The sequence below is a fragment of the Haliotis rubra genome, unplaced genomic scaffold (assembly GCF_003918875.1).
Source record: "Haliotis rubra isolate DU_JTF1 unplaced genomic scaffold, ASM391887v1 Scf655, whole genome shotgun sequence".
Lineage (NCBI taxonomy): Eukaryota > Metazoa > Mollusca > Gastropoda > Lepetellida > Haliotidae > Haliotis > Haliotis rubra.
Window position 1 is genome coordinate 73395 of NW_025767363.1, and position 72089 is coordinate 145483.

The 72089-nt window shown below is 42.1% G+C and overlaps 1 protein-coding gene and 2 long non-coding RNA genes across 3 annotated transcripts in view; all 3 read left to right on the forward strand.

Annotated features, from left to right (window-relative positions):
• The first annotated feature begins 21341 nt into the window (after positions 1 to 21341).
• Positions 21342 to 35833, forward strand: LOC124257280. Its single transcript, XR_006893224.1, has 3 exons — positions 21342 to 21407; positions 21614 to 21634; positions 35671 to 35833. It is a non-coding gene; the product is annotated as an uncharacterized LOC124257280 (long non-coding RNA).
• Positions 35834 to 42050: 6217 nt separating this feature from the next.
• LOC124257284 lies at positions 42051 to 46702 on the forward strand. Its single transcript, XR_006893229.1, has 2 exons — positions 42051 to 42080; positions 46296 to 46702. It is a non-coding gene; the product is annotated as an uncharacterized LOC124257284 (long non-coding RNA).
• Positions 46703 to 70344: 23642 nt separating this feature from the next.
• The window catches only part of LOC124257270, a 47092-nt gene continuing 45347 nt past the window's right edge, over positions 70345 to 72089 (forward strand). Inside the window, exon 1 of the mRNA XM_046691289.1 lies at positions 70345 to 70460. The gene's annotated coding sequence lies outside the window, so the exon portion shown is untranslated. The remainder of the gene's footprint in view (positions 70461 to 72089) is intronic.

The window sequence follows — 72089 nt, forward strand, 5'->3', positions numbered from 1 at the left end:
ACGCCATCGGACGGCCTCCGCCAACCATCCCAGCACCTGCTCCACCATCCACACGTGTCATCGTTGCTATGCCAAAGTCAACGTGAGAAAAATCCAGGGCATGGCCAACCACCAGTGTGGCACGAATCGGGACTGCAAGATCTGCAAAGAACCCTTGAAACCCAACCACCACTGTTACATGTCCGTCATCGAACCACCGAAACAAAATGAAGACGGTGAAAAAATGGATGAAGACAAAGAACGGCAACAGCGTCAGTTCATCTTCTATGACTTTGAATGTACTCAAGATCAAGGGACTCATGTTCCCAACTTGTGTGTGGTGCATCTAGGATGTGGAAAATGTATTTCCGAGGCCTCGGATCAGCTGTGTGACAAGTGCCCCTGGCGTAAGGAAGGAGAAGGGCCTAGCCGCATCAAAGTGTTTCGGGGATCTGCTACCTTGAAGGACATGGGCGACTGGCTGATGTCCCTGGCGGAAAAGAAAGAGAAGCAGAAGAAGAAACGTAAGGCATCCCAACAGCAGCCATCAGGCCGTGCCTCGAAACAACCCAAACTGGTATCACCAGAACCCGATGATGATGATGATGATGTAGAACAAGACAACAACGACAAAGAACAAGACGACGAAGACGACATTTCCCCTACCATTGATGATGACGACGTGTTGGTCATTGCTCACAACTACCGAGGGTATGATGGACACTTGCTCCAACAGTACTTCCATCAACATCTCGTGAAAGCACCCCAGGTCACACTTCGAGGGAATCACATCTTGCAAATGACCGTGGGACGCCTTGTTTTCAAGGATTCACTCAACTTCCTCACGATGGCTCTGAAGCAGTTTCCGAAAACGTTTGCATTGACGGAACTCAAGAAAGGCTACTTCCCTCACTTCTTCAACACCGAAGCTCACCAAGGCTATGTGGGCCCTTATCCTCCCATGTCTACCTACGATCCTGACAGTATGTTTTCTGCCGAACGCAAAGCTTTCTTGGCCTGGTACGATGCACGGGTGGCTGAAGGGACTGTGTTTGATCTGGATGAGGAATTGTTGACCTACTGTCAGAGTGATGTGGACATTTTGCGTCGAGGTTGTGCTGCATTTCGCAACATATTCATCCAACAGAACAACGTGGACCCTTTCTATGAAGCGGTGACTCTACCCATGGCTTGTATGCTCACCTTCCGAAAACAGTTTTTGGAACCCCGCACCATCGCCATCCTACCTACTCAAGGTTATCGTCCCCAGCGTCGCTACTCTCTTCAGTGTCTCCACTGGCTCAACTGGGTCGTGCATCAACACCCTGGGGTCCACATTCAACATGCTCGGAATGGTGGAGAAGTAGGTTTTGACTGTGCTGACGGAAGTCGTTACATGGCAGATGGCTACGACGCCAAGACACGCACCGTGTACGAATACTTGGGCTGTTTCTGGCATGGATGTACTCGCTGTTACAAGACGAGCCGATGTGAACGCCATGCTAGCTTGGGTACCACCCCTTGGGAACGATACCATCATACAAGATACCGACTGGGTGTGTTACGCCAACATCCCGACATCGACCAAGTGGTGACCCTCTGGGAATGCGATTTTCTGAAACAACAGAAAGACAATGGTGACCTGAGAGCCTTCCTGACTACCCTGCAAGGACCCCATGCCTACATGCCTGACCCATTGGATCCTAGAGATGCTTTCTTTGGAGGTCGTACCAACGCCACCAAACTGTACTACGAAGCCAAAGAAGATGAAGAAATCAAATATGTGGACGTTTGCTCGCTGTACCCTTACATCTGCAAGTATGGTACTTTTCCCGTGGGACACCCCGAGATCAAAGATCATCCTCCCGTGTCTGACTTGTTTGAGCTCCACGGCCTGATCCAGTGCCGAGTCTTGCCACCCACCGACCTCTATCATCCTGTTCTTCCTTACAAGTGTCAAGGCAAACTGCTCTTTCCACTGTGCCGTACGTGTGCTGAAGAGCAGTTGGATGCTCCCCTGCCCCCCACGGGGATGAAGACCGGGCATGGATCGGTACCTACGTCAGCAAAGAGCTTCAGTTTGCTGTTGAAAAGTGCGGCTATCAAGTGCTTCACATCTTTGAGGCTTGGCACTTTGACACGCTTGCCACCTACGACCCTGACACCCAAGAGGGAGGACTGTTTGCCAAGTATGTCAACAATTTCTTCAAGATCAAGCAAGAGGCCAGTGGCTACCCCGAAGGTTGTCCAGACCCAAGCGCCTACATCCACGAGATACAGCAGAAAGAGGGAGTCACCTTGGATCCTGCTCGCATTCGCAAAAACCCAGGACTACGTGCCTAGCCAAGGCCTGCCTGAACAATCACTGGGGCAAGTTTGGTCAACGCGTTGGGTTTGCCAAGACGGAATATATCAGTTCCCCTGAGAGGTACTTTGCCCTCCTCCGGGATGAGCCCCGTGTGGTGAAAGACATTAACATCATCAATGAAGACCTCATCTGTGTCACTCATGAACCTCAGGCAGACTTTCACGACCCCCATCCAGCCCACAATGTGGCCATTGCAGCCTGGGTGACAGCGCAAGCCCGTCTCAAGTTGTATTCTTATTTGCAACCGTTGGATCGACGTGTCCTCTATTTTGATACGGACGGTATCATTTACATTCACCGTCCACGAAGTTACAACCCGCCACTGGGAGATACCTTGGGGGAGCTGACTGATGAACTGGGGGGGGGGGGGCAACAGCATTCAAACCTTTGTCTCGGCAGGACCCAAGAATTATGGCTACAAGCTGCGCCATCCTCAATCTGACGGCAGTGTGGGCATCAGCAAGGTCCGAGGATTTACTTTAAATCACAGGGCGAGCCAACATGTCCACTTTGACAGCATGAAGAACCTCGTCTGTCAGAGGGATCAAGCCGACATCACGGTCCCGTACCCACACTGCATCATTCGCGGAGGACTTCGTCAGGGCAACGTGTTGCTGTCCAAGGACACCACCAAAACCTATCGCTTGGTCTACACCAAACGCCGAGTGCAGTACGACCCCCAAGGCGTCCCCAGGGAAACTCTCCCCTATGGCTATAAAGAGTGAACCCATCCCTCCCATGGACTTTTGATGTAGACATGCTCTGATCGATTGATGTTTAACCCATAAAATGTGATTGCCTTGTTCATTTGTTGTTCTATCATTCAATAAATTGTAATTGTATTGTACTCTTGTGTTATGTCGTCTCTCTCTTCAGGGCCAGACCTGGTGGAGTCCATGGTCACCCTCAATCCTGTTGTACCCTGTTCTTAGACTCAGACCTGGTGGAGGCCATGGTCATGTTTACCATGGCATAGGTACTGTCACAAAAAAAAAAAAAAAAAAAGGAAGAGAAGGGAGAGCAGAGTGGCGCAGTGGAAGCGTGCTGGGCTCATAACCCAGAGGCCCGTGGATCGAAACCACGCTCTGCTCTGTATTTCTTTTTTTCTTTCTAGTTTGACGTCACACACCCTATGACGTCATCACGACCCTGCGTGTATATATAAAGAGACGTTTCTGTCAGAGTCATTACAGATTCTGTTGTCTAAGAAAAGAGAAGGATGGAACCCGTTCACCGCGATAGGCTTAGGGAGAATCGTTGTGGTCTCGTGCTCGCTATCAAGCAGGTCGAAGCCGTGGTCGACAAACTGATGACGTTTAAAGTCCTGACCATCCTCATGAAGGCAGAGATTATCGAAAAACCTCGGACCTCCTTTGACCGTGTCAGAGAATTGTTAGACATGCTTCCCCGACGTGGACCCCAAGCTTACTCCCTCTTCTGCAAAGCTTTGGAGGAATGTGGAGAAACAGAAGCCATGGCCTTGCTGGGTCTCAAGACTCCAACGGACAAGGCACAGTCACAAGTGACACTCCCCTGGTTATTCTTCTATGGAATCCAGTCACCGTTCAGCAACTTTCATCCAGCAGTGTTTACCTTGGATGGTGTTACATTTAATTGTGTTGAACAGTGTTACATGTACTCTAAAGCCATGTACTTTGGAGATTTGGACAGTGCGACGCGTATTCTGCAAGAGGCTGTTCCAGCAAAGCAAAAACGTCTGGGGCGATGTGAGAAAGGCTTTACTCAAACAGTGTGGGACACGGTCAGTCTTGAGGTGATGACCAAGGCGATCACGGCTAAATTTTCCCAGAACAAGGACTTGAAACAGAGATTGATTCAATCCTACCCAAAGTCGCTAGCTGAAGCTAGCCCCTACGATCAAAGATGGGGAATAGGAATGGGTGTATCTCATCCGAATATTGACAAACCCTGGACATGGTCGGGGAAAAACAAGTTGGGAAAAGCGCTCATGCATCTTCGTGACACGCTGTTGTTGTTGTGAGTGACGTCATCCATGGGCCAACTCCAATGACGTCATCCATGCACGAGCCACGTGACGTCATCCATGCACGCGCCACGTGACGTCATCTTGTGTATCTCTATAAAAAGACTCTGACCCCATCGTGGTTCGTCATCATGCTGTTCACGCTGCTCTTTGTGCTTGCCACCTATCTAGAAGAGAGACACTTTTTAGAACAGTTCAGAGAAGCCGTGCAAGAGGCCATCCAGAAACAACACGATCGTGACGTCATTTGAAGTGACGTCATTTGAAGTGACGTCATAGCTCGCGCTGCTGGTGTTGCCTATAAAAACGCAGGATCGATTGAGCGGGTCATCAGTTGCATCAGTTCAGTCGTTGAAGATGGCATCTCCAGGCAACCTCCCCTTCTTCCTTCGTCAACTTGGCTTCACAGGCAAAGGACCTTGCTTCTGACATGGCCCATCTCCACAACACCATGATGACTCAAAGTCAGTTATACAAGACCAACTACATGGATCTCCAGGACCGGTTGCGTGTGATGGAACAAAAGTTGCCGTCGATCATCCGCAAGCTGGCAGATATTCATCCGAAAAGAAAAACACTGTATGGCATGATGGGTCGCTTCTGTGAGTTGACTGAGGAAGACTATTACTGGATGGCGTATCACCAAGACCACTTGCGTATCCTCTCCGACAGCGCCAACAACTCTGTTCGCTTGATCCTCATCGGTATCAACGATGCTTATGCCAAGGAAAATGCAGGGGAGACCTTCCTCAGCAAGCTGTTCCACATCGTGTTCAAGTTGAGGAATGGACGTCCTATGGCCTATGACCATGGTGTGCTGTACAGCAAGCTGCTGGACAAACTCCAGGTGAAACTCTGGCCTCACCCACCCAGCTATAGTCTTCGATATGCCACCTGCACTCTACCTTTGTTCTCCAATGATCCAGAGGTCACTGACATGACGCCCAAGCCCATGCCTCGAAAAAAGAATACCTCCCAAGACCACGCATGCCAAGACTTCTCCAAAGAAGAAGAAGAAGGTCTCCACCCCACCCCTTCCCAAGGCACCCACCAAGATGACGTCACCTCCCCAGGTGACCCTGACCCCGGCTTCTCCAAAGAAACAGAAGAAGAAGTCAAACAAGGAGCCCGCCACCAAGACAGTCACCAAGAAGACGTCACCTCCCAAGACACTCACCAAGAAGGCACCCCCAAAGCCTAAGAGTCTCAAAGCACCCCAGACTCCGAAGAAACAGTTGGAGATGACTGACTTGTGGGAGAGCGAGAAGGGTCAAGGGATCAGTCCTGCTAGCCCCCAAGAGATCCCCCAGGCAGAGTTACCTCCAGATCTTCAAGACTTGTATGATCTACTCCCGATGGCTGTCACCATGGAAGCAGAGCAGACAACTCCAGAGAGGGCTCCGGAGACGACTCCAGTGAGGGCTCCAGAGACGGATCTGGTGATGGCTTCAGTGACGGCTCCAGAGGAGGAGCCAGAGACTTTTGCCGGCATCCCCATGTTTAACGATGAAAATCATTTTCATCCAGGTCAAATGGACTTTTTACGGTGTTCGACCTGCAATCCCGAGGATCACCTGAACTGGTGGTGATCTGTGAATGACCTATTGTTGTTGATCTGTTAATGCATCATTATTGTTGATCTGTTTGCCATGTTGATGTTGTTCCTCAATAAAATGTGAATTCCATGTCAAAGGGTTGTGTCTTCTATATCTTCAGGGATCTTAGCTCTTAGAGGTCATTTCCGGTGCAACCCCGCAGGGTGGTAAGACGTGTCAGTATGTCAGGGACACTATCAGGGACAGTGTTAGACTCAGACCTGGTGGAGGCCATGGTCACCCCACTCACGTTACGTCATCCCTTTACCATGTTAATTGCAGGCCCTACAGGGTCAGGTAAAACATCGTTTGTCAAAGCCTTCATGGAACATGTGTTTCAACCGGGGATCCTTGATCTTCCACCTCAGGGCATCGTGTGGGTGTACAGTGAATGGCAACCCATGCATGAGGACTTGGAAGTTCTGACTTCGAGGTTAGGGATACCCCTGACGTTTGTGCAAACGATGGGGAAGCCAACACACAGTTACCTGCAGGGTCTGGGGCTAAGACGAGAAGGGTTTGCCTACGCCCCATTGGTTGATCATTGATGATTTGCTGGGCGACAATACCAAAGAGGAAGAAGCGAAGTCCCGCGATGGTTTACCAAGAAAAGTCATCATCGCAACACGTCCGTGTTGTACTTGACGCAAAACCTCTTTGCTTCATCGCCTCATCATCGCACCATTAGTTTAAATGCCCACTACATGGTGCTGTTTAAAAACCCGAGGGACGCCTCGCAAATGGATCACTTGGCCAGACAAATCTTTCCAGGACAGACGGCCTTCCTTCGGGAAGCCTATGAGGATGCCACTTTGGCTCCTTATTCCTATTTGTTTCTGGACTTGAAACCGACCACGGCCAAAGAGCACCGTGTACGGTCCCATCTCTTTCGTAATCCCACCATCCTTTACATTCCCAAGTCATGATAAATAGAGATGATCGTCTACCCTACGGTCAGTTGACCCAGAGCTGCCATGGGAGACAGACGGAAACGTGCTGTTGCCACAGGGTTGTTTAAACCGATCCATAAAACACTCCTGACCACCTTGGGTCGTGATCCCACCGAACAACATCGGTCGGGTGTGCAACGGTTGTACGAAAGTCTAAGTGCTCCTCCTCCCTCTGCTTCCTCCTCCAAACAAAGACGTTCCTTAAAGCAGTTGTACCCCACAGCACCCACCATGAACACGTTTGTCCCTGTCAGTACGTATCGTGCCTCTCCTGCTGCCTTCTCTCCCCCTTCTTCTTTTCCGGCCTCTCCCCCTTCATTCCCATCGTCTCCCCTCTCTCCCACCATGATTCAACCCTTTCAACCCTTGACCCAACCTCGTACCACCAGCACCAAACGCACCGGCAACAAACGCACGGGTGCTAAACGCCCCAGCCCGGGCACCCCACGCAAAGGAAGCCACAGAAGCATGCCCGCCCGCAGAAAAGTCAAACCCATCATCGTGAAGAAAAGACTGCCTTCGGCAGAGAGCGTGGCTGTCAAAGGACGTCATCGGCTGTTGCAATGGTTTGTCATTGCCGTGAGAAATCTGCGAGCAGGGCGTGTTCCTTTGAAGACGCAGCACAAGACCTGGCTGTTGAGGCACCAAGACGTGCTGACCAAGATTGCGAATCCACGACTACCTATGGATGAACGCCTGAGTTACCTGATGAAACGCAGTGGAAGTGGTACGTTGGCTGGTGTGTTGACCCGTATCTTGTTGAACTGGCAGTCCTACCTACAGGAAAAACAGCAGAAGCCCTCAGCACCTCGCCCCCGCCGCCGTGCCCCCAAGCAACCCCAGGGACGTCGCAAGTCACCCACCCGACAAGAGAACAAGAAGAAGAAGAAGAAAAGGGTCACTTCACCCTCAGCCCCAGGTGCAGCCTTGACCCGGATGGTGTTACAAAGTCAAAAGAAGAAGAAGACGGCAGCGGCATTACCTCCACTCCCTCCAGCGACATTACCATAAATAGAGGCCTCCCGACCCCATCCTGGTCAGTTCAACGGTAGCAGCTGCAGGGACGACACCATCATGTCGGCACGTTTAAAACGTCACAAAGAAGCGCGCTCTGTCATGTGTGTAGTCCTTCTGCGACACCAGCCATGCGACAGGCTATTTTGAAACAGGCCCCATCGGAACTGATTCAAGCCATCTGTGAATGCGTGGTGAATTTGTATGGAGGCAACATTCCTATGACAGCACAGCAACGTCAACGTTTACAAAAGCATGGGTCACTGATGCATACGTTAATGAAAAAGAAGGTGCCTGTGTCCAAGAAACGTCAACTTTTACAGCAGAAAGGAAGGGGATTGGGTCTCTTGTCTGCCTTGGCATCGGTGGTGGGTCCCTTGGTGTCTGGCCTGTTGGGTAGATGATCCTCAAGGAAGATCCGCAAGGAAGATCCTCAAGGAAGATCCTCAAGGAAGATCATAAATAGAGGGCGCATCCTAGATTGGGGTTAGTTGCATCTGCACCGTCCTACCACCAAGATGAAGCATGCACGGAAGATGGTGATGGTCCCAGAAGAGGTATGGCAAAGTCTGCAAGAAGAAAAACGTCAACGGCATTTGCTCAAGTCCAACCTGTTGGAACAGAAACGTGTGCACACGCTTCACGATATGGATACCCTCGTCCGTGATGACACGGTTCCTTTTAGGGACCGAGAGCAGCAGTATAACACCTTGTTGCAACACACCTTGGCGTTTCAAGATCAAGCCGCGGTCAAACCTTTAGGGGCAGCTGACACCCCCAGGACGGGCACCCCTAGGACGGGCACCCCCAGGACGGGCACCCCCAGGACGGGCACCCCCAGGGCTGGATCTCCTCACCGTAAGTACGGTTAACTTACTGAGTCGTGTATCTGCATGTCCAGCGTAGAGGTCGCCTTCCTAAGAAGGAGTCCGCGAAGCCGGTCGTAGAGCAGTGGCTCATGGTTTGTTTGTTCTTTTTTTGTTTCAGAACCCGATGATGTCGAAGCCATTCTGAATGAAGTCGTGCAAACGGTTCCCAAAACGCTACAGACCAAGGCCAGGCAGTTGATGGCCCGTATTCGTGCTCATCCCGACTTGGGTTGGAATGAGGCGGGTCAATTCGTGGTGGAAGGGGAACCCATGCCTGGGACGCACATGGTGGATCTCATCAATGATCTTGTTCGACAACGTACCAAATTAGGCCCTCCACGGGGTTGGAATATTCTGGGCCAGTATCTCGCTTCCAGCAACGTACCCCATGAACTGATTGGCAACCCTCTACGTTGGTCCTGGATGATGAAAACCAAAGGGTCATCCACCCAGCCCCCTGACACCCCCGTGAAGCATCAAAACCCTCCACCCGCTGACTTGTGGATTCACTTTTAATAAAAGGGAGCAGAAGGTGATGTCAACGACAGTGTCATCATGAGACGTCCAAAGAGAAACAACAACAACATCAGCAAAGCATCATCATCGTCTCTGTCTCCTGCATGGACACGATGGCTCCACCACACCTATTACGATCCCAAACACCCGGCAGGCTATGGAGGGTGGCTTGCCTTGTGGCAAGCAGCAGGACATCAAGCCAAAGCAGGACATCAAGCCAAAGCAGGACCCAGGAAGGGAGGAAGGAAAATGGGGTCAAGGCCCACCCAACGTCAGGTGCGCCAATGGTTGAAAACCCAGGACACGTACACCTTGCACAAACCAGCCCGACGCTCGTTTCCCAGGGATCATTACCGTGTGGGTGGCGTGGATGAATTGTGGCAAGCCGATCTGAGCGATCTCCTTGCGTATCAGAAAGAGAACCAAGGCAACCGGTATTTGCTGTGTGTCATCGATGTTTTCTCCAAAATGGCTTGGGTGCAGCCCATGAAAGCCAAGACCGGTGCCACTTTGATAGAGGCCTTTCAACGGATCCTGAAACAAGCCAAAGGACGTGTGCCATCCCAGTTACAGACCGACAAAGGGACTGAATTTGTCAATGCCCCCTTTTCAAGCCTTCCTCAAGAAACGGGGTATTCATTTCTACACCAGTCAAAACCCAGAAACCAAAGCCTCTGTGGCGGAACGTTTTCAAAGGACGTTGAAAAACCGTATGTGGCGGTATTTCACCCAACAGGGAACACGCCACTACCTGAAGGCCTTACCCCAACTGATGCATTCCTACAATCATCGTGTCCATCGCACGATTGGACAACGCCCGGTGGATGTACGTCCTAACGCTCCCTACGATGAAATTCGGGTGTTGGATCACATGGAACGCCAGAAGAAGCAGAAGCAGCGCCAACTCAAGACGAAGAAGAAGAAGAAGAAGAAGCACCCTCTCTTGTTACCCGGGACCCGTGTCCGTTTGAACAAGACCAAGGACACGTTTGACAAAGGGTACCTTCCCAACTGGACCACCGAACTGTTCACCGTGGATCGGGGTGGTGAAAGGGCGTGTTCCTCCTGTCTACCAAGTGAAAGATGATCATGGAGAAGTGCTGCAAGGCACCTTTTACCCGCAAGAACTGCAACCCATTCAGAAAACGGATGACGTGTACACAGTGGATCAGGTCCTGAAACGACGACGTCGTCAAAAAGAAGATGAAGTGTTGGTGAGATGGTCAGGATACCCTGCCAGCTTTGATTCATGGATCCCTGCAGCTCATCTGGTCTTTAAATAGCGTGGCCTCCAGTCTCCCACCGTCAGTGGAGCCTCCACCATCATGCAGAGTGAACCGATCTCAAGGTGCAAGGAGAGCGGCAAGCCATCCCCACGCTGGTGTTGCTTTGGCATGGACTTGCCACGAAGTGAAGTGGTGTTTTTCTCCCAAGTGTTTCTGATATATGGCGTGGTAATCATGAGCATGGTTCAGTTGGCATTGGACCACGGTGAGAAACAGTTGTGGACAGCTTTGTTGGCCAGTGGCTTGGGGTACTTGCTCCCACAACCCACGTTGGCGTCGTCGTCGTCGTCGTCATCATCCCGCTGCCACCTTCCTCGACTGCATCTCCAACCCCCTCTGTATCCAGCCTGGTTCCCTAAGAGAGAGAGAGAAAGATGTCGGTGTCTGTGTTTTCCAAGCGGGACTTTTACGTGACCTTACCCAGCGATGCGTCCATGGATGTTCATCCCAACAACAGAGTGAATCATTACGAAGTCAAACTACCCTTTCCCATTCAAGTGAATCGTCAGGAGTGGGAAGTCGGCGTCAGTGAACTTCATTTCCCCATGACATGGTACAATGTGTCATACCCCTTCAACTGGTTTGTCCTTCTGGTGAACTTGGAACGCATGACCCGAACTTACAGTTCAGCAGAACACGATGCGACCGTGATAGAAGAGAACTCAGGCCTCATCAGAGCCGTCAGCGAAAAGGTCATTATTCCAGAAGGAGTGTATTCCAGTCGCCAACTGGTCCAGAGACTGAACATCCTGCTTCAACACACCTGTGCACGGCTGTTGGACAAGCATACGCAAGATGTTTACCAACAGGATGCTCGAGGTCGTTTCACCGTCACCGTGAAGTACCCCAAAGAAGACCTCCGATTTGAAATGCGTGGCAAAACGCATGTCAACTTTTATGCTCCCACCCCGAAAGACATGTGCAGAGCCATCACGGGTTCCTCCTGCAGAACCTCAAGTCAACCTGACCACGATGCCACCAGGTCTGCCTACACCACCCGATTGGTGTTGCCTGCTCCTTTAGTACGTATGCTGGGATTCATACAGCTCCCCATGGTGGATGAAGCAGAAGAAATAAGTCAAGTCTCTGCTCAGCCTGTGCAAGTGTCTGTGTTTGATCGTCCTCTCGTCGTGGGTGAACAGGAAGCACACCATCTGGCTGGTTTTGATACCGCGTAACGTCTACTCGGATGCGGTGGAAGATCAAATCGTGGGGATACCATGGCTCCCTTACTGATGTATGTCCCGTGTCGCGCCAGATGATGGAAGACAGCGCCGTGATCAAAACCCCTCAGCACCTACGCTTACATGGGATTGCGCCAGGGAACCATGGATGCCATTCGAATCTATTTAACGGATGACGAGGGACGCCTTGTGCCATTCCAGAGTGGGAAGACCATCGTGACACTTCATTACCGTCCCTGTCGCCTGGGTACGCACTGAGAATCAGCATGGTAGGACACCAGTGTATCAGACTCCGCGAGCGGCAGCGGCTTGGGTGGACAGCAGCGAGGAGGAGGTGGCTTAGCGTGTACCGAGGACGCATTCATCAACGAGGGAGAGGTTTCGTAACATCTTGGGAAACTTGGGACGTTCAGCACTCTCCATCCTCAAGACGGTGGGAAAATCAGCTCTCAAATCAGGCCAAGATGTTGCCGGGATTGGTGCAAGATATCAGTTCAGGACACCGAAGTGTGGGGGACAGTTTGAAACATCATGGGAAACAAGCCTTACTTGCCACCTTGCGACAGCACCCACCACCAGGATCACCCGCTCGCAAACGAAAACGGAAACAGCCTGTGGGATCCACCAAGAAACGTAAACCCTTGTTTTGAGAGAAAGAGATAAAGACACACCCCGATGGGAAAGGAGTTCAGTTCAACACCAGACACCGTAGGGTCAAGACCTGTTGTGCAGACCTGTGGTCCAGACCTGTGGTCCAGATCAGCTGTCAAGATGATGCGCCGAGATGCCTGTGAATGCTCCAAGGCCCAACTGGATCTCTTTTCTGTGCCCCCTGTGGTGACGTCCGTCCAAGAAGGTCAGTGGATTCGATACAGCCCTCTGGCACCCCCTTCGGTCGCGGGCCCCCTCCAATTTAACATTGCTAACCCTGTCAATGCCTACATCGATTTGAGCCAGTGTTACCTCCGCATCTGCCTCAAAATCAAGAATACAGATGGTACGAATGCAGTTCGTCATGGCGATGGGGCACTCGTCGTGGTCCACGGTGAACAACATGATGCATTCCCTCTTTCGCGGAAGTGCGTGTGCAAGTGGGACACAACCAACTGGAAATTACTCCTTCCATGGGTACCTATCCCTACCGAGCCTATTTGGAAACGTTGCTGAGTTATGGAAAGGCAGCCAAAGGGACCCATCTCCAGTGTCCAGGATGGTACACCGATGAAGCTGGAAAATGGAGCACTTTAATGCTGACGCCCCGAATGCCAACGCCGGACTTGTCGCGACGACGAGGGGTCATTCTACCCACCCGACGTGGAACTGACAGGACGTCTCCACTGTGACCTGTTTCTCCAAGACCGGTACCTGGTGGATGGAGTCCCCATGAAACTAGAACTGATTCGCAGCCCGAAAGTGATTTCTACTTGATGAGTGCTGGAGACGTCGAGTGCCGATTTGAACTGACCAAAGCCGAGTTTTACGCATGCGCCAAGTCAACATTGATCCTGCCATACGGGAACAACACGTTGAAACACATGTCACCAGGAGTCACGGCCAAATATCCTTTGACCCGAAGTCCAAGTCACAGCCCACGACATTTCAGGAGGAGGACGCGATTTCCACAAAGATCAACTGATTGGAGGCCAACTGCCCAAACGAGTGGTGTTGGGATTGGTGGACAATGATGCTTTTGTCGGCAGCAAGGAAAAGAGCCCCTACCATTTCAAGCACAACAACGTGACCAGTCTCAAGCTGAAACTCAATGGGCAAGAAGTGCATGGCACCGAAATCAAAAGCGACTTTCAGGACAACAGTGCCTCGCTCAAACAGTTGTACATGAACCTGTTCCGCAACACGGGACACCTGTGGCAAGAACATCCCTGCAACCTCACCCTGGACGAATTCAGGAATGGATTCACCGTGTGGGTGGTGGATCTGACGGCAGATCTGGGCGCAGATGAAGGGTATAACTACCCACGACAGACGGGCAAGTTAGGACTTGAACTTCAGTTTGCAGAACCCCTACCACGCCCCGTCACGCTCGTCTGCTACGAGGAATACGAAAGCGTTTTGGAAATTGATCGGTTCCGCAACGCTCTGATGGTCTAAGGATGGACGACGACGACAGTGGCTTGACGACCAGACACTTGAACGCCTACGTACAACAGGATCCCCTGCTGCGACCCCTCTACCAAGGTACCTTTGCCCGAGATCACTTTGCCACCACCGTGCTGTGTGAACAGCAGGAGGGACATTATCCTAAAGCCTACATTGTCAACACGGACCCCAGCCATCTCCCAGGACAACACTGGGTGTGCGTGTATCGTCCAGTACCAGGTGCCATGGACTACTTTGACAGTTATGGACTTCATCCCTATCAACAGCATCCAGACTTTCGAATGTCATGACCTTCGCCGGATGGCTCCAACAACAGTGGAATGGCCAATCACTTCAACCCTGGTTCAGTGCCTCTTGTGGGATGTACTGTTTGTATGTACTGGCTCATCGTGCCCGTGGATGGTCTTTTGACGAAGTGATGGAACAGTTTGATCCCTACGATACCCTCGTCAATGAAGAACGTGTAAGACGTTGGTTTCAACCCACACGCCTGACAGACAACAACAACAACGCTGGCCATGATCCACACCCCTGCCAAAGGACACAACCTTATCGTTCTGATGTGATGATGTTACAGTTCTGATGTTACAGTTATGATGTTACAGTTCATACCGTTTGTAAACAAAAGATCAGGGACGCCCCTAATCCTGTCTCTTTTGTCAAAGTGTTCTTGTTAGCGGGGGAAATAAAACGCTTGAAAAAATGTCAACCTAGTGTTGTTGTTCTTGTTGTTGGCATTGAAATGAAGCTTTCTTTTGAGAGAGATGGATGGCCCTGAAAAGGGCCGTTTTTTAGAATGTACTTCACTCCAGTGACCACAGTTGGGTCATACATTGGCAGGGATGAATGGCCATCTTTGTCTTGACGGGGCACTTACTCCCATGAGTTAAACGCCTGATATAAGTGTCCTTCAAGACAGTGCCACAGTAGATACATTGAAAGGTGGCATTGTACTCAATGGTGCCATTGGCGTACACGGGTAGGGAGCCATAACATCGTTGGCACTTCCATGCCGGCAAGGGGGGTGGTGATGCTGTCTCCAAGGACATGAGTTCCAGATCCCAGTTTTCTCCAGACATGATTGCTGGTTGTAACACTGCTTCTGTCACCCCGCTCATCCTATATAGTGAGAGCTCACGATCATGACGTCACCGGTGCCACGTCATGACCCTCACGCGCGACCATGACGTCATCGATACCACGTCATTACCCTCACGCGCGACCATGACGTCATCGATTCCCACGTCATCGATACCACGTCATCGCTGTCTCGTCGCCCATATATAAACTCCAACATGGATCAGTGAGGGCTATCTTGATGCAACATGGATACAAGAAAAGTGAAAGTCATGCGACCGGTGCCTTACAGGAAAAATTGTGGTAGATGGCAATGCTTGCGATGCAGCCCTACCTTACAAGGGAAGGCTGACATCAAAATGGAAGAGGCAGCAACAACACCTGCAGAACCGATACCCACAACGGTAACAGAAGCAGCGGCAGCCCCACCACCACCACCACCACCACCTACGACAGGAGACACGGTAGCGCCACCACCACCACCAACAACAACAACAACAACATTACCCAAATGGTCATCCCAATGGCGCATGATTATTTGCCCTACCTGTTTTAAAGCGTATCCTTCCAATCGCTTTGATGTCGTGCCAGGAGCAGACTTCTACATATGCCTCTACTGTGGGGAAGGCATCATCAAGAGAGGTCAGCAGCAACACGATGATGTGTGCCCCGGAAAATTTATTTTTCCGGGTCTCCAACTCCTCTGTGAATGCTAACCTGCCTGACTGATTCACATACCAACGGTCCTTTTCAGGGCCACCCACCTCGCTCGAAAGAAGGCTACATCCAATGTGTTTTAACCACACACACACACACACACACACACACACACACACACACACACACACACACACTTGTCTAGCCACGCCATCGTGTCCGCCTCACCCCCTCTCTCTCCCTCCTTCCCTCTCCTTTCCTCTCCTTTCCTCTCCCTCTCCGTCCCGTCCCGTCCCGTCCGCCGCTCGTCCGTTCCGCCATCTTGAAAGGCGTCTACGCTCGCGAGATCCCGCGAGATCTCACGCGATCCCACCGGATGGGACGCCATCTTGAAACGCGTCTCCCATCTTGGCCCGGAGGTGACGTCATCGTCATGCGCGCGCAACCACCGGAACCGGACGTGACGTCATCGCGATGCGTGCGCACACACCGGAACCGGAAGCACCGGAACCGGAACCCGAGTGATCTCCCCTGACCGGAAGTGACTGATCCCTGCATGGACCCTAGCTGGACTTACACCATCCTTTCAGCCATTGGCGTTGATGCTGAGATTTAGTCACACATTAAAAACACAAAATATACTACGATTAAAAACCTGGTACACTTAAACTGACTTGAAATGTTTTGGGACTTACGTACCCTCTCAGGAGGACAATAATTACGAACGAGAAAAAGTCAAAAGATAAGTATTTGTCTTGGTAAGGATGCCCTCTTTCTTAAAGGTGAACCGTTTCACTGCTGAAACGCCCTGATCCTGTAATTCTAAAGCAATGTCTTCCTCTGACAGATGAGCGGATGATTCCACGGTAAGAGTTCTGTGTCCTGTGCACAGACACAGCAACCACTATATTTGCAAACGTCTTGATAGACAACAGATTGAGAGATTGCTGTCTCCATGCACACTCCACAAGAAGCGAGCCACTACGGAGACGCGTAACATTTTGAACTGCTCCAAAGATGCCAGATGTAGCCTTTGAAATGGCGAACGGGTTTAGTTTCATTCGGAGAAAGTTTTCAGCTTCAACTTCCAGAAATCTTGCCCAGGAGTCAGTATTTGATGAACTAGTTTCATTAGGCCGATCTAGTCCGTCCAATCGTCGCTTTTTTTTTTCATTCCTAATTGAACCAGCTTGTTGGAGTAGCATGGTGAAAGGAGAATTATTCAGCACCCCTGCTCTCCACCCACCACGGAGTGTCAACAAGGACAGTGTCAATATGCACCGGATATCCGAGATGCTGACACTAGGGATACAGGGGTGTTTTACTCCAGAGAAAACGACACAAATAGGTGCATTTGTCTACCAATTTCATTCCCGACTGGTTCGGCCCAAGACAAGAAATTAGAGACATACTTCATTTGGAGGTCATTATCACCAGATTGGCCCATGAGCCACCGCCTTCTGGCATAGGACTCTAGGCAAATAGATATAATAACAAAATTATGAAATACAACATTCAATATCACCATTATATAATTGTACATTCATATAAATTCGAATGTTTCCATGCGCAGGGCACGGCGTGACCAGCCGATTGATAGAATCGAGCCAATTCTACCTACCGTCTAGGTGAAGTAAGGGGCGAAGTGGTGTGTTGGGCAAAAGGAACACTGTCCTAGTGCCCTCAACCACCAGACTCCCGTCCTCCCCCGACACACGGCAAACAGGTTGGTGGACCAAATATACCCCCGGGTCCACACGGGGGGTTGAAGAGCGCTTAGCGTTACCCAGCACCCACCACGAGGAGGTGGCTCTTCACGGGTGCCCTACAGCGCTAGACGTTATACAAACAGGTGATAAATTCTGTTATACGTCGATTGATATATTGTAGACGCAGGAAGAGCATGTACTGTATTTCAAAACAATAGAGGCACCTTAGTGAGCTAGATATGTCCCGTGTGACGGGTAAATCTGTACTGCCTGGAAAAGCGGGTCTGTAAGACAGGCAGTGGATGTCAACGATGGGAGTAGCGTAGATATAGAGCACTGACTATGTCATCGTTGATGTGTGAATGCAGGGTATGTCTGTACCATAGCACTAACTGGTAGGCAAGGTTATAATTCGTTTCATTTAAGTAACAGGTAACTGGTCATCGTATGCGTGAGAACCGGGAAGATCCGGTTTACTACGCTTGTCGTAAGAGGTTAGTATGCTTGTCGTAAGAAGCGACTCACGATCGGGTGGTCAGGCTCGCTGACTTGGTTGACACGTGTCATCGAATTCCAATTGCGGAGATCAATGCTCATGATGTTGACCACTGGATTGTCGGTCCAGACTCGATTATTTACAGAGTGCCGCCATTTAGGTGTCCCCCCACTTTGCCAGTTTCATAGTCAAGCAATTAAGTAAAGTTGATGGTGCAACAAAGGGGATTAAATTAGTAACGGGTTAGTACGGGATTAAATTAGTAATGGGTTAGTACGGGATTAAATTAGTAACGGGTTAGTACGGGATTAAAACTCACGTCAGTTCAACACTTTGCCAGTTTATTTTATTCACCAAAATGTACAACCAATCTATATAATTCATGTTATAAATAAAGCTACAGATATACAAAAATAAACAAATTATACAGATATAACTTATAGTCACGTAATGTATCTTCAACATATTTATCATTTTAAGCAGATGATTAGTGTTATAAGTTCAGTTACATATAAATACATGAAACATATATAACTTATAGTCATGTAATGTCATTTTAATCAAATGCAAACACAATACAAATATTTACAACCCCACTATGTGGGAGACAGCATAAGAAATTGATAACTGAAGCTGCAAATTGTGAACACTTATTGGCTAAAATTGTTTTGCATGTGGTGAACACTGTTCATGGCTCACCACGCTCAGCAATAACCAGCCAGGCCTGACCTTGCTAATTAGGGTGTGAACTATTTAGAGAATAACCAACTCGGTACGAGTGATTACGGGAAATATGCCCGAGTTGAAATAATGTTTGTTGCCATGTTTGTTTACAAACAAACGATTGTTTTTTGTTGTTTTTTAAGGTTATGTATTTTAAAAAGACTACTATTTATAACGCAATTTTATTGCAAAACAATGACGTCTAATAAAAAGATTATTCATACTCTTTAACCCTTATGTTTTCTTTTTTTAAATCTCGGAAGGTGAGTACAGCACGTTCTAATTATCAATGAAACGATGAAAGTTGTCAATGAACTTGGATCATGAAAAGTAGTTCCGTCAACCAATCATATTTCTTCTCTGCTTAGCTGACCAATCAACGTTGAGAATCACTGAAAAGCACATGTGCGATTATCACAAAAATGCTCACCTGTGTATCCTAGCCCGTATGGGTAATAAAATCCGATATTCGTTAATTGTGGCAGGATAACTACTGGCAAAGTGGGAGTAAATCGCCACATAGCTGGATTATTTCTAGGCGCGGCGTGAAAAAACAAACAAAGTAACATTATGCTTGATTACAGGCTTCAAGTACTGTAGCATTGTAGTACTGTAATATTGTAGTATTGTAGTACTGTAGTATTGTAGTAATGCAGTGTTGTAGTATTGTATTACTGTAGCATTGTAGTACTGTAGTATTGTAGTACTGTAATATTGTAGTATCGTAGTATTGTAGTGCTGTAGTATTGTAGTACTGTAGTACTGTAATATTGTAGTACTGTAGTATTGTAGTACTGTAATATTGGAGGAGGAAGGGCTGCACGAATAAGTTCACTGAGAGTAGCCATGGCCATGGTTCCGTAGGACACTCAACATAAACAATCATGTAGAGAAACTGAAACAGGTTTCATAACGGGTATAGCGTTATAGAACTTCGTGTTCAGAATAAGAAATGCCCTTGACATGATTTCTTGTGTTAAGTTCATCCCTTCCTTACATATGAGCAACATCTTAGATATTAGTGTAAATCAAGCTGAGCTTGATGAGCTTGAAGGGGACCGAGACTCCCGACCATGTGATGTTTGCAGTGCTGGAGCATTTTTTTCAGCAAGGGCCCGGAGGCGCCATGTGAAAAAGTATCACACAGCCTTTGTTCATTTATTCTCATACATAACATGTGTACGGAGATTTCGGGCGAGGACAGACCTCCATCGGCACTTGAATGTAATGGTAGGGTTATTTTCTTAGAAGAAATTAGGCTTGTTTTTAGGGTTCGGACACCGTTAGGCATAGGCTGGGCTAAAAAGAATACACCAAGCTTAGGCTTCAGTGGGCTGGACCATTTAGCTCTTGGGGGATAAGGACCCACTGAACATGTGCCTAGTATGCTTCTTCCCCATTGTTATGCAGTGGGATGGGCCAGTGCATGAGCATCTCATGAGCAGAGGGATCAGTCCACTGAACCTTTCTTTTGTAGGCATTTATTGGGTAATTTTCAGAGCATATTTTTTATTGGGTAAGAGTTGCAGGGAACATTATTTTGGAGAATTAAGTTGGGATAAGGGGCAATAGTATAGGTATATTTAATAGGGTTTTCACTTTTCTAAGGATCCTTAGAGGTATTATTATTTTTGTTGTTTATATAACTTTGTTTATTGTTGATTTTAAGATATATATTAGTGGAGTTTGAAATAAATTTATTTGGTTTGCAAAATCTTGTGTTTGGCTGTCATTGTGAAGTTAAACCCCTGAATCCAGCGGACCTGAGGACCCGAAATAGGATCCTCCTGTTACAGAAGTATTGTAGTACTGTGGTATTGTAATGTAGTACTGTAGTATTGTAGTACTGTAGTACTGTAGTACTGTAGTACTATATTATTGTAGTACTGTAGTATTAAAGGACTGTAGTATTGCAATGTAGTATTGTAGTACTGTAGTACTGTAGTATTGTAGCATTGCAGTACTGTAGTATTGTAGTACTGTAGTATTATAGTATTGTAGTACTGTAGTATTGTAGTACTATAGTATTCTAGTATTGTAGTACTTTAGTGCTGTAGTATTGTAGTACTGTAGTATTTTAGTATTGTAATACTGTAGTACTGGAGTATTGTGGTGTGTTTTAGTGTGACCCCTGTACATAATGTAGTATTGTAGTAAATAATGGAGTGAGAAAGGTCGGCGAATTGACTGCTGCCTTGCATTAGGAATGGACCAGGATTCCTCCGAATCAAATCTGATCTGATCAAGATTGACCAAGGAGGCGTCTTGATTCAGTTGTTCGTCTGCAAGGGGCCAACACAAGATACTGGTGGAAAGTCAGTATTTGGACTTGTAAGACAATAGTAGACTTTATTTCCGTGAATACGAGGTATAGTGGTACTGACAGTTAAGTCTGTGCAAGAAAAATGAAATTCGTAGTGTGTTTTTTTATGCGCATGTTAACAACAGTAAAGTAAAGTTGCTCTGTCTAAGAAAATACAGGTTTTGCTTAATTAATTCCCACGCGTATATATTGAAAGCAATTGAGTTCCGTTTTCCAATAAAGCTAAAGCTGTTTCAGTAATATATATTTTTTTCTGACGGACCGGAACTAGAAATGTGCAATTAACACGGAACACTGGGATTGATTATGTATATATAATGTATGCCCAACACATGTCGACTGAAATGCACCCCATTTCATTTACAATGTTTTGTGTAAGACTTCAAGCTGTTTCTACATGACCATAACGATCGACACACGTGACAACCAGTACAGTGAGAAGATAACACAGGTCAAGCTGACATGGACTGTATGACAGCAGATATCACGTACTACCTTCATGTCCCTTGTTGAGCAACTACATGTATGTTATCATGCGGTTAGTATAACCTATGATATTACACCATCCACTATTTCTCTAAGTTTTACTATGTGTGTATACAATACTAAAATAATCTCTCCCCCCCCCCTCTCTCTCTCTCATGTGTGTATAGTATCAGTGTGTATGGTTTGAAATGTGTATCCATGCAAGCATTAAAAGTAAAATGACAAATACAATAAGTATGTGTGTATTTATTTTTTCAGTCGGCGCAGACGGACAAGAAGGTAACAGATTTACATTTCAATTTCACATTTGCTATTAACCTGTGATAGTACATGATCTCAAAACATACATTGTTTAGTATGATGAATAATAAGTATGATCATAAAAGGTCGATTCTCATAAATATTATAGTCTTTCCACGCTAAGGTATGTATTAACATAGCAGTTATGCTTTAACAATACTAGGGCTTGGCGCGCACTGATTCATAAATATATACAGTGGTAACAATAATACCAGTACAACCTTATGTATTACTAATCAAATAATAATAAGTAATTTATAAGAAACTAGTGATGTTTAACTGTGCGTGTTGCATAAATAGATTTTGTAGATTATACTTTGTTATATTTTATTACCGGTTGATTAACTGATCAATTCAGTGACTGATACTATAAATGTCACCTCAAAACACACCCGCAGCTTGTCATTTGATATGACTCGCCCCTGCGACATTATCTATCCAAACGTGTCCTATGCAATAATACAAACACTGGTAAATATGCTGCACAGTACAATGTTATGTAATCAAACCGATATATCTGACTATGAATAGAAATGCAGTGTACTTAAACATACCGTTCAAAGACTTTATGCGATTACAGCATTGAAATATACCCCAGGTCTTGTTCAAGTGTAAAGAAAATAAACCATGTAAGTAATGCGGGAGCGTAAACTCAACTGTCAGACTTACGGATTTTCTTGGACCTGAAATATCATACTCACAGACTAGATGTAATACAATAATGCACATTATTCACAAAGATTCGCATGTATTATGTCTAATGTGTATGTCAGGTAAGGTAAGGTAATTGTAACAAAATGGTTCTTAAAATAGTGAATGCTTATACATTAAATAGAGAGCGCCACCATAACTGCTTAAACTGATCAATGAGAACGAATTCTACGTTCTTTTTAAGCCATACAATGTTAGGTACAGATTGGGTGAGCGAAATATAATACAATCCTGTATTGTTGGATACGCTTGACACGTGATAACATTTTAGCCCAGTTTGATATAAGATCTGGAGTGTATTGCTTAAAATTCTTCGAACTGCGTACAGATCCTTTTGTGCACTCCTCTGGAGGTAACTTAATGAAACTTTAAAAGATAATGGTCCTTTTTACACATCTCTTTATTACACTCAGTGAGTTACATGATTAAGTACATTCAAAATAAGATACAGTATCAAACAGAACTGAGAAACCTCTAGCTGATAAGTCGGCACTCGTATCAAGATAAACGTTGACATTGGTAGTAACAGCTGACATACATTCAAATTTACAAACGGCTATAGAGGAGACAACTAATATATGGGCAAAAGAGTTAAGGCATCTTTTGTAGTACATTCCATTTTCTGTTGAATAGACTGATTCTATCATGTTTGATAGCAATGTATTTTTCTACTGTGAAGACGTCTTTTAGGGTAACTTTAAAAGAATTAATACATGGTTTAAACCCTTTGCTGTTCATAACAAATATATGTCGTTTGGCTAGAATGATCATATGAGTAAGTAAACTGTCAACACGGGAAGAAAAAAGAATGTCATTGTTTGTTATTTCAATATGTTTTCCGAATATTATGTTAACATAGTTGTTAAAATCGTCCCAGGAGGATTTGACATATGGACATTTTATATGCACATGGTCGATATTTTCGCCTTCTGTTCCACAGAAAGTGCACAAATCGGAATCAACCAGTTTCATTTTTAGGTTCAGTTTCTTTTTTGGTATAAATTATTCTATGCAAAAAATTGTATTGAAATTCTAATAGTTTTGTATCACTTATGGCTTTTCCATATCTTGAAATGATATAGTCACGAAAGTGGTTGTTTAACCACAGCGGTTGCATTAAAATGTCGTTGATATCATCAGTATTAACCGAAAAGATCTTTACATATTTACTCCACGCCTTTGGAACATCATTCCAGAAGGGTTTTTTATTTTCAAGTAAAGCGGGATATTTGCACCGAAATGGAAGATATAGTCTAACCGAAAACCAGAGAGGGCATATTGTTTCTGTTTAGTGATGTATCTTTTTAGACATGACATTTTTAGCGAATCATTGAATTTTTTAATATCAATCATTCTTAGTCCTTCATCTTCATAATTCCGCATAAGATTGATTCGTTTTAAATTGTCCTTTTTGTCGTTCCATATAAACTTGAAAAAGTGAGTGTTTAATTCTGCGTTAAAATCGGGAGATGGGTTTGGAAGGGAGGTAAAGATATGAACTATGGTTGATACGGCCAACGTTTTAATTACGGGAATGTTACCGATCAAAGTCAAATTACGTTTACGCCATTTTGAAATAATTCTTTTGATGTTATCTCGTCTTTTTCTAGTGTTGATAACCCACAGGTTTTGTAAAGAAGCTTTCAGTGTTATTCCCAATACTCTCAAAGTTTCCTACATGCCAATCTAGATTAAGGTCGAGGGTTAGTTTTATCTTACTTCCAGCGATTGATTCAAGCCATACTGCCTTAGTTTTATCTTACTTCCAGCAAGTGATCCAAGCCATACTGCCTTAGTTTTATCTTACTTCCAGCGAGTGATCCAAGCCATACTGCCTTAGTTTTATCTTACTTCCAGCGAGTGATCCAAGCCATACTGCCTTAGTTTTATCTTACTTCCAGCGATTGATCCAAGCCATACTGCCTTAGTTTTATCTTACTTCCAGCGAGTGATCCAAGCCATACTGCCTTAGTTTTATCTTACTTCCAGCGAGTGATCCAAGCCATACTGCCTTCGTTTTATCTTACTTCCAGCGATTGATCCAAGCTATACTGCCTTAGTTTTATCTTACTTCCAGCGAGTGATCCAAGCCATACTGCCTTAGTTTTATCTTACTTCCAGCGAGTGATCCAAGCCATACTGCCTTAGTTTTATCTTACTTCCAGCGAGTGATCCAAGCCATACTGCCTTAGTTTTATCTTACTTCCAGCGAGTGATCCAAGCCATACTGCCTTAGTTTTATCCACGTTTATTTTCAGTCCAGACATTATAAAAGCTTGATAGAGTGTCTATTGCTTCCTTAAGAGAGGTCTCTGATCCATCTAAATATAATTCCGTATCATCAGCATTTTGACCTAAAACGTATTCGATATCATTTAAGGTGACACCTTTTATTTCGACATTATTACGAATCATAGTCCCTAGTATTTCTGCGACGAACAAAAACAAGTACGGTGAAATTGGGTCTCCTTGTCTGCAACCTCTTTCGTTTTGGAAGAAAGTAGATAAATGTCCATTTTGTACAATACAAGCAGTTGCTATACTGCCTTAGTTTTATCTTACTTCCAGCGAGTGATCCAAGCCATACTGCCTTAGTTTTATCTTACTTCCAGCGATTGATCCAAGCTATACTGCCTTAGTTTTATCTTACTTCCAGCGATTGATCCAAGCCATACTGCCTTAGTTTTATCTTACTTCCAGCGAGTGATCCAAGCCATACTGCCTTAGTTTTATCTTACTTCCAGCGATTGATCCAAGCCATACTGCCTTAGTTTTATCTTACTTCCAGCGATTGATCCAAGCTATACTGCCTTAGTTTTATCTTACTTCCAGCGAGTGATCCAAGCCATACTGCCTTAGTTTTATCTTACTTCCAGCGAGTGATCCAAGCCATACTGCCTTAGTTTTATCTTACTTCCAGCGAGTGATCCAAGCCATACTGCCTTAGTTTTGTCTTACTTCCAGCGAGTGATCCAAGCCATACTGCCTTAGTTTTATCTTACTTCCAGCGATTGATCCAAGCCATACTGCCTTAGTTTTATCCACGTTTATTTTCAGTCCAGACATTATAAAAGCTTGATAGAGTGTCTATTGCTTCCTTAAGAGAGGTCTCTGATCCATCTAAATATAATTCCGTATCATCAGCATTTTGACCTAAAACGTATTCGATATCATTTAAGGTGACACCTTTTATTTCGACATTATTACGAATCATAGTCCCTAGTATTTCTGCGACGAACAAAAACAAGTACGGTGAAATTGGGTCTCCTTGTCTGCAACCACTTTCGTTTTGGAAGAAAGTAGATAAATGTCCATTTTGTACAATACAAGCAGTTGCGTTCGACACTAGGATACTAACCCATTTCTGTAATTTGTTACCAAAGCCGAATTTATTCAGGACCATCATAATAAACTCTTTAGAAACCGTGTCAAATGCTTTTTCAAAATCTATCAGTATTAATAGAGCTTTTTTGTTTAATCTCTTAGTTTCAAACATAATATCGTAGATAAGTCTTATGTTATCGGATATGCATCGTCCTGGAATAAAACCCATTTGATTTTCATTGATGAAAAGATTTAATGTCCTTTTTAGCCTGTTTGTGATACAAGTGCTTACGATTTTGTACAGTTCTATTTTGGCCTCGGATAGTTTAGCAAAGGTCAATTCGCTGTCATTTTGAAAATCGTTTCTCATTTCGTCTTCTAAAAGGATAATATTCTCTTCTAAACGCTTAACACAATGTGTGAAGCCCATTTCTGGTGTCCCCCGCCGTGATATTGCTGGAATATTGCTAAAAGCGGTGTAAAACCATACTCACTCACACTCACTCTAAACGCTTAAGATTTTTTTGTCTCTCTTTCTTCAAGAACGATGCAAACGATATAGATTTTCCTCTGACTTTCTAAAAACAGTTGATCACTGATTGTGAGATTAAGATTTCCACCCCTTATATCTTTTATCTCTTTGTATTTAGTGTCTGCGTATTTAAGTTTCGTTTCCTCCAATAAGTCTGACACTACTTTAATGTAATCTTCCTTTCGTAATAAAGAGGTGTTCAATTCCGATATCTACGGCCCTTTTCTTTGATTTTAGATGTAGACAACGAAATCGTAATAGCGGAATGGTCTGATTTATAGCCCGGTTGGATCGTGGCTTTTAAAGTAATGTTAAATAGGTTTTCTGTAATTAAGAAATTGTCCAGTCTAGCCTGTTGTTGTGGATTTCTTTTCCACCACGTTTTTTTCTTCAACTCTGGGTTTAGTTCTCTCCAAACATCCATAAAATTCAGTTCTTCAATTTTGTCTAATACTGTGTTACGGGCCTGAGGATTGTTAGTGTGCTTATAATTTTCAAGGTCTACTGATGGATCAAGCATAAGATTCCAGTCGCCGCATATTGCGATAGAATCATTGCCCATGTCTACTATTTTCTTAAAGGTCACATGCAACCAAAAAATCAAACATAATTAAAACACAATTATCACTTCTTCATGACATATAATATGCTTTGCTGATTATGAAAAAACAAATAAACAAAATTATAAGCGTATAATCGCAAATCAAAAGTGCAATATTTTGTACTTGGGTTTACCTCCCTCGAAACGAAGCAGCCGGGATACCGAACCCAGTCAGAGCGGGTGGGTGTGCACTCAAGTGTAACGGCTGGTTCATTAGCAGATGCCGCCTTCACGGCTCATGGTGTGTGTATATATGGAGATGTTGGGTTTTGTAAATACATGCTCATTTTTTGTGTATAACATTTTGCAATCAACAGACATCATAACATGTCATGTGTTCAAGTATCACACCTGCCTGTCTGTGTAATTACATAATGTGACAGAGACCGAACTCGGGCCATAAATCAATGCGTTTTGTTTATGGTGTATAGCCTGATTGGTGTTAAGTTCAAATTGCATGTGGTCAGTGATCGCAGTTGTGTATTGAATATTGTCATTAGCAGACAGGCAGGCGGACACACAGGTGTCAATAAAACAAGACATAGAGTTTTGTCTGTGACAACGACATATCTACATCACAGTTAGAAATTCTGCCAACTCTAAATAATGACATTGCTTTAAGTATCGAACTGAGCAAGTGACTCGGTAAGAAGAACGTGTGGTGAAATAGACAAATGAAATTATATAAACAGTTTATTTACTGTCATAACATATAAAAAGCTCGCGCCTGTGAGATATCAACAAAACATTAGAAAATAGCTCACACCAAAGCCTTCACCCGACAACCCGCTTCCAAGCTGCGCGAACCTATTTACTTGCGCAACTTTATAAGTTGAATTTGCATTTTTGACGATTTGTTTCGGTATGTCCATACCGAAAGGTATCAGAATCTGCAAAGTTGTGTTTTACGTTGCATGTGACCTTTAAATAAAGATGTAGAAAACAGAGGGTTATCGGAATTGGGCCCATATGCATTTGTTAAAGTCATCCTTATGCCGTCAGTAGTGGTGTCTAATATAATAAAATTTCCATTTTCGTCTTTACAAACCTTGTGTATTGTATTTTCAAAATTATTACTAAAAAAGGATAGCGACCCCTCTGGAGTTTGATTTAAATGGAGCAATATCGCATTCTAGTCCCCATTCGTTTCCCATCTTATTCTCGTCATCTTTAGAAATATGAATATCTTGCAGGCAAACTATAGAAACTTGTTTTTCTCTATAAAGTTTCAAGACTTCTTTACGTTTTCGCTTCTCTGCTAACACTCTGCAATTGGCCGATACTACGATTTTGTTATCTATAGCCATAAGTTATATGATCTGAAACAATCGAGTAGAAAATATAGAAAGACATTGTACCCACTGAGAGAATTTTCAATTTTCTGACTGAGTTTAGTTTTACGCCGCTTTTAGCAATATTCCAGCAATATCACGGCGGGGGACACCAGAAATGGGCTTAACACATTGTGCCCATGTGGGGAATCGAACCCGGGCCTTCGGCGTGACGAGCCAACGCTTTAACCACTAGGCTACCCCACCTCCCCTAACAAGGAAGACAAAAGAGTAAAAACAAAGACATATCCAAGGTTACCATGTACTTTAACCATTGAAGAAAGGCCCTGGTTACCCGTGGATAATTAGAACTAACATAAAAAGAGAGTTATCATAAAAGTCCAGATGCCATCATTACTGAAACCAGTGATGCCGTTCAAGATTAGTTTTATATCTGGGTATTAAGGCCCCTGTGTAAGGATATTCTTTGAAATATACTGTTACAACACAAAAAAGAAAATAATATGCATATTGCTATTTGTAACTTCTGCACTAGCTGACCTGGACCAAGGACTAACGCACTCAAGCACCAACGTGTTAACTTTATACTTGCACGGAAAGCATGTGTCTCGCCCAGTGGCGCGCATATATGTTAGACACTGGAGAGTAGACCTCGTACATGTATACCGGCTCGCGAAATAAAAAAAACATAGATTTGTGTGGTAGTGATAAGTTTACATTGATGTTACATGCCTCTTTCAATCATATCAGTGATATTCATAATTCGCTATATATTATTTGATATCAATATATGTATCTGCATTCTTGAGTGCTGGTATGATTGGTGCTCGCTATGCACAAACTACGAGACATACATGGTACAACAAGTTGTAAAACCACGTATATTTCTTTTAATAGTTGGTCCGTATATTACTAATCCAATTATACTGATTGCTCCACTAAAAAAAAAACACATAGCACAAACACTGACACCGACACCGACGCTGGTGTAACAAGAAATTGAAGCGTGCACGCGCTCTCACGTCAACAATTGAGATTACGCCGTACAACCAGGGTTTTAGGAATTGGTTAACGTTAACTCATTTGGGGTAATCTACAAAAATGAAATGATGTGAAATAGTTCATAAACATTTTGCACTTTCAAAGATCGATAAACGAACATTTTGATAGGATTGAAACCGCAGAAGCTTAGAAAGCTTAATAACCATCGGGACGGCATATATGATTTTTCGACCAGGAGATAGCATCAATCAAAATGTAAACAAGCGTTCATTGCATGGAAATACACAGTACAAAGAGTTGTGAAACTACTTACACTTCTTTTTATAGTTGGCCCATAGATTTTCAATCCAATTATCCTGAATACTCCAGGGAAAATATACAAAACACCGATACTGGCACTGACACAGACGCTGGTGTAGCAAGATATTGAAGCCACGTGTTACGGACATGCACACTATCTGTCCACGCGTTGATGTGCAATCTCTGCTCAATGAAGGCGCGTGCGTGCACATGAGCTTATGTCAACGATAGAGGTTACAGGGTACAACTACTTTTATAAATTGGTTAACATTAACTCGTTTGGAGTCAGCTACTGCAATGAAATTATGTGAAGTAGTTCAACAACATTTTGGATTTGCGGAGGTTAATAAGCGAATATTTTGATAGGAATAAGACAGCACAGAGTTGGTAAACCTTAAAACAGTTGGGGCGACATGTGATGGATCGTCCAGGTTATAGCATCAATCGAGACGTAAACAAGTGTTCGATCTACTGGCACATCGGATTACTGATTGTCAAATCTGACCCATGGAGATCCCGGTTTCTTTGGGTCCCATGTTTCCAGAACAATCTCCGTAGCAACCACCCTGACCCGTGTCCAGATTCCAGAGTCCTGTCTAAGAGAAGCAACCACCCTGACCCGTGTCCAGATTCCAGAGTCCTGTCTGAGAGAAGCAACCACCCTGACCCGTGTCCAGATTCCAGAGAACTGTCTGAGAGAAGCAACCACCCTGACCCGTGTCCAGATTCCAGAGTCCTGTCTAAGAGAAGCAACCACCCTGACCCGTGTCCAGATTCCAGAGTCCTGTCTGAGAGAAGCAACCACCCTGACCCGTGTCCAGATTCCAGAGAACTGTCTGAGAGAAGCAACCACCCTGACCCGTGTCCAGATTCCAGAGTTCTGTCTGAGAGAAGCAACCACCCTGACCCGTGTCCAGATTCCAGAGTCCTGTCTGAGAGAAGCAACCACCCTGACCCGTGTCCAGATTCCAGAGTCCTGTCTGAGAGAAGCAACCACCCTGACCCGTGTACAGATTCCAGAGTCCTGTCTGAGAGAAGCAACCACCCTGACCCGTGTCTAGATTCCAGAGTCCTGTCTGAGAGAAGCAACCACCCTGACCCGTGTCTAGATTCCAGAGTCCTGTCTGAGAGAAGCAGCTTTTCTACTCAAGATAGCTCGTTTATTTTTCAAGAAAGGGGGTAGGTCAGTCTGGATGCTGATACCTGTTTGTCTGAGTAGTTTTCTGGCGTCAAAGACAGCTCCACGATCGGGCATGTAAGTAAACGTAGCAATGATACTGCGTGGAGCGTCTGGTTTGTGTTTCTTCTGATACTCTGATACTGGGAGTCTGTGGACTACCTTAAAAATATGTCGTCTGCTCTTTGCTCAGAAAAGTTTAGTTTGGTGTACAAAAACTCACGCAGAATCCTCTCTGTGTTCTCCTTGGGAGATTCCGGAATTCCGTAAAAGAGCAAATTAGGACGTCGGTCATGTATATCCTTCAGAATGCACTGTTGCTCAAGTGGAACTCGTTGTCCCGTTTCGGAGGCCAACTCGTCCTGTAGATTTTTGATGATAGAATCTTGTTTACATTTTACGAACTCAATTGCACTCACTTTTCAAGTCCTTTAGATCATCTTTCACAGAGTCTATTGAGTCTTGCAGTTCACATTTAGTGGATTTGATGAGATCTGCTAGCCTCTTCTCTGATGCAAGGACGATGTCCTCGAGTCCAGAATTTGTTCGAGTGACACGCGTCTCCGCCATTGCTAGTCAGAAGGGATGCAAACACTTCGTCAAAACTATGGATTCAAACTTGATAATAATGCAATACTGTAGAAAATGCAACTTTAAGCACACGGGATTCTTATGTATAGTTTCATTATCACAGTTGAGGAATCATATTTGTAGATGTTTAGGGATTCATCCACGGGTAAGTGAGAGCCAGGAAAACGCGTCTACCCGTAAGCCATGCGCAACCCTTATTAACCTTCTCAAGTAAATGTCTTTAAAAAATAAACACTTTGTGTAGGTAATTACTTCATGATCATTTGCCTTCAGCAAGATCCCATGTGGACCTGGCTTCTCCATATCTATTTCTGTATACAATTTGATACAATTCTATTGTAATAGTGTCTGGTCTTAAAAATTCTAGATTGATGAGCAACATTTGTCATGTTGGTTATATGGAAGAATGCGTTGTTATTTGTTATGAATTACCATGTCAAACTCAATTCAAGTTGGTAAAGAAACTGGATTGTTTTGCGTGGCAATTGTCCGGCTGGCAATTGTCCTGGTGGTAATTGTCCTAGGTGGTAATTGTCCGGGTGGCAATTGTCCGGTTACAATTTTCCGGGTGGCAATTGTCCTGGGTGGTAGTTGTCCTTGGTGGCAACTATCCGGGTGGCAATTTTCCTGGGTGGTAATTGTCCTAGGTGGCAATTGTCCGGGTGGCAATTGTCCTGGGTGGTAATTGTCCGGTCGGCAATTGTCCTGGGTGGTAATTGTCCAGATGGCAAATGCCCAGATGGTAATTGTCCTGGGTGGTAATTGTCCGGGTGGCAATTGTCCTAGACCCGTCTCACTGACTATCTACAAAACCCTATTAAACATTCTAGAAATACAACAAAATGTGCCTATATCCAGGTATTCACAAGGAGTGATGTACTATTTTGTGATCCTTGTAAATATCTAATTAATTAGTCATAACTTATTTTTATCTTATACTTCATAGATTTAGCTAACTCAAAAAGACAATGCAAACAGAATGTATTGTTTCAATAAAATGCAATGTGTAGATAATGGATATCTAACTTATTGTATCATGTATCCTAACTTGTCCCTGCTCTAACCTGAGCAGTGCCTTCATGTGCTGACAGATTTTAAGGGTGAAGAAAACATGTAGGTTAACAATAAGTGTTAATTGTTCAATCAGTCTATTGCGCTTCTTAGTATGGGGCATTTTGAGGGTGACAGAAGTACAGAAACAGTGTGTTGCTGCTGACTGGTACAACTAAACAACGTTACCAAGTCAATGGCAGATAGTGAGGCGGACAGTAACAATAGACAGGCACCTAGTCACAGTCACGTGATGAATGAGTCAGGATTTCCCCGAGAGTAGCTTCTACAGTATTTGTAATGAACTTGTTGCCACTGTTCCACGTGTATAGAACAGTGTGTTTGCTGGGGTGACTATGTATGCGGTCATTTCTTCCCACATGACATTCACATTATAATCACTGTGACAGCGTCCATCGCTTATGTGTGCTCTTAATACAAAGCCGTTTGCCAGGTTACATGGGATCGTATCTTATATTTTCAATGCAGTCTTATGTAATCAAACTGATAAATCCGGTTGACATAAATACGAAATGTAAATACACTGTACATACCGTTTAAAGACTTTGGCAGAAAGATATGTGTCATGGCACTGAACGTGATTACAACATGGAGATATACCCCAGGTCTTCCTCAAATCTAAAGAAATAATGTCCACCCTGTAAGTGAAATATAAGGATGTGATCTCAACTGGTACACGTACGGACCTGAAGCATCACAACATAGACCATGTAGACTAAATATAGTACAATAATGCACATATACTATTCACAAAGATTATCATGCATTATATCTAAATATGTATGGTACTATTTACAATTCCCTATTAAACATCACAGAAATACAAGAATACCTGCACACATCCAGTCAATCACTAGAAAGGATATAATATTTTGTGATCCTTGTAAATGTTTAATTGATCAGTCATAATCTATTTTAACAAGAGACAATGTGCACAGTGTACAATCAAATCTACACAGATCTCCGGAGACATATCGCCAGCAGTTGTACAGCTTCAAGTCAATTCATGAATGCTTTTGGAATCCCCAGGTGCATCTGAACAACTGTGATGAAGACACTCTCTTGTAATACATTATGGGACGTCCCCAGTACAAGTGCACTGACACAGACGTTCTCCTCGACTTTCAACTTCACTCAGCTCTCTTCTTGATGTCGGCAATGTCAACTTATCAGCCCCTGATGTTATGTGTGCTGCCTCATCATATTTCTCTATTTCTCTATCAGTAAATTAACTCTCTTCTCTTGTTGATGTAACAGGCATCTCATCTCAGTTTACTTAAAGATACAATGCAATAATACTGTATTATTTCAATACAATAAAAATATAGATATTGGATATTTAACTTTATCATCTATCCAAACTTACAGTGCCGTCATGTGCTGATAGATCTTCAGGGAGAACAAAGCATGCAGTTAAACAATTGGCGTCTATTGAGCTTCTTGACATTGGACAATGACAGGGTGACACAGAAGTATAGATAGACAGTATTATTGCTGACTAGTAACATTTAACGAAATGACAACTAGTTATTTATTAGAAATATATGTAAAATATACGTGATTTAAAATAAATATATCGGCCACGTATACACATAAAAAAAGTATCGCAAAACCCCTTTATTTTCATAGTATCAATATGTTACCATTAAACCTAACAAAGGGAACTTAATACCCAAACATCAGTTTAACTTACTGTCAAAATACTTTGGTTATTAAGAAATAATTAAATGGCATATCTGAACGGAAAGAGAACAGAAGTTTATTCAGAGATGCAAACACTGCACACAAAAGATGACAGTTTCTTTGGACTATGGACGTATGTTGTGAACAAGTGCGGTAATTTTCAAAATTCTGGCATACAATCCTCAAGAAATCACTGACGTATAGACAAACCGAGCACATTGTCAATGTTTGGCTTCCGCCAACTGCAATGCCAACCTCGGCTCTCCTCCCCACTGACTGTATCAGACGTTGAATTAGACGTTTGGGTATCACTTTAAATTTCTATTCTTGATGCCCGATCTGTGGTCAAGCCAGGGCTGCTGACTATTCCTAAGTTGTCCTGCCTTCATCCCTGTCAAACCATCGCCTATCAGCTTCAGCGACCGCTTCATGAGCCTTAAAACTGCAGTCTTACCAACCTGATTGCCAGAACTCTTATCAACAGATAAGGCACAATAAACTGCATGAGCTTCATTGCTAAATACAAGAAACCATTGTCCAACTGTGACAGAGCTGGATATTGCCTCACAGACTGACACCGGGTATTTGGATCAGATGTGCAGTTCAGTGTGCAGTAAGACCTGCAGAAACCACTCTTGTCGGTTGTCAGTCTCTTGCACAGGTGATTGTACTAATGGTTGTGTGCCAGGATATCAAGGCCCTCGGTGCAACACACCATGTGACAGTCCAGGAGGTAGCTGTACAGCATGTCCAGGTGGTTGTGATGGAGGATATTGTCAGCTGGACTCCTACTACGGGACTGCTGTAAGTCCCCATGGTCCCTAGTATGGTGATCTACCTTCAGTTGTTAGCGATCTATAGCCCATTTTTATATTGTGTTGTCCCCCATAGTTAAAATGTTTTAGATTCAATTACTAGTTTTACATATATATCTGTGATAATCTAGTTATTTTACTGTCCTTCGTTGGCAGAATTTTATAATTTCACTTAAATTGTTGATATATTTATAACTTGCTTTAGTCACGATATGGCTGAAATATTGCCGATGTGACTAAAAATCTTAACTCACTCACTCAATCACTACGGTACTGACTGTAAGTCGTGATCGAGTCGATGTAAGTCCTGCGACAGGATCACTGGAGTGTGTGACAGTGTCACCCTGGCTACTTTGGTCCAAACTGTGGGTATCCCTGTGATCCTGTGAAAATGGATGCACAGGGGGTGTTCTGTGACAAGACATGCAATGACAAGTGTGGACCAGACACCAACATTTCTACTGACAAACCTCTACTGGCGCCACACACTGGAGTACGCGACTGTCACAGAGACAGTGGGGAGTGTATCCACGGATGTGACGAGGGGTGGTATGGCCGACAGTGCTCTTCTCCGTGTAGTTCTAACTGTAGAAACTCCAAGTGTCAGTCAGACACCGGGTGGTGTACAGATGGGTGTGCAGGTAGCTTCTATGGAGGACGTTGTCATCTCACGTGTAAAGTCTGTCTTGGTGGTGTCTGTGATCAGAAGACTGGCACCTGTTCCAAAGGCTGTCAGCTGACTGGAGGAAGATGTGACTCAACCTACACATCCAACTGTTCCTTGGAGGAATGTCTGAGACTGGAACACTGTAGCAAGGTAACTTTAGCATTGCATCACTGTTAACCAGTGGTCTAACTGTAATCACTTCAGTTCAATGCATGATCATATAATACTATATTTTCTTTGTATTTACAGGGGTCGTCTTTGGTGTTCAAGTAGCCACTCTGTCTACGACGATACTGTTTGTCGTGGTTGGCAGTCTGGTGGCCATGGGGATGTGTTGCCGTAGACGTATGGGGATGCCAAGATGAGGGTGTGTGGCAGTCTGGTGGCGGTGGGGATGTGTTGCCGTAAACGTGTGGGGATGCCAAGGTGAGGGTGTGTGGCAGTGTGTTGCCGTAAACGTGTGGGGATGCCAAGGTGAGGGTGTGTGGCAGTCTGGTGGCGGTGGGGATGTGTTGCCGTAGACGTGTGGGATGCCAAGGTGAGGGTGTGTGGCAGTGGGGATGTGTTGCCGTAGATGTGTGGGGATGCCAAGGTGAGGGTGTGTGGCAGTGGGGATGTGTTGCCGTAAACGTGTGGGGATGCCAAGGTGAGGGTGTGTGGCAGTCTGGTGGTGGTGGGGATCTGTTGCCGTAGACGTGTGGGGATGCCAAGGTGAGGGTGTGTGACAGGCTGGTTGCGATGGGATGTGTTGCTGTAGACGTGTGGGGATGCCAAGGTGAGGGTGTGTGGCAGGTGATATCCGTTGGGAGATATCTAAGAATAAGGTTCTGTATTAAATGTCGTGTAAACACAGTGTTTGTGACTCGTCTTTAAATGAACCTATTTTAGCATGTGTAGTATCAGTCTTTTTAGATTACACAAAGCGCGCAGATGGCCATCATAGAATCGAACAGGAGCGAATTTTTGTGGATAGATTATTATGGATACCAGCTTCTGAATGCCACTCAAAGAAGAGGTCATACAACCATAACTTCTTACAAGTGATTAGTTCAAATAGAATAGAAATGGAAATAGCCAATTTTTCATTAATCTTTTTCAACAATCGAAAATAACATGCTTTATTACCCATACGGGCTAGGGTAAACAGGTGATTATTTTCGTGATTACCGCACATGTGCTTTTTTATTCTCAAAGTTGATTGGTCGGCTAAGCAGAGAAGAAATATGATTGGTTGATGGAACAACTTTTCATGACTTCTTTGGTGGGCATTTTAGAAGTTGAGCTGATGAAGAATGATGACAATTTTTATGGATATACAACTTCTTTTATTTGTGAAGGCGACGTTTCGACATAGATTCTAATGTCGTTATCACTTGCTTGTCGAAACGACTCCTTCACAGAATACAAGAAATTGTATATCCATACAAAATTGGATCATCATTCAAAAATCTTCATTCTACTTTTCATGGTCCAAGTTCATTGACAACTTTTACCGTTTCATTGACAAATAGAACGTGCTGTACTCACACATTTCCGAGATTTAAAAAAGAAAACATAAAGACTAAGGAATACTCTTTTTATTAGGCATTATTTTGCAATTAAATTGCGTTGTAAATAGTAGTCTTCTTAAAATAAATAACATTGCAAAAGAAAAAAAACAATCGCTTGCATTGTTTGTAAACAAACATGGCCGCCATTGGGCTAACCCCAGACCCTCTCCAACGTCCTGTGCAGTCACCTGGTGTACCATCACATCAAATTTTGTAAATTTCCGGACACAAAAATGTTCAATCAATTATCGGTTACTAATTGTTCATTAATAAATTGTTGTCAAACCCTTGTAACTCCACCACTCTAACCACTCATCTTCTGCCTCAGACTGTCACCATGACGTCACAGTCTTTGTCGCATGCCGTAAATCTTTATTCTGTACTATTCCCAGGTCCATTTGATTGTGGTGTATTCCACTTCAACATCTCCAATGACTCTTCTGTCAGTCGACCATCTGCTCCAAAGAGACATATCCTTCCCATTGACTCGGATTCCGATTAGAGTTACCCTTCTTTGAACTGCTGTACACCACTGGGACTAATGACGTGACTGTAACACGCCTTCCACAGAATAAAAATATTGTTTTATCTTCAAAACTTGTTGAGTTTCTTGACAGAAACATTTCTACATGTATTCGTGGGATAGTTGATATTTAGATTTCCCAACTTTTAACAGTTGACCTTCCCCCGAATTGACAGTTTTTTGTCAAAGTGTGTTCAATGCTACACCGTCACCCGTCACTAGACACACGTCAGCAGTGAATAAACGATGTTCCGGCGCACTGACTTGGTCAAATAACGTTTTAACTGTTATTAAGTTCAATGATATTGTATTTAAAAGATCATATTTATCATATTAACAAATGTTAATTAATTATTCCATAAAAAATATTTTTCTTGTACTTTAAAGCGCTTTTACGCGGTACTATTTATCGGTGTTGTGATTGTTGGCCTTCCCCATCCTGGGCGGTCTTGGGTCTGGCCTGTTTGATGGTATTAGTTTGCTGTTGGTGACCTGGCTGCAGTAAAAGGTTCTTGCCAGCTGACATTGTGAAGCCCCAACATTGGCCATACCGGTCGCCCTTGCTCGTCGCGCTTGCGTATGTCTTGGCATATTCAAGATGATTTTTTACTGTATGCGTGCACTGTCCAACATTTATGCCACATTCATGCACATGCATTTGGACCACAATTACGCTTTTTACGTTTTGAAAAGTGCAGGTTTCGTACAGCTGTGTTTTTATCGGGACTATATTGAGTTTTCTCCTTGCGTTCAACCCTGTACCAGCTTTTTTTTATATTTATGCTGTAAATGTGATAACGTTCTTCTGTCGTTTAAAAGGAGGTGTATCCAAGAGAGTTAGTATAAACAGAAATATTTCTTCAATACATGAGATTGTCGACCCTTAGGAGAGTATCTGTTTTTAGAAGGTCGCAGATCCTTTGATGTTTTCTCGACCATTGGAGTCTCAGTCATTCTGTAGAGGGTCGCCAAATCCTACACATTCATGGAACCTCGGGGTTTGTAGGTCCAATAAATTCACCCGAGGTCATACAGCTCCAGTCAGCAGTAGAGTATTGTAAAAATCAAATGGCTACAATTTACTTACTTGCAGCTTGCATTCATTAAGATCAGGTGATTATAACACAAAACTATTTTTAATGCCATATCCTTTTAGCACATATTGTGTCGGCAACAAGACCGGAAGTAGAAAGTAGACCGTCGCTTGTATCATTTCAAAGGAACAGTAATTGCTCCTTACAAAAAAAACCGGATACACTGAGTCACATTTTCTATATCACAACCGCTCGGGTCTCACGGACAGTAGGCGTCACGTGACCTCATATCACTTCTCTCCCGTCATGTACCGTACACACAACCATGGTTTACGAATATGTTATTGCAGAGGACTTAGGGGTTGTTTTGTCCTCCATGTCATTTAGTATATCCGATAAAACACTGTATATGATCTTCACTATTTAACTGTATCGTGCTGAAGTTTTCTCACTTACCTCCACGACAGTAGGTACCTTCTAAATATTACAGGCCCACAGATTAGTGAAGACCTGCATACTTCAAGTCAGGGGGATGTTCTCTTTGTTATCGTGTTGATATTTATCTTCAACCTTTTGCACCTGTAGCTTGGTACAGCTTGCAGCAGTCGGAGCATCTGTTTATTACCTTACAACAATGGCCATGTTATCTTTGCTGTGTGAATGCAGGGTATGCCTGTACGTAACAGTAACAGGTAGGCGATGTTAGATTTTGAGTTCATCTAAGTAACTTGTCTTTATATACAGACTGATGTTAGTGTTATCGTAGTGTATAGTATTATTGTCTATAATTAATATAGTGGTGTAGTATTATTGTCTATAATAATACAGTAGTGTAGTGTGATGTCAGTAAATAATATAATATTATAGTATGACGTCAGTTAATATTTGAGAAGAAAAGTCTGCGCATACGGGCAATGTCCCTGTGCTAATGATGATGGACCATCAAGCATGTCGCCCATCTTGTCCACCCAATCAACGAGCACATCGCCACTGGACCCAGTGGATAGAGCAGCTGTAAGGAGAGAACATGGTCGGTGGTTCGATCCCTGGTCTAGAGAGAGACATTGTACAATTTACAGGGACGTTGATGGTGGCCAATGAACGCTGAATGGTGGTCTGAAACAACGTACATATTCTGACCGAACGGAAATAGAAATTTGCAGCCAACGCGAAACTTATTCCTTTTATGACAAAAACTCCACATAATGTATGCCCAAGACATGTCGACTGAAATGTAGCCTCGTGTATTTAACAATGACTTGTTTGTACGACAGATAACAGACACACGTCACTATCAGTACAGTGAGCAGATACGACAGGTCAACCTGACATGGACTGTATCACACCAGACGCACGAAGTTCATTGTGAAATACAGCAACCATACACATTGAAAAAAAGTATCGAAATACCCCATACTTTTCAGAGTGTCACTATGTTAGCATAAACCATAGAATAGGAACTTATCCAACCTCACTATCTGGATAAACTGACCCTCTAGGGATATTTATATCGGAAAGCAAAAGGAACGGTGGAACGGTAATTTATACAGAGAAGCAAACATAGTAAAACTTTAACTCAATATGTTGTGAGTATATATGCAAGGCGTTAACAGGTGCGTTGATTTTCACATAACAACATCAAGAAATCACATTAGCATCAATAACTGAGCACAATATCAACGAATGACGTCCAGTAATAGCAATAACAACGTCGACCAACTGACTGTATCAGACGTTGAATTTGACTTGGAGGTATCGCGTTCAGGTCTTGATGCTTGAACCCTTCTGTTGGTCAAGTCACGACTGCTGGCCATTTACATCTTGTCCCGTTCTGCCTTCATCCCTTTCATCCCTTGGTACACCTAAACCATTGTCTATTAGCTACAGGAACCACTTCATGAGCCTGAAAACTGCAGGCTTCACATCATGATTGCCAGGACTCCTATCAACAGGTGAGGCAGAATAAACTAACTTCCTGAGCTTTACCCCTCAATGCACTTTGCAACAACAGGGTCCAGTTCGTCTGAGGAAATTGTATAGAGTTAGACACATATTCGGAAAACTTGTCAATGTCGCATTCAGAAATGGTTGGAGAGAGGGCTACGTGCCTGGAAATGACCAGATGATCTATTACCAGTTAGGGAACTGATGGATAGATCATCGATGAATCCTCTCAGTCTTAACAACAGAATAGTCCGTACCATGCTAAACGATGTTTAGTTTAATTGTGTACAAGTATGTGGTTGATTTTGAACAGTTGAGTACAAGGTTTTGTTAATATTTCTGTGCAAGTATGCTTTGACACGTCGTGTACAATAGATCAATAGATCGCACCTTCATTCATCCACCAGGCAGTCTTTACATATCTGAACTGACACCAGGCAGACCAGTTGGGGAAATAGTATCAATTTGTGTCAAGGATTAACCCGTGATGATCCGGGTCAGAATTTATCTTCAGTAACCCATGCTTGTCATAACGGTCGGTCAGGCTCGCATTGTATCCCAATTGCGTAGAACGATGCTCGTGCTGTTGATCACTGGATTATATGGCCCAGACTTGATTATTTACAGACCGCCGCCATAAAGCTGGTATTGTGCTGAGTGCGGCGTAAAACTAAACTCACTCACTACCAAGGATTAGTCACTGAAGGTTACTGAGGAACTCCTAACCAGTAGTTTATAATTTAATATGTTTGGCTCTGCACGTAGTTATCCTGGCACAGTGGCAATATAACTTTAATGTGAACCTCTCTGTTGGCAAAAGGCCAGTACTAGTGGCTACGTTCAAGTCAATGACAGACAAGTCAATGGTGAGGCGAACTGTAAAAATAGACGGGCACCTAGTCACAGTCACGTGATGAATGAGTAATGATTTCCCCGAGAATAGCTGCTACAGAACTTGTAATGCACTGGCTGACATTGATCCATACATATAGAACACCTAACACATAGCTGTCAAATTGTACTAAATGTCATAACAAACAATATCGATATTGGAAGGGACATGACTCCTGTAGGTTTAAACTAGTTTTTAAAGGACTTTTGATTTCAAATAACCATTTATGATATACCTTTAGGTCCAATGTATTTCCACCTCTTACATGATACTTATACATTATTATATTCTCAAAAATATGAAGAAAACCTTTTCGTGATAATTATAGTAGGATTTTCCAAGTGACTTTGATTTCAATTTTCAAAGGTGTCAAACCGTCATGGTCGTCAATATTGCCCGTCGTTACTGGGTAAGATAGAGACATACTACCCATGAAACTGTTTCATATGCACTGACATTTATCCAATCGAAAGTCTTCTAATTTATCTAAAGGGACATAGAAATACGTGCGGTAGATACAGAAGTCCTATTGCAACATGCACCTTAATCGTGCTGTTTTATTTATTCCAACAAATGATGTTGACAGATTGATTCAGTTGATCATATTCCTTTCTTCTTTATGTTGTGTTGTAGTTTAACGCCGACATATGCTGAAATATGGTATAGCTGCACGAAGATGAATAAACCTGCTGTAAAGCACTTCCTGGATGTGCCTTGTGAGTGGAGATGTGCCATACAGAGTTGCTTCCCTTGAAACATAACAAACAACTTTACCGACTGTGAATGTATGAACCTGTACATTAAACTGTTCCACGGCGGGATGACTTGTCGTTACACAACACCAAATGTTTTCCCATACACTTCTATAGTAACCATATATATTGCTTTCAATTATCCATTCCACTTTGTAATCTGTTTGATATTTCTTTGTCCTCTTCTCAATTTCCAGATATATGGAAATGTTCATCCATTGTTCCAATTTATAAAAAAAATAATGTTCATGCTTATACTAATGATCGACCGGTTTCACTTACTAGTTGTCTTTCAAAAGTATTTGAGAAGTGTGTTTTTAAATATGTGTTAAATGTTTTTTCTAGATAATGGAACTATCACTTCATTACAGTCAGGTTTCACGACTGGTGATTCAACATCATTCCAGCTCACTCATTTGTATGACTATATAGCTAAGGCGATCGATAGTGGCAAGGAGGTACGCGCTGTATTCTGCGATATAAGCAAAGCGTTTGACAGGGTTTGGCACAAGGGTCTTTTGCATAAGTTATGGGCTAGTGGAATACGCGGATCTCTGTTATTATGGTTTGAAAATTGTCTAAATAATAGAAATCAGTTTACAGTAATACATGGGTATAAGTCAAATGTTAAATCAATTAAAGCTGGCGTCCCTCAGGGATCAGTCCTAGGACCTTTACTCTTTTTCGTTCATATCAATTATATTGTTGAAGATATACAGAGTAATATTAAATTATTTGCCGATGATACATCCTTATGTGTGATAATTGATGACCCTATGTTATCTTCCAATATGTTAAACGATGGTTTAGAAATAATAGCTAAATGGGCCCAGACATGGAAAGTAAATTTTAATCCCAATAAAACTGAATCTATCATTTTTTCTAGAAAGAAAACAGTAACATCAATGCCAGATCTTATAATGAATGATATACCGATAAAGTCTGTTGACACTCATAAACATCTGGGGCTGACTTTACAAAGCGATGGCCACTGGAATATATACTAGGCACATAAAGAAACTGCATACGAAAATTTAAAATCTAAATTTATCAAACCTGTGTAGACACATAAGGATTTAAACTCAGATTAGTGATAATGTATCCAACATGCATGCACGTGCCACGTTCTGTGATGTCAGTGGTTTCGTCCTTGGGACGTGCAAGACGTTGTTGCACGTGCAGTCCGGGAAAGAGAAACAGAGAAAATGAATGCCACACAATACTGTCTCTTTGGAAAGCTCAACCCCTGTCCTTGCGATCGTTCAAACAATTAAACGGCTATTGAAACGCATAGCATGCCAAGTCTTACGTCTGCACAACGTCGTGAGGCCATTGGGATGGTCCGTGGGGGGAATATCTCAGTGACAAGTGGCGGCACATTTCCACTGCCACCGGAACACCATTTCTGCACTGGTAAGACGCTACCAGAACACAAATGACGTCATCGATTGGCCACAGGACAGATGGATAAGGGTGACCCATCCTCGTCACAGGTTTCAGACTGCAGTGATGACTCCCCGGACCATCCCAGGACTTCGCCGTATCCACCCCAACACAGTTCGACAACGTTTACGTCATCACGGGATCAGACCACGACGTCCCGCCATACGGCCAATCCTGACACAACGTCATCGACAAGCACGCCGAATGGGTGCCGAAATCATGTCCGCAGACCCTCGTTTTGGTGGAGAAATGTTGTTTTTTACAGATGAGTCCAGGTTTAGCATTTCCCATAGTGATGGACGTCAACGTGCCTATAGACGCGTGGGAGAACGTTATGCACAGGCCTGTGTCTTGGAGAGGATCGTTTTGGTGGTGGTTCCGTGATGATTTGGGGTGGAATAACAACACGCCAAAGAACTCTTTTGGTGATTGTTCAGGGCAACTTAACTGGTGTGGGCTGCAGGGATCAGATTCTTCTACTTGTGGCGATTCCTTTTCTGCAACGTCATGGCCCTGGTTTAACATTCCAACAGGACAATGCCGGCCCTCATACGGCAAGGGTAGCTATGGATTTCTTGCAACACCACAACGTTGACTTACTGCCTTGGCCTGCAAATTCACCGGATCTCTCCCCGATAGAACATGTTTGGGACGAGATGGATCGACGTCTACGCCGTCTTCCTTCTGCCAAATAACGCCCCTGACCTTGCAACAGAACTTGAGAGAATCTGGCGTGACATCCCACAAGCCCTCCTTGCACGTTTGATAGGCTCTATGCGTCGTCGATACACTGCTGTTGTAAATGCCTATGGTGGACATACCCGTTATTGAGCTTGTGACATGGTCGTTTGACCCCTGTCCCGCTTGTGGGCTCGTGACGTCATTGTGATTGACTTTTCAGTTGAAATTCTCCCGACTTGTTATGGTCTCATGATCCCTCCATTACAGTTTATATGTACCTTTGACATTGTTATCGTACTTATCAACTGGGATAATATTTTGACAATGAACAGTTTCTTTATAATATACATATAGATGATATTATTTCTAAAGTTAGTCCTATGATCAATGGTTTAAGAAGTGTGAAATACCGCCTTCAGAGGAAAACCCTCCAAACCCAGTATAGTTCATTTGTTTTACCACTTTTTGACTATTGTGATTATATTTGGAACAACTGTACACAAACTCAAGAGTTATTGTTAGAAAAACTTCACTTAGATGCTTTAAGAACCATATGTGGATCCGTTAGAGGAGTTTGTCATTCTATCATGAAAATGGTTTTTCATCATTAAGGGAACGTCGCAAAAATCACCAAATGTATGATTTCATAAAATGTTCCATAATAAAACTACAAAGTATTTATCAGATCTAATTCCAATAAACATATCCTCTGTATCCACATATGGATCTAGATCTAGCAATATACTCCATTATGTATTACGGAAACATATAAAAAATCTTTTTTTTACCATCCTCTATGACGGAGTGGAACAAGTTAGATAATGATATGAGAAACATAGATTCCGTTGCCATGTTCAAGAAACACTTTGATCGAACTGTCTCATCCAACATATATCATGTCTTCAGAAACACTGGTAATAGATTTAACCAAATAATTCATTGTAAGTTAAGACTTGGCTGTAGTGACTTAAATGCACATAATTTTGACCGTTTTCTTCAAAATACATCTACTTGCACTTGTGGCCATCATTATGAAGATGCCATTCATTTTCTGTTTATCTGTCCAAATATGAATACAATTCGATCAAAGTGTTTCTATTACAAAAATGGTTTTAATATTTAATCTGTACTATGTGGAAGTTACTCATATTCTGACGAAATCAATGAAAATATTGTAAAATCTGTACATGACTGTTTTACCTTAACAAAACGATTTTTGACCTAGTTGATTAATTATACTACTGTCTTTTTCATTAAGTCTTTTACTCTTCAAATGGTGTGTTCTCTTGTCTGTAATGATTAATGTATGTAAAATGTCTCCCATCGAATTGTATTCGGATAGGTATTTATATAGACTTATAGACTGTTTAATAATAAATAAATATTGTTTAAATGTCAGTAGCGAGTATATTAATTATTGTACATCAGATATGTAACTGTAACTGAAAGTTGTATTGCACATTTTGCAGTTTTTAAAGTCAAGTCAAGTAAAGGTCATTGCCCATTTTATGTTATCATATTGCTGTGAATTGTTTCCTTAGAGGTTTGATAAAACTAAGAAATACCTACTGGCGATATTTTCATTCAAGGGAAATGTAAGATTTTGCATGCTTTTCTCAGTTGAGCTGGTCATTTCAAGTGAAATGAATAACATCACTGATATAATCAGGTGTTACATTCAGTGTTTAAACATGATTCCTATTTAGGTTAAAATATGTACCGTTGTACCTATATATACTTAGATTTCAATTGGCGATTTGGTAGTAGATGATACCTTGAATATTTGTACACTGTGCTGGCTACTATTTTGTGGCATCTTTTATCAATCAAATAGGTCACACTGTCCAATGGATGAAACAATATACATGTATGCTACAGATCTTTCCTTTGTGATTGTGAAAACAATATTTTGGTTACATCTATAAATTATTCGGTCTAATTATATAATTTCATTGTGATCAGATGTACCACCTTGCATGCATTTGAATATGTATACATGTCTTACTTTGGCTGTTTTTGTAGTTTTACTAAGCATTGTATGTATTGTATTTGTAGGATGATGCACAGTCTGTGTGGGGCGATGAGGATGGCAACGGTATTGTGCCAGGCATCAACCAGGACTCTTCACATTCACCAACAGACATCCTAGGTAGAGCATACACCATCTGTTTGCGATTGTGGACTGATTCAAGCCTTGTTGTCATCAACTTGGTTATATTTCTTCTTTCTCTGTGTTGCAAAACAAATGTCTCAACTCAGGCTCTGCTTCATATGTACCAGAGGATTGTTGCCTGCTCAGTATGAATGCAACAGAAGCTTCATGGTTGTCAGCGAGTTGCCAAGTCTTTAGTATGTGAGATTGCTAGTGTGTATATGTGATACATTAAGGCATCTTCAAATGCACACTTCAAGTATATGGGCCTATGGCCTTTCATACAATAAGCATGAATTTGAATTTGAAATCTGTTTAATAAATACCATGTTATGGATGCCCAAGCTGACCTAATTTCATCACATGCATAAAACTTTGAAAGGTTTTGACATATTGATTGTTTGCATATTCATACAGAAGTTGTGTTCTCAAATGCTGAAGATTCCCTCTTGATGTTGCTTCTCAAACGCACACGCTTTGATTATTTTCCTGAGTTCTATTGAAATGTGAGCTATTCAAAATAATGAAACAGCTGAATCATAACAGTGACTGTGTTATTGTGTTTGTTGTTTTTTCATGTAAAATGTAATAAATGGCACATTCACAATTGTAAGTTTCTGTATGTAGAATGGTGAGTGAGTGAGTTACAAAGTCACATCGGCAGCCATGTAGTGACTTTGAAAGTCGTAAATTTGTAAATGTGTACATGAAATAATAACAAACTTAGATACTTACCTGTCTGCGAATGACAGTAAAATATCTAGCCTATCATAAATGTACACTAAAACTAGCATAAAACCATAAAATACTTTAACGGTACAATATAAGAATGGACTGTAGATTGCCAACATCTGAAGGTTGATCAGCATACTAGGGACTACGGGAACTTACAGTACTTTTGCTTCCTGCATGGGCCCTAGCTGGATTCTGTACATAGAAACTATCTTGCAAATGTAACAGTAAGTAAATATAGTCCCCCAATGGATCAGCACAAGGCTAGTTATAAGGTTGTCATTACATCTAAGCTAAACCCAAGCGACTTGTCAGTTTCTGGGTACAGAAAGCTAGCGGAAACCTACATTACACAGCATCCAATAGGTTTCCGCAAGAACGGAAACTTAGTTATATTTGCTGTGAAGGTTATTGAGGAACTCCTAACCAGTATCATATTAATTCATATATTAGGCTCTTCACCTGGTGATTTTGGCACAGTGACAATAAAACTTTATTGTGAACTTCTTTGTTGTCAAATATCCAGTACTGTATATTCAAGTAGTGGCTACCTTCAGTATACAACGTCATCCAGTCAATGACAGGTGAAGAGACTGACTGTCAAAATAGACGGGCACCTAGTCAGTCACGTCCCCGAGAACAGCTGCCACAGAACTTGCAATAAACTGGTTGACATTGTTCTATACACATAAAACACCTAGCACATAGCTGTCAAATAGCTGTAGTAAATGACATAACACAGTTATGATTGAAACGATACTCTTCTATTTTTCACAGAACTGTTGGGAAACCTTCTGGTTTAATCGTTCTCCCGTCACGCCGGAGGACCATGTTTGTTTTCCCATATGGGTACAATGTGTAGAGCCCATTTTGTGGTGTTTCCCGCCGTGATGTTGCTGGAATATTACTAAAAGCGGCGCAAAACAAAACCCACTCTTTTTCTGCCGGGGTATGGGGCGCAAAGCGTTTCGACACGAATGCTATCACAGATAAACATTATCGATCGATAATGGAAGGGACATAACTCTTGCAGCCTTAAAAAAACTAGGTTTGAAGGACTTTTGATTTCAAGCGATATCAGCATTTAAGATATACCTTTAGGTCAAAATTATTTCCACTTCATATGTAATACGTATTATTATATTCTCAAAAAAATGAAGAGAGGAATATTCGTAATAATAATAGTTGGATTCTCCGAGTAAGTTGAATTTGTAAATTAAAGGTGTCAAGCCGTCATGGTCGTCAATACTGCACGTCGTATCTGGGTAAACCATAACACACATGAAATTTTACACCTATTCTCACGAAATGAGCACCATTTGTAATTTTACGTGTGTCCGCATTAAAAAAAAACCCCTTTTTTACTGATTTCACTTGTTCACTTGTAAATAGTCATGTAATGTGAAATTAAGGTATTGTCCATTTCGTCTGTACCCAGAACATGTCTTCATCTGGTTTAATATTTCTTTTAGAATATATGTTTAGTGCGATATCTCCAAACAGTGTAATCTACGTTACACCATAAAAATGACCACCTAGTTATTATAAAAATTATTTGACAGGTGTGTCTTATCTAAGATGGTCAGTTTGCTAGGACTGAAGGCATTCTTATGCGAAACAATGAGGTTCACAATATAAATAACTCGCTATAAAGCTGACACGAAGCCTATCACATTGTCGACCTGATGTAAATAATAGCGACAGCAACGTTTCCATGATAAGTCTCCACTAAGATCAGATTGTACAGTTCCGACTGTATGTGTTTATATTACACTATCAAGTAGTGATGAAATCAGGTGGGAACGTATGACACAAGTCATAATAGAAAATTATATGAGATATCATGTTTGTCACTGATGTATCCGATCTTGAAATGTAATTCACATGTCTGCTATAAGCGTACTGATGCTTTGAATGTTGGAATTTTGTTGGCGCCAAACCTTTACTTTTTCTAACGACCACCACACAATATCTGAGACCCGTTGTTTATTTTTAAACTCTAAAATCCGAAAATTTCAAGCATTGATTTTTCTAATGAACCTTCCCATTCGGAAGTGCTAAACGAACAAAAGCTAAGTACCTGTGTTGTGGAGTTCAGATTTGCACATTCTACATTCCAATATATACTACATATCGTGTCCCAGTGCCTCACGTCCGTGGATCGGTATGGCGTCATTATTACGTCATTATGGCGTGGAATCTTAGCCCCGAAACTTTGTGTGATGACCGATCTGTAGAGAATTATATCAAACACTCTGGTTAAAAAAACTTTAGATAGTAGTATAAAATTCGTGTTCAGGTATTTGGTATATGATACTTGATAGCCAAAGCACATCTGTACTGCTGATATAATTTCCTATGCAGTTTTTCCTGTGGGTCTGACATTGTCATGTTGAATGAGATTAAATGTTTCCCTGGCGTAGAGCCAAATCCATAAGGAAATGAAAAGCGTTTTGTGACATGGCTTCACATTCTACCCACTCATACTGAAAGTAATGCATAATGAAAAGTAACCTTCAGTTATTGATTCATTTCAGGCTAACTCGTTTAACAAGCTATGGGCCCAGGACATTAAACACTGACATATCCCATGATTTAGGCGCATTCACTGTATACCATGACAAGTACAGCCCGGCTCAAAGCGAAATTTGGTTAAGAAGAATAGTAACATTAACAGGTAATAGTCATAAATATCTGGAACATTACCGCACGAGGACTGACCATGTGAACTGCAATGCTAAAAAAGGTTGCACCCATGGTAAACTGTCTTAGAGGTTTAAAATATCGTCTATCACGTAAAAGCCTAGAATGTACAAACAATTATTTTGCCTATTTTCGACTATTATCGTCACATCTGGGACAATTGTACCAAACAGCAAGCACTAACACTTGAAAAAGTTAACATTGATGCACTTAGAACTATTTGCGGTGCTGTTCTCGGTACGAGTCGTAATAAAATTTATGATGAGACAAATTTTCAACCATTATGTACTCGAAGTTATATCCAAAACTAACATATTTCTTTAAAAAAAATAAATAACAATTAAAATTCAAAATAGTTGAATAACCTAACCCCTCGTCAGGTATCTGACACTACAAGCTTCAATTTCCGAGACCGTTTGAAGCTCCAAACTATCGATAGTAAAAGTGCAAATTATGCCAAGTCATTTCTCCCAGATACAGTAACATTGTGCATCCCTTTGGCTACCGTTCATAGAGAATCGACTTCCTTGGGTAGTTTTGAGACACAGATTAATGTGTCAAATAATAATAGTCACAACTAATAAAATTCTGGATCAAAATTCTGTCAGATTATCCATTCACGCCTCAGACTACAGTTGCAGGGGTCATAAGGCACACAAATATGAGAGATATATTTCTTCAAATACTAGTAGGTCGTGTTCTTGCTGCTATTGTAACTGTTTCTTTACTGCGTTAATTACCCTGATATAGGAAATGACACGTACTTTTCTGCTAAAGGATATGACATTAATTCGTTATTATACGACCACTCTAACTGATCTACTGAAGATAATCTTGAAATTTTAGAATCTATCAATGCTATCATTGTCTCGTCAGGCAGATCTGAGTTTGTAAGTAGTTAAAACTAATACTTCCCGACACAAATAGTTCTAATGTTAGAAGCAGGAAACTATCGTTTGTTTGTCACATGTTTTTCCTCATGATTTTTACACCGTGTTTGTGTCCTGGAGCGGTATTCATGTAAGCAACATGCTGCTTGTTTACTAATCAGGTTCCACCTTTGGAAAGAAATATATATTTATACCATGATATGTGCTCGATGTTCAGTGTGCTCATGGTCCATTTAAACACAGATCAAATGCTATACTACACTATATTCCACTCCAAGACGAGCCACACAGCTGGTATGGGACAGTTTTGCTACTCATAGTTCCTGGGTTGATGGAAACTAAACTGACCATTCTAAAGTACGCCTGCTTGTATACGTTTCGAAATGGCTCTGGGCAGCAGTGAACACCTTCCAAGTGGTCATTCGATCGGTGACCAGGGTTTTCTGTACCTGAAGCCTGCATACAGTCCTTGCTTTCTGTATTGTATTTTTTCTAAAAAAAAACGTTTTAAATAATCTTCAGAGTACTTGCTGACCACCTTACTGGGATGTCACCAACTCCGCTCTCTGGAGATCTGCCATTTTGATACCGAAAAATAATCACATTCCAAGACAACAAGAAGCATGATCTCCCCTAAAACACCAGCTGATGTATAAGTAATAAACAATATGTTTATTGAGTATAATCTCCCTTTAGATATGAGCTTATGTCCTTCCAGTATTTGTTGATAATCTCCCTTTGTGTTAACTGTTAAGGAGTTACCAAGATAACTCAAGAAATGGGGCAGGTCTACTACGTTTCCTCCCTGGTGTAGGCTGCAGTAGAGAACTAAAGTTGGGCAGTTCAGTCCCTAGGGGTATTGTTGTTTGGTATTATGGGTACTGTAGAGAAAATGAAGTGTAGGCGAATCGAGTTTGGAGAAACGAAGACACGCCCAGGTATGAATTCGTGGGTCGTCATGATCCAGCACAGGAGGAAGCTCACATAACAGATATCATTATTTGATATTCATGGCTGCATTGTACAGCGCTTGAATAGGTGTTATGGCAAGTCATTCAGTCAGTCAGTCAGTCTCTCTCACGAGGAACGTTGTGAAACGTTTGCGTTAGGAGTTATAGTCCACTTTGAACCGGCTGAAGATTTGACCCAAAGCCAGGTAATTCTTATTGATCTAACAAAATTTGTTGTGTTGTAGGAAGGTGTGTGGCATCTCCAGTAACATGGCAGGAATCGGCGCTAATACCATCTAGTGTATGTTTTGTTTTGTTCGGTATTCGGATTGCCTGTCTGCGAGCAGGATAATACCTTCATAGGAAACTCCTTGAGGATGAGCCGGAACTCCGCGTACCTCATTTATGTCTGAGCCAGCAACCCAGCTCATTGCCGTCTTGTATATCTGTTATGTATTCTGTATAGCCAGCAACCCAGCTCATTGCCGTCTTGTATATCTGTTATGTATTCTGTAGCTCATTGCCGTCTTGTATATCTGTTAGGTATTATGTATAGCCAGCGACACAGCTCATTGCCGTCTTGTATATCTGTTATGTATTCTGTATAGCCAGCGACCCAGCTCATTGCCGTCTTGTATATCTGTTATGTATTCTGTATAGCCAGCAACCCAGCTCATTGCCGTCTTGTATATCTGTTATGTATTATGTATAGCCAGCGACACAGCTCATTGCCGTCTCTGTTATGTATTCTGTATGCGACCCAGCTCATGTCTTGTATATCTGTTATGTATTCTGTATAGCCAGCAACCCAGCTCATTGCCGTCTTGTATATCTGTTATGTATTCTGTATAGCCAGCAACCCAGCTCATTGCCGTCTTGTATATCTGTTATGTATTCTGTATAGCCAGCAACCCAGCTCATTGCCGTCTTGCATATCTGTATATGTATTCTGTATGCCTTAGTCTTCACCAACGTATGATTCTCAGCAAGTTCCCTGTTGACACTTTGTACAGCTGGGTATAGTCACCAGACATCGTTTACACGGTGTTTTGAACTTGTCAATCGGCTGATGCCAGTCATTTCAGGAAAGACCCGTGAAGATCCGGGTTGGAATTGTTCTTCCGTAACTCATGCTTTTCGTAGAGGCGATTAACGGGATCAACGATCAGGCCCGCTGACTTGGTTGACACTTGCCATCCTAATTTGATCGACCATGATGTTGATCACTGGATTGTCTAGTCCACACTCAATTATTTACAGACCACCTTCACATAGCTGGAATATTGCTTGGTGCGGCATTAAACAGGAAAGAAATATCTTTCGCTGATATTATAGCAACACATGCATCAATACAAACCAAAGCAAATCAAAGAACGCCGATGTTCATGCAGGGTACAGGGAAGTATACTCTCCCAAAAAAGAAACGCATCATGAAAATAGCAATTTCATGTAGCAATGAACTATAACGTGATTCATTTTACAAAAGGTTTTGCTCTGTTTATGTGTCCTATGGTGTTTATGCTTTGAACATCACGACAAAACGCACCATCCGTAAAATACCCGTATTTAACAGCATGATTTTCAATTTCGGCGTGTAGTGTCACAGAAGACACAATTCACATGTAATGCACGTGGAAGTTGCGGATCGGATAGTCTCAATGATGGGTATAAAAGGTTGATCGCTGTCTGTCGATTACTCAATGTATTTGGAATATTGTTGACGAATGCAAAATGCCATGTCCAAGTGAAGCCAACCGTCATATCGCCATTGGTTTCCTTGAAGCTGGCCAGTCTTCACGTGCAGTTGCCTGACGCATGAATGTTCACCAAAGCACCATTTCACGGCTCTGGGAGAGATATCGCCGGCAGAATGCGGTAGCAGATGCCCCTCGTACTGGGCGACCTCGAGCGACCACTGCGGTGCAGGATCGCTACATCCGGATACATCACCTGCGTCATCGAACAGCTACGGCAACCAGTACCGCTCGACAAATACCCGGATTGAGGAGGCTTTCTGCACAGACCGTCAGGAACAGGTTGAGAGAGGCTGGTTTACGTGCCAGAAGACCTTATTTTGGCCCTGAGATTTCTATTGGAACGACGCGATGGAAGAATGCGGGTGTAAAGACGTCGACGTGAATGTTTCCTCGACGCTTGCGTTCCCCAGGTGGACATATTCGGCTGGGAAAGTGTGGGGAGCATTCACTTGCCGTAGGAGAAGTGATTTGGTGATGATCCGGGGCAACCTGACAGCTCAACGGCACTGTGACGAAATCCTACGATCACACCTCCTTCCAATCATTGATCGCCAGAGGGAGCTGTTTCAACAGGACAATGCCTGGCCCCACACAGCACGTCACACTAGAGACTTCCTCCAGAACAACAATATCAATGTGCTCCCCCTGGCCCTCAAGATCACCGGACTTAAACCCGATCGAACATCTGTGGGATGCCCTGGACAGATGGGTGCGACGCCGAAACCGTATCCCCAGACACTTCAGCAAAACGCACAGGCACTACAGGCAGAGTGGGCTGCGATTGGGCAACACGAGATTCTGAGACTTATTCGTTCGATGCCGAGGTGATGCCGTGCAGTTCTGGATGCCCACGGTGGTCACGCGAAGTATTGACTTCAGCGCCACCACATATCTCCATGTGACACTCAAACTGACTTTCCTCAAGTTGGTGTCAAAGACGGATAAGTCTGCATTCCGTGTTTGCAATTTCGCTATATGACATTGACTCATAAAGTCTACAAGATATTTCAAAATAAACATAAAAATACAGTTGAAATTCAAATATGCGTTTCTTTTTTGGGAGAATATATTTGTATGACGTGTAGTCATGTAAACATGAAAGGACCAGGTACAGATACATACATTCGCTTGAAGACTTTCATCTTCTATCAAAGCACGTGGTCTGGACAATGTGATATGTTACATGTGGAACCTGCAGATCTACTGGAGTTAGATCGGGAAACGTGTACTTCCCACAACATTGATGTCATAACCTGCAGATCTACTGGAGTTAGATCGGGAAACGTGTACTTCCCACCACACTGATGTGATAACCTGCAGATCTACTGGAGTTAGATCGGGAAACGTGTACTTCCCACCACACTGATGTGATAACCTACAGATCTACTGGAGTTAGATCGGGAAACGTGTACTTCCCCTCCACACTGATGTGATAACCTGCAGATCTACTGGAGTTAGATCGGGAAACATGTACTTCCCACCACACTGATGTGATAACCTGCAGATCTACTGGAGTTAGATCGGGAACGTGTACTTCCCCCACACTGATGTGATAACCTGCAGATCTACTGGAGTTAGATCGGGAAACGTGTACTTCCCACCACACTGATGTGATAACCTGCAGATCTACTGGAGTTAGATCGGGAACGTGTACCTTCCCCCACACTGATGTGATAACCTGCAGATCTACTGGAGTTAGATCGGGAAACGTGTACTTCCCACAACATTGATGTCATAACCTGCAGATCTACTGGAGTTAGATCGGGAAACGTGTACTTCCCACCACACTGATGTGATAACCTGCAGATCTACTGGAGTTAGATCGGGAACGTGTACCTCCCCCCACACTGATGTGATAACCTGCAGATCTACTGGAGTTAGATCGGGAAACGTGTACTTCCCACCACACTGATGTGATAACCTGCAGATCTACTGGAGTTAGATCGGGAAACGTGTACTTCCCACCACACTGATGTGATAACCTGCAGATCTACTGGAGTTAGATCGGGAAACGTGTACTTCCCTCCACACTGATGTGATAACCTGCAGATCTACTGGAGTTAGATCGGGAAACGTGTACTTCCCACCACACTGATGTGATAACCTGAAGTGTTCAAAGTGATTGCTTGCACTCAACTGCAGGAAAATATGAAAGACTTGTCAGATGTTAAAGTTTGTATCTTTTGATGTTTCCTTGACTGAGGTACATGTTACGTCACACGTGACTGAAACTTTGGACTTGCTGTAGACACCCACAAGTAGGATATAAAAACACCGGGAAGTGTGGATGTCATTTGGTTCATCTAATAGATAACTTGGCAAGAATGCTACTAATTTCAAAGTTGAAAATATAAAAGTGCAGACATGTGATTATTTCTGAAAGTACGTGTCTGTTTGAATAGTTGTAGATTTTGTCCGATTTAGGCAACGTTGTCACTTTCGTCTCCTCTTGTTGAAACGTGCAGCTCACAAGCTTGAGCTGTTCACACCTTTCCCGAAGAATTATGACTGACTGACTGAGTTTGGTTTTACACCGCTTTTAGCAATATTCCAGCAACATCACGGCGGGGGACACCAGAAATGGGCTTTACACATTGTACCCATGTCGGGATTCGAACCCAGCAAACGCATTAACCATTAGGCTACCCCACCGCCCCCGAGGAATTATGAATACGTGAACATTTGTATACAGACGGGCTATTGATTACAGTTGTTAATCAGAAGGAAGAAAGGCAATGCGTGGGGTTAGTTTATATAATGGTTTCAGTTTATGTACATTAGCTGAACAAATGCTATGTTTCAATGACACTGGAGAACATAATAACTCAGATTAAAAGTGTTTGTGAAATGTACTTCCAGGTCGTAAACCCATTTCGTATTTTACACAACAAGTGGAGGGGACCAAGACTACAGTTTGTCAAAATAAGTCACAATAATATACTGTATTCCCCACCTTCACGCCGAAGATACCCCACATGGGTACAATGTGTGGAGCCCATTTCTAGTTTTCCCCGCTCTGATATTGCTGGAATATTGCTAAAAGCCGCGTAAAAGCATACTCACTTACTCACTCACACTGACTCAGGGTACGAGTGTATGTGACAGGTTGTAGATTTTAAACCAAAGAAGGTTAATAGTGATAAACACAGTCGTTCGAGACAGATAGTGTAATCTACCGCTGAGGACAAAACAGTTTTCGTTCGAATTAGTATCAGTGTGTATCAAGGATTAACCCGTGAAGATCCGGATTAAAATTGATCTTCATCAACTCATTCTTGCTCTAAGAGGCGACTTACGGGATGGGGAGGTCAGGCTGACTTGGTTGACATATGTCATCGTATCCCAATTGCTTATGCTGTTGATCACTGGATCGTCTTGTCTAGACAGACCGCCGTCATATAGCTGGTATATTGCTAAGTGCGGCGTAAAATCATTTACTCCCTGTCAAGGATTAGTTACTAAAGGTTTTTAAGGAACTCCTAACCAGCATCATTTGGTTTTGTATATTAGGCCCTTCACTTGATGATTCTGGTACAGTGACAATAAAACTTTATTGTGAACCTCTTTGTTGGCAAATATCCAGTACTGTATAATCAAGTAGTGGCTGCGTTCAGTGCATCAAGTCAAGGACAGGTGGAGAGACGGACTTTAACAATAGACGGGCACCTAGTCAGTCACGTGATGAATGAGTCATGCTTTTCCCGTGAATAGCAGCCACAGAACTTGCAATGAACTGGTTGACATTGTTCCATACGCATGGTACACCTGGCACATAACTGTCAAATTGTAGTACATGCCATAACACAGTTATTCTTGAAACGATACTCTTCTATTTCTGATAGAGCAGATGGGTAGCCTAGTGGTTTAATCGTTCTCCCATCACACCGAACCACCGGGTTCGTGCAATGTGTGAAGCCCATGTTGGGTGTCCCCCGCGGTGGTGTTAACTCACTCTGTTTCTGCCGGGTATGGGACAACACAGCGTTTCGCGACGAGGTTTGTTACAGACAAACATTATCGATCGACAATCGAGGGGACATAACTCTTGTAGTCTTAAAAACATAGGTTTTAAATTACATTTTGATTTCATATATTACCATTTAAGATATACCTCTTGGTCACTTCACAGATATTAGATATTATTATATTCTCAAAAATTATAGAAAGAACTTTTCGTGATAATAATCACAATGGCCAATTGAAAGCATTCTAAATTATCTCAAGGGACATGGAAGTATATACTTGCGGCAGAGACAGAAGACGTACTACAAAATGAACACCTTAATGGTGCTGTTTTATTTATTCCAACAAATGATGTTGATAGATTCAATTGATTATATACCCGTCCTCTGTGTGTTGTGTTGTAGACCGACGCCAACATGTAATGGAATGTGGTACACTTGGTCGAATATGAAGAACATGGTGTATAGCACTTCCTGAATTTGATCTGCAACTTGTGAGTGGAGATGGGCCATACAGAGTGGCTTCCCTTGAAACATAACACACCCCTACCGACTGTGAATATATGAACCTGTACATTCAATTGTTCCAAACAGATAATATTATGCCAAAAATGACTTTAAAATGTATCTTAAACTGAAGAATTCGCCAGTGTACCCCAACTCCGATGTTGATACACGTTCTAAACAACTCGGTTCTGAGTGTAAAATACTTGAATCTAAACCTGTTGGTGATTCGACTCGACTGAAGACATTCTTATGCGAAACAGTGTCGTTCACTTAAATATAAGTCTGTTTTGCTCGGAGCAGGGTGGTAGCCTTGTGGTTAAAGCGTTCGCTCGTCACACCGAATGCCCTGGTTCGAATCCCCATATGGGTACAATGTGTGAAGCCTATTTCTGGCGTCGCCCGCCATGATATTGCTGGAATAATGCCAAACGCGGTGTAAAATTATACTCACCCACTTACTCACTGTATGGCCCACTATATTAGTCTGTATTGTCTACGATATATAGCTCGCTATAAAGCTAAAACAAAGCCTATAACATTGTCGACCTGACGTAGATAATAGTGACATGACCGTGACCATGGTACGTCACCACTAGAAGCAGATTGTACAGTTCCGACTGTATCAGGAGTATGTGTTAATATTTCAACGTCAAACAGTGATGAGAATAAGAGGGTACACAGGATATCATTTTTGTCACTGATGTATCCGATCTAGAAATGACCAACGGGGTCGGGTTGATACATGTCATCGTAGCCAAATTGCGTAGATCGATGTTCATGCTGTTGATCACTGGATTGTCTGGTCTATTCTCGATTATTTACAGACTGCCGCCATATTGCTGCAATATTGTTGTGTGTGGCGTAAAACCACACTCACTCACTACCAAGGCTTAGATACTGAAGGTTACTGAGGAGGTCCTAACTAGTATTATATAACTTAGTATGTTTGGCTCTGCACGTAGTTATCATGGCACAGTGTCAATATGACTTTGGAAATGTAATGCATGTGTCTACTATAAAACATACAGAGGCTTTGTATGTTGTAACTTTGATCGGACAACTCCTCAGCAAGAGCGGTATGATGTTCTTTGAAATACCGCGAATAGATCAAGCTCGGTTGTACCTCAATTGTTGTGAAACCTGAACACCCAAGGCTGGAGCTATTTGAGTATTGCTCGACATGAAAGTGGGCTGACTAATGGAAAGTTGAAATCATCCCTTTTGTCATTGATACTGAGATGAGACAGACAGCCAAGTCGGGCGATGCGAGACTAAGATAATAGGAAAAGAAGTCCTCGGTACGAAAGTCCTTGGTAAAAAAGTACCGGTGAAAAAATCGTTTTGTAGTAAAACTTATTAAGTTATTTTTTTTATGTCAAAGATTTTAAAAAGAGAAAACGTGAAGAAATCACATATAATGACAGATTAATTATTTAATTTAATATTCGATGTTTTAAACGACATCTAAAAAGACATGATGTGCTCACCGATTTAATATGACTTTTGATCAGTAGTAAAAACAGTTAAGAGTCTCCGTTTGTTGATCAACCATTTTAGTTGATTGCATCTCACTCAAAACTAGTTACCAGTCCACTTTGAGGCTATTTTGGGAATGGAGACGGAAAAGGGCTTCACGAACCAGTTAACTTTACACGTGTTATATTGTAACAAGGACTTTCTTCTATAATCTTAGTCTCTGATGGGTCCGACTTGATCTCAATCTTGTCAAAGAAATAACCTAACCAGCTTTTACTACAAAATGACTTTTTACCAAGTTCTTTTTTCTTATAATCTTCTTTTCTACGGGAAATTCATACTTTTCCTTTGATGTGATTTTAAATATACATGTTCATTCAAATGATATACTTGTGAACGCTGGAAGTGTATATATGCGCAGGTTTCGTTTTAATCTTCTGCAATCCATTTTAGTAGTACCCAAAGGCGCCGCCCGGCCCGAGTTTTAGACACTCCTGCTGAAAAGCTAATATAATTTCGCTGTGCCGCCCAAATCAAACTAGGCGTAGAGGCAGACAACAATACCGGGTCTAACCTCATTAAATTATTGGAACTGGCATCGGATATTTTGTTATACGGGTTGGGAGTACATGAAATGTCTCGGACCAAAGTTATTTAATGTAGTTGACTCCGCATATATTCAAGCTATTGATCTGACTATGCATAACATCTTTAGACCAGCTGAAGGAAAACGAAACCATCAATTATTGTATGTTTCTCTATCTCCTTCCGGAAATATTGATAAGTGTTTTCTGTTTTCAGAGATATTTACATATATTTGCAAGTGAATGTGAACTGTCTGTGTTTGTCGTGTTCAACATTATTTTGGTGTTTGTACCTTAATGGTGATTGTACTGAACTATCACACTACTATGAACTGTAGAACTTTAATCGGGGCGGTGGGGCAGCCTAGTGGTTATAGCGTTGGCTCGTCACGCCGAAGACCCGGGTTCGATTCCCCACATGGGCACAATGTGTTAAACCCATTTCTGGTGTCCCCCGCCGTGATCTTGCTGGAATATTGCTAAAAGCGGCGTAAAACTAAACTCAGTCAGTCAGTCAGTAGAACTTTAGTCAGTGGAGTGGTATGTCATGGCGTTGACAGGTCAAACAGAAACCAAGTCGGAATCACGCAGTTGGAATCAAGAGACCTACGTGCTGTAGTAAGAACATATCCCTGTTTTCTATACCTGAACTGGTATACATTTTCTGCACAAAGAGCTAAGTACTGTTCAGGGTGGCGGCACGTCTTCTCATAGACACATGCATATATGACAGTTAAGCTACTGCCATGACATGCAAAGTATACGGGTGTTACAAACTGCAGTCTCCATTCGCTCTTTGTTGTAGCTATTTTAATGACATACATTTCATTCACACACTGCCTTCTACACAATGGCCTTGTTCCCCTCTTCTCAGTGTTTACACTTTACATTTGCTTGTCACAGGTGCCGTAGTTAAGCTGATAAAATGCCGATACATGTTATTCATAAAAGACAAAAGTTGTTTACCAGCCCTTGTCAAGCTGCGATGATAGGTACTCAGTGTGGGTATTTATGCAATATGGAATCATGTCTGGTGAATGCAGTGATATCATGTCTATATTGCATTTGTAAAAAGTATCAACAGGGCACACAAAGGACCCTTTGTTAACTCAACTGACACCATTCACACCACATATTTACTGAATTGATTTTTATAGGTATACTTTGTTGTACATAACCAACACATGCATAGAAAACATTTGAAGTGACTTGCATAGGGTATTTGCTCACACACAAGGCTTAGTGCGTGAATAAGTAAATACTGCTTAAGGGTGCGTCAGCAGTGTTGTATGTATTTGCGGTTAAATAAATTAGAATGTTTGATGAAACATTTAATAATGTATGATTGTATCACAAATGTGATACCTACCCTCCATAATGTCTAGTGATGGAACCACGGAAGCATAAACGACTTACTCTACTAAAATACGGGTCTAGGTCAAAATCTCCTCGGGACAAAAGCCCCTTGGTACAAATGCCCCTCGACCAAAAGCCCCCCAGGACAAAAGCCCCTCGAAAAATGATCAAAAGCCCCTCACTTTATGACATAATGGGAAAATAAGATTAAAGACAAGAAATGAGTAATAACATGAAACAATTTATTGCTTCATAAAATAATGACCCTAATTACTATATAAAATAATATGTAATTAGCAAATAATTTTAGTGAATAAGAAATATATATCATCAAACAAATGAAAACAAATCAACAATAAATTATTAATAACTCGAATAATTGTTTTACATAATAATTAATAATTAAACATATGTTGTGGCCTATGGCGGAAAGAAAGTCCTCAGTAGAACGGACAGCGTTCTGTTTTCAAAGCACAGCTCCATGGTCAATGTTTAGTCAAATGTTTTTCACAGAAATATAAATAAACCTCGCTCATACTGGAGCAAATTAGCTCCATTTCCTTTACACTGGTATGATAAAATACTTAAAATACTATAAAATATATAAGAGCAATTAGTGAGAAAAGTTCAATACACTTTATAAAACATAGTACAGTATAAAATATATAAGAGCCATGACAAACGTTTATTCTTTTATGAAATACATGAATCGAGGGGCTTTTGACAGGGATGCTCAAATTAGCGAGGGTTTTTTGTCCCGACAACTCCTAATAAATATACATACACAGTGTATTTCAGTAGAGTGAGTCGTTTATGTATCCGTTGTTGTTCAGACTTTACCAATGTTCTGTTGTAGTATATACAATTTAAATCTAATATATACAATATCAGTGTCCCGCAGAAATTTTTGACATTTTTGTGTTCACCAATGTTCGAAATATTCATTGGGTGAAAAGGCGTGTGTTTGTCATCCTATCAAGATTGATATTTTCCTATTTACATTTATTTCGGTATTTTGATCATTTACAAACATTGTAGAAATTGTTTGCACCACGATTTCAGGCAATGTGCAGACATTATTTACTTTCAACACTCATAGTCAGTTCATCACCTACCCCTGCTGACATTATGTACTTTAAACACTCATAGTCAGTTGATCGCCAACCCCTGCTGACATTATTTACTTTCAACACTCATCGTCAGTTCTTCGCCAACCCCTACTGACATTATGTACTTTAAACACTCATAGTCAGTTGATCGCCAACCCCTGCTGACATTATTTACTTTCAACACTCATCGTCAGTTCATCGCCAACCCCTACTGACATTATGTACTTTAAACACTCATAGTCAGTTGATCGCCAACCCCTGCTGACATTATTTACTTTCAACACTCATCGTCAGTTCTTCGCCAACCCCTACTGACATTATTTACTTTCAACACTCATAGTCAGTTCATCGCCAACCCCTGCTGACATTATTTACTTTCAACACTCATCGTCAGTTCATCGCCAACCCCTGCTGACATTATTTACTTTCAACACTCATAGTCAGTTCATCGCCAACCCCTGCTGACATTATTTACTTTCAACACTCATAGTCAGTTAGTTCATCGCCAACCCCTGTTGACATTATTTACTTTCAAAACTCATAGTCAGTCAACGCATGCACTTTAACCCTCATGTATCATCTAAACCCGACTTCCTAGAGAATGTGTTTGGTAGGGATCAATCGAAATCTACGAAATGAATGGTCATGGTTGCCCGGTGATTGTTCAGACAGCTATCCACTGATCCATGTGGTAGTTACTATCCGACACAATATCGATAGTTCCAACTTTTAACACACCAGTTATAAACCGGATAACTCCTAATTTCGGATTACTATATCAAGCTTACTACTACTGAAGGAGTAGTTTTCTAATATCAAATGATCATGGTTTTATTAAGGAATAAAACAAAATCATGAAGACACGGGTTAGAATTGGTCTTTAGCAACCCTTGTGGTAGGAGGCTACTAACGGTTTCGGATGGTCAGGCTCGCAAACTTGGTTGACTCATGTCATCGTATCTCAATTCCATAGATGCTCATGCTGTTGATCAGTGGATTGTCGGGCCCAGGCTCGAATAGTTACAGATTGCCGGCATATAGCTGGGGTATTGCTGAGTGCGGCGTTAAACAACAAACCAACCATAAAATGTCTTCACTTACAAATCATTTCGGGTTCATTTTCATTTTCCTGAAATAGAGACTCAGACTTGACATTCCAGAATAGATTTACATTTGATTATAATTTAGCAAACTTGAAAATTGAAAGCAGTTTCGTATCTCATAGTATTACCGCGACATTCGCCATTAAATGATGTGGTCTGACATTCTGAAGCTTATAACATTATGCAGTGTACAGTCGTCAGTGTCTATTGCCCTTGGTAGCAGGGCCTACTGTACTGCGCTGTGCACGTTATGTAGCTACCCGCCCCACCACGACAGACATGACTAATACAAACTGCTCTCTCGGGGAAATCTGCCTGCATAACATCAATATTGTCGACAGGAAATTTATTGATGATTTATTAATCGTTTACGAACTAGTCTTTCACCAGTCTTTCAATGATGACGGCGTAGTGTTGGAGTATTCGGGATCGTTCATTCTTGTTTTGTCCTCTGTGTTGAACTGGTCTCTATAAAGATTAAGGACGAGTGGGTAACTTTGAACCGCGTTACAACAAACTGAAAATACTCCTGTATAGATATAGCATTCTATGCATCTGTGTATGTCGTGTCATTATATGTTGAGAATACACTGGCAAGACATCATACATTACATTACATCACACACTAACATCTGTATAGCGCCGATATCCAGCTCAGCTCGGCTGCTCAAAGGCAACTAGGTGGCAACCATCTGGTCATATACCAACGGATTCGTAGGTTCTTTTAAGTGCACAGGGTTGTGTACTGTACACTAGGGGTTGTGACAACACTGAAAGAGTCCGCACACAAAGTTGACTCCAAGGTTTTTACGCTCGGTCACAGGTGGGCTCGATCCCGTCACCTCAAGCTCGCTGGATCACTAGCCTGGTGCTTGGGCCAGTTCGCCCACCGCGCCCACATCGCAACAAACACTCGTGTTCAAAGATTTCAGTATGGTGGAGATGTTATGAGTTCACATATAAGTTCATAAAGAAAATAATTCAATATTTTCACACCAGCATAATTCTGTACATTTAGGACACAAAAAACATGTGCAAGACTAGAACTACCGTGATAGTTGCTATCACCAAAAATTATCTGATTATTATATTCAATCACTATCAATTATCGCTATTCAATTTGCTTTGTAATCAATAGGTAAATGCAACAAACAGTTGAGTCAATGTCGATTGTGCCATATGTGTTAGTCATTACTCATGTACAATCATTTCCAAAAAGGTTTATGTTTGAGGGGCGACGGGATGGTCCAGGGGTTAAAGCGTTCGCTCGACTCGCAAAGGCCAGGGTTCGATTCCTGTAAGAAACACCTGCACGTGTCTTGACTAGCTGAAGCAGTATGACGTCCCTCTCCACCTCCGTATTGTAGGATCAATCTAGACTGACCCATCGCCAGCTGTCAAGATGACATATTTCGACTAGAGATCTGCGTTTGGCCATGAGGGTATTACCACCTGAACCTATTAAATTGGTGGGTAGCGCCTGTCTTCAAGTTTGCAAGAGACACAAGCCTCTACCCAACCCACCCACCCACCTCTACCCAAGTATTTTAAACTTTTTTCATTCGAGACTAAGGTAAATGTTAGTCCCTTTCAGTGTGCGAAATAATTCCCATATTTTGCTAGTCAATCGGGCTAGTTATGCCTGAAAGTCACTTGCCCTAAAAAACTAGCCTGAAGTAGAATCTTAGCAAAAGATTAAGAAAATAGATCATAATAAGATATTGTCGGCATGACACGGCTTTCATCATTAAGCTGTTAAAAACGATGAACATCTTGCATGATTTAAAAGTGTTTTATAACTTAACAAGTCAGAGAGTGTGATATATTGACAAAATGACTCCATGGAAATTCGCTAGCTAGTCGGGCCAGTGACTGTGGACATTTACTGGCCCGACAGGATTTTTCCTTGCCATGGGCTAGCGGGCCAGAGGCTATTTCGCACACTGTAGCTGGGCCATCATTTACATTTTTTTGACTACGGTTGTTTATTTCTTACTTGGTGAATATTAGATTATTTACAAAAGAGATTCAACCTGCCCCGTGATTGTTTAACAACTTAAATGTATTGTTTATGTAAAACATGTCTCGTCACTATATGGCTGAAATATTGCCGAGGTGACGTTCAATATTAACTCACTCACTCCCTCAACCTGCCCCGTCGGTGACATGGGCTACAGCCTGAAGCCGACGTTAAACATTAAATGGTGATGATTTACTGACAATGGCCCCTCATCGTTCACGCCGAATCAATATATTAAGAGGAAATTCGTCAAGATAGTCGGAAAGAAATAAAAGATGTTTGTGATCTTTGTGTTGCCGAGTGACAGATACGTGATGGTTAAACTTAAACGGGCTTTGTTTTACCTGTGTATTTTCTTTAGTTTTATTTCTCAGAGTAATGTGACAGCTGTGTAATGTCAGAGTCATGTGACAGCTGTGTAATGTCAGAGTCATGTGACAGCTGTGTAATGTCAGAGTAATGTGACAGCTGTGTAATGTCAGAGTCATGTGACAGCTGTGTAATGTCAGAGTCATGTGACAGCTGTGTAATGTCCGAGTCATGTGACAGCTGTGTAATGTCCGAGTCATGTGACAGCTGTGTAATGTCAGAGTAATGTGACAGCTGTGTAATGTCAGAGTCATGTGACAGCTGTGTAATGTCAGAGTCATGTGACAGCTGTGTAATGTCAGAGTCATGTGACAGCTGTGTAATGTCAGAGTAATGTGACAGCTGTGTAATGTCAGAGTAATGTGACAGCTGTGTAATGTCAGAGTCATGTGACAGCTGTGTAATGTCAGAGTCATGTGACAGCTGTGTAATGTCAGAGTCATGTGACAGCTGTGTAATGTCAGAGTAATGTGACAGCTGTGTAATGTCAGAGTAATGTGACAGCTGTGTAATGTCAGAGTAATGTGACAACTGTGTTGCTCAGGGCGTCTATTAAGTCCTCTGTAACCCAACTTCACAAGATTGGTCATTCACAAACTGAACAATCTCAGGCAGATCTTACTTATACTACAATAAACAGTATGGTGATCCAAACGAAGCATACCATTTTAGTGATAACGATTTCTTGTTTATTGCACAGAGCATCTCGATGTACATTATAAAGGATGGTGATCGAATAGTTGATTGAGCCCATCACTTGGACAATGGGTTGGGTTTCGAGTCACTGAAGTTGATTTAGAGATAGAATCTATCAATCAGCTGTTCAATTAGTATCCAATCAGATGTATTGCAGTCTAATACTTTCTGCATAATGGTTTCAAGATATGTGCTATGTTGATCTTACCCTTCGTCTGGCCTCATCAAACAGTGTGTAACTTGCCCTCAATTACCTGTTGCTGTTACTGTTAATCAGCTCCTTGTCATACATACTATACGTATATTGTCATACATACTATACATATATTGTCATACATACTATACATGTATTGTGATACATACTATACATGTATTGTCATACATACTATACATATATTGTCATACATTCTATACATATATTGTCATACATACTATACATATATTGTCATACATACTATGCACATATTGTCATGATACTCTACATACATTGTCATACATACTATACATATATTGTCATAATACTATACATACATTGTCATGCATACTATACATATATTGTCATACATAATATACATATATTGTCATACATAATATACATATATTGTCATACATACTATACATACATTGTTATATGTACTATACATATATTGTCATACATACTATACATATATTGTCATACATACTATACATACATTGCCATACGTACTATACATGTACTGTCATACACAGTATACATATATTGTCATACATACTATACATATATTGTCATACATACTATACATATGTTGTCATACATACTATTCATATCTTGGAATACATACTATACATATATTGCCATGCATACTATAAATCTATTGTCATACATACTATACGTATATTGTCATACATACTATACATATGTTGTCATACATACTTTACATATCATATCATACACACTATACATACATTGTCATACATACTATACATATATTGTCATACATACTATTCATATAGTGTCATACATACTATGCATATATTGCCATACATACTATACATATGTTGTCATACATACTATTCATATCTTGTCATACATACTATACATATATTGCCATGCATACTATACGTATATTGTCATACATACTATACATATTGTCATGCATACTATACATATATACTTCTCATCACCTTGTTGTAGTAACCTCTATCTTGATAATGATGAAAGAATAAACATGGGAATACCCTCTGTGTATCAACAAGAAATTGGTATATGTACTTTAAGAATACCGATCAAAGAAGCATTGAGTTACTATTGGCGTCGTTTTCTCAATGCAGGTTTTAGCTTTTTCAAACATATCTCAGGTGTCACGTACTTTGTATTGACGCATACAAAGACGAATGAGCAGACGTCAACCCTTTTAAGGCCCGCAGTAAATAGCACGTGACTCTTCATAAACTATTGTGACATTAGTGGTAACAGTTGCTGGACATTAGAGATGACATTAGCTTGCTTATTAGATATTGTTAATGCTTTTCCTAAACTAGAATATTTAATATGTACCTATATATCTCTGGAATCATCTGTGGAGTGAACTTAATCGCTGATTTCTCTAACGAAATTTCACGTGATCACTTACTTCTTGTAAATGATCAAATTAAATTAATTACACCATGATTGGGCCATGCATGTCGCGTTTCATTGGGGACTAAGTATATTTTTGGCTGGAGGCCATTATGACTACTCCCAGTTTGACTACCCGTCCAATACACAACTTGTTCCAGTCGAGTGGTTTTTAGTTACTAAGACAACATAACAGATAAATGATTGAATAATAAATGTGTTCGTTATGATGTTGGTTACTGCCTAGCAACAAATGAGCTGCCGCAGAAAATCAAATCAAACTTGTCTTACATTGAATATATATGTAGAGGTGATAATCACTGGAAGCTTTTGCTTTCAGAAATGAACTGGTGTAATGAGTGGAGAACGTCATTATTTGTTGAGTTATTCAATGCGCCTTACGGTGTAAAGTAGTTTTAACATCGTATCTTTGAATATAAAAATACACAATTGTTGTTAAATTTGGATGGTTCCGACATGTAAAAAAGGTAGTGAATAACGTCTTCGTTATAATGACCTCACAAACATTTAGCTGTTTCTGATATATGTCGATTATATCTGTCTGCGTTTAGACCACTACAGTCGAGCTTGAGGCGACAAAGGATGATTTGACAAAACCTAGTCCCAAAATTAAAATCAAAGTAATTGTGAGTTTCTATTGGGTTTATCATGGTTTTAAATTGATTCAGGGAAATAGCGTTGACAGCTCCATCAGGCAATAAATTCCACGACATAAAAGTGATTGAGAATATCTTCTACAGTTAATAGTTTCAATAAAAGTTGGAGGGATTATATCCAATTTTCAAAGCAAACTACAGGTACATGAACTGTAAGTTTACAAAGTTTTTATCCGAATAGAGGAGAAATCTCCAAATATCAAAACAAACAAGGAATGATCACAAGATCCCCGATTCACTTGGCTTTTAATCATTATAGGTAGGCCCTGGGAGACTCCGTTATAGGTTTATTTCAAAGAGAAGACAAACTGGGAGTAACCAGCTATACAGGTACAGTACATTATAAAGTGTAGGGGTGTTCCGCCATAATGGGAAGATGCGTATGAGTGCGTGCGCGTGCGTGCGTTGCAGCAAAGCTTTATGCGATTACCTTTTATCTGATTAATTTGAAATAAAGAATGTGCGATTCCACCATGACACTGCAGTGTTGTTCCGTCTGTCCGCCATTGTGTTTATATATCACGTGGACGTCAAACCTTTACCTATACCAATGACCACCTCACAATAACTGAAACCCGTTGTTCATTTCTAAATGCTGCTCGGGGAGCAGTATGACGTCATTATTGCGTCATTATGGCGTGAAACCTAAACAGGAAACTTTGTTTGATGACGCATCTGTAAAGAATTATATCATTCACTCTGGTGTACGTCCATACTTCCGTCTCCAAGTACGGTTGTCGATCATTTTTGAAAACCTCCAGACATACATTTACAATTCGTGTCCAGACATGTGATATATAACACTGGTGATAATCACAGCCTATCTGTACTACTGATATACTTTCCTATGCAGTATTTAAAACTGGTCTGACATTGTCATGTTGAATGAGCTTAAATGTTTCCCTGGCGTAGAGCCAAATCCACAAGGTAATGAAAAGCGTTTTTGATATGGCTTCACATTATACCCTCTAACAGTGAAAGCAATGCACAAGGAACAGTATTCTTCTTTCCTTCCTTCATTTCAATATAGCACGTAAACAAGCTATGGGCCCACGACATCAAACACTCCTATATCCCATGCTTTAGATGCTTTCACTGGGTGTCATCAAAGTTACATGTAATCCTAATATAACAGATTATATTCTTTCTCGTTAGGTACAGCCCAGCCCAAAGTGAAATTTAATAATGAAGGATAGTGATAATATTGGCGTCATAAACATTCGACACTTTCTTTACAGCATGATTGTTCCTGGACTTATCATGTTAATTGTATCGCTAAAACGTTTGAACCCATGCAACATGCTGCTTGTGTATTGTAGTGTATCGTAGACACAATGAGGTGAAGGTGAAACGAGGTTGGCGAAATGAAAACACGCCCAGGTACGAATTCATGGGTCGTCATGACCCAGCACAGGTATTGAACCATGACAGATATCGTTATTTGTAGTCACGCTTGAGTAGGTCTTTTGGAAAATCATTCAGTCAGCCAGTCAGACAGTGCCAGCCTCTGTCAGTTCCTGGCACGAAGAGCGTTAACGGATTGGGATAGGAATTTGGCTAGTTGCAATGGATTAATACAGGTAAATATTATTGATCTAACATATGTGTAAATCCCCAATGTCCTTTAAATGGAGATTATCAGCCGATTGGGTTTGTCAATCATAATTATCATATATTGAAAATACAAATTCTAGTCTTTGATATTTATTATAGAAATACACGAGGGCAATAATCTCCATGTCACATGATATCTTTCTCAGATGATGCATGTTTAAGACGTACACGACTCAATGCCTCGTAATACTGCACATGACTACAATGTTTAAACGAAACTATGTTTGTCTCCATATTTCATACGATTATTAGCAATATGGCTTCTGGGAAGAGTGTTTGTCGGTTACCGTGGCTGCTGGTAATATATTTTCCAGCTGTCATCCTCCTTGGAAGGGTGACACGGAAACTTGTTAAGCGTCATTGACCAATGGAATTATAGTATTTTACATGAAGGTAAGATGAAGACAGAACAACACAGAAACACACACACGGTCACTATATAAATGTTGTGTAGGAAGGGTGTGCCATCTCTAGTAGCATGGCAGGAATTGGGCGCTAATACCATCTAGTGTGTGTGTTAGTTTGGTCGGTATTCGGACTGCCTGTCTGCGAGCAGGATAATACCTTCATAGGAAACTCCTTGAGGATGAGCCGGAACTGCGCGCACCTCATTTATGTCTGAGCCAGCAACCAAGATCATTTCCGTCTTGTATATCTGTTTGTCATGTATTCTCTATAGCCAGCTAACGAAGTTAGGACTCAACGTGTATACCTTCGTCTTCACCAACCTATAGTTCTCAGCAAGTTCCCCTGTTGACACATATAACAGTTAGGTATAGTCGCCAGACATCGTTTACCTGGTGTTTTGAACTTGTCGATCGGCTGATGCCAGTCATTTCAGGAAAGACCAGTGAAGATCCGGGTTAGAATTGATCTTCAGTAACTCATACTTTTCGTAGAGGCGATTAACAGGATCGTGCGGGCAGGCTCGCTGACTTGGTTGACAAATGTAATTCTAATTTGATGGACCATGATGTTGAAAACTGGAATGTCTAGTCCAGACTAGTGCGCATAGCTAAATCTAATTAAACAACGACAATGTTCATGCAGGGTACAGGGAAGTATTTGTATGACGTGTAATCGTGTAAACATGAAAGGATCATGTACAGATACATCCATACTGTGTGAGGGATTCACTTCGAGGCGTCATCTTCTATCGGAGCATGTTGTATGTAAAATGAGATGTATTACATATTGAACATGCGGTTGTACAGTTGGAGGGGGTAGATCGGGAAATGTGTACTTTCCAGCACATGGGTACAATGTGTTAAGCCCATTTCTGGTGTCCTCCGCTCTGATATTGCTGGAATATTGCTAAACGCAGCGTAAAGCATATTCACTCACTCACACTGACTCAGGGTACGAGTGTATGTGACAGGTTGTAGATTTTAAACCAAGGAAGGTTAATACTGATAAACACAGTCGCTCGAGACAAATAGTGTAACCTACCGCTGTGGAGTAAACAGTGTTGTTGCTGTACCCCCCCCCCCCCCCCCCCTCTCCTTTTGAGCTGACATGTGTTACGAGAAGCACATACGCTAAGTCCGTCAGTTGTACAGACCTTTCCCGAGCATACGTATAACGAGTCTATTTGA